The 72,089-nt window shown below is 41.0% G+C and overlaps 1 long non-coding RNA gene across 1 annotated transcript; it reads right to left on the bottom strand.

The window, feature by feature from the left end:
* Positions 33,823-44,954, bottom strand: LOC110394719. The gene is made up of 3 exons (XR_002435829.1): positions 44,928-44,954; positions 34,531-35,007; positions 33,823-34,352 (listed from the first exon to the last, which is right to left on the bottom strand). It is a non-coding gene; the product is annotated as an uncharacterized LOC110394719 (long non-coding RNA).

The following is a 72,089-nucleotide window of genomic DNA, read 5'->3' as shown; positions in this document are numbered from 1 at the left end:
AGCTCAGTCCTGAACAGGAGAAGGTAATGCATGAAGTGCCTGAACTGTGGAGAGAGCAAGATTTAAGAAATACGTCTGTCTGCTCTATCTCCTCTGCTGTTTCAGGCACTTTTCTACTCCAGTTGTGAAATCCCTTCTAAGGCATTTGTTTCCCCCAGGCATTTCATGGGATAACAAGTTGACGGCAGGCCAATTAGAAGTCCAAGAGCCAAATGTTCAAACCCTCCATGGGCCTAGTGTGTGCAAGGATGCTACAAGGCTGTTCCCATGTCCCAGGACATCCTTGGCAAAACTAGAAATTGGACCTGGCTCAGCACTGTCCACCACAAGACTCTGTCAGAAGAAATTTGCTCTGGCAGAAGGAATTAGTGTCAGAGGTAATAGGCTCTGTCCCAAGACAGGGATTTTTGTGAAAAATATATCAATATAGGACCACATTTGTTTGACTCAATGTCAATTAGTGCCAATATAAAGAACCCTACTAATACAGAGATGATTCCATTAATACATAGTCTTAATCCTTCCCTAGGATTCACACAAACGTGCATGCTGACTGCTATCACTATTCTTTGTTATGAAAGCTAACATCGCAGCTTTTTTGCCTTCTTCCTGTCACAGTGTAGCTCTGCTTGGTTTAAGTGGCATTCATGCCCATAACATACAAGGATGACAATTACATGTTACGGGTTATTAGTGTCTATGCTAAAAATAACAACAGAGAAAGCAGGAAGTGTGTTACGCTGCGAATCTCTTTCCTGCTCCACATGTTATGAGTTGGCACATAATGTACTTTAATCCTAATTAGAACATTGCAGGTTTTTTTTTTTTTTTTTTTGCAGTGCTTCATTATGCATTCTCAAAGAGGCACAGCCCCATCAGCCTTGCGATGAGATGCCACTAAATAAATTATGGCAAAAAGCAATCTAGGGAGAAGCTATTACCTGGTTTTCTACAAAAATAGTTTCTAGGCTTATTAGCTTGAATTACATAGTAGGAATTGAACTTTGGAAGGTTCACGCTACCCATTTCACAGCCTAACTGAAGGGTGTTAAACCTCCTTTAGAGAGATCAGAGCTAGTAGTCCAAGATCTTGAGGTGCACAGTCAGTTTCTCAGCTGACTACTGTGCAAGGAGTCATGCAGTTATAATAAAAAGGGTTATGCAAAAGCCTTGCTGAAGTTTATTTTTCACCAAATTTGGTAGAAAAAAAGCCCAGAAAGGAGGCCTGCATATAATTGCAAGTGCCTTTACAAGCTGCTTATTTACAGGAACAACAGTAGCCCTTGCATGTGTAAATCATATCATATACAAATTGTAGTTTACACTATTTAGCTGCACAGCAGTAAGCCTCCATGTTCATAAATATGCATTAGGGCCAGACTTCAGATTAGAGAAATCTAATCCTGAAAGGTCTTACCGAGCTCTGCAAAATCGTAAACTTTTGTTACCCAGACATTGCTTTGAAGTATTTTGACTGAGTATTTGCTGGGGGATTTGCAGGGGAATAAAACAAGAGGAAAATTTGTCCTGCTGGAATTATCCTACTGGGGGCATTGCTGCTATTGCAGTCATATGAGAAAGAACTGCTTTGACAATTTACTCTGAGGATTTATGAAGTGCAGTAGAATTCTGATGTCATGACCACCCAACATTAGCAGGTATTCAGATTTGAAGGGAGTTTGGAAAGTAATGCATCGATTCATTCAAGTTAGAACAGAAAAAGATTTGATCACAGGTGCTTAGACATGAATATTCACTTTCAAGTTATTCAGACAGCAATTAAAAAAAGAGAAGGAAAGGGAACGCAGATGGAGAAGGTGATTGGAGGGGAAAAGAATATTGAGTCATTTTGCCAGTTTGAGATTGATGTGATAGCAAAATAAACCAATCTACATTCCAAATGATTTAGCACACTGAGCAATCTTGAGGAAAAAAAAAAAAGATAAAGTTACTCCTTTGTCCTTCATGGGATTCTGCTCGTTTATCTCACTATTTGTTTTACCTTGGGTATTTTGCTCAGTCTCCTGTTTTAATCTGTGATTCCAAACTCTGCATTCCATGCATTCTATCAGTGTCTTGGATTATTTGTGATTACAGCCACTCTTAGCCTGCAATCAACAGAGAGCCTTAATGCTCTGATAAATGAAAGGACAGTGACTGTAACATCTCTGTATGTTGAAATTCTTGCCTTCACCAGAATGATATTTAGAAAAGTGTAGCTTCAGGCTCTCAAGAAAGGCAGTGAGAATGCTGGACAAACATCTCTGACTTCTTTTAGAGCAGTTTTTCCAATGCAATTTATGGCAAATAATCATGTAGCAAGTAACAGTGAGATATATTTGGGTTTAACAAGTGTTTACATCTCTTTTTGTCTCTCACCATTAAGCTTATGCTCAAGTTTTTTGATAGAGCAAAAACAGCTTGGTCTTTTTCTGGTGCTATCATGAGTCCATCCTAGATACTGCCCAAGGAGGACTCAGCTCCAGGCATCTGTCATCGGCTGACCATGCTAGGAGGCAGGAGAGAGCATAGAGAAGGGACACAGGAGGGTTGCTGAAAGTTTTCTAGAATATAAAAGATGGAACCCCATAGGATCATGAGACATATGCTTAGGCTCTGCAATCACATAACTCAGGATGGCCATAATGCTGAAGAGAGCTGTGAGCAAATGTGAGGACATACAGAATTTAATCTGATACCTTTAAGGTATCTGTGATTGCTGTGTCTTTATTTTGAGCTGTAGGCAAAACCCATAGCCTGCCAGCATGAGTTGATAATATCATAGAATTATAGAGTTTTTTGAGTTGCAAGGGATCTTTAAATGTCATTTAGTCCAAATTCCAGGTGCTCAGAGCCCCATCCAGCCTGACTTTGAATGTCTCCAAAGATGGGGTATCCACCACCTCTCTGAAGGTGAATCTTTGCCAGTGTCTCACAACTCTTAGAATAATAAAGCTTCTTCCTTATATCCAGTCAAAATCTCCTCTCCTTTAGTTTGCAACAATTTCCCCTTGTCCTATCACAACAGATCCTGCTAAAGAGTCAGTTTTCTTCTTTCCTACAGTCTTCTTTTAGATACTGAAAGGCCACTATCAGGTCTTCCCACAGCCTTCTCTTCGCCAGGCTGAACAGCTCCATTTCTCACAACCTGCTGGTTGCTGCTGGTTAAATCTCATCCTGGGCATGTGTGAAAAAAAGGCTCGTTGCCTGTGCAGAAAGGCCCTCCACACTGAATATGCAGGAGAGTGGAAGGTGATATTGCAAGGGAAGAAGGGTCCAGGACTGAAATTCATCCCAAAATTGCTGTTTCACAAGACCCACCCTCTTCTTTGGACTTGGGATTTTGATGGGCAGAGAGCACTGCAGTTTAACACTTCAGCCCTCATTACTACATTTCAACTGCACCTCCATCTTTGAGCAAGTTTTCAGAACACATGCCCTAATCCTCAAAATCACCTTCATAAGGGGACACAGACAGGGAATGGCCTCCAAAGTAACTGCTCGTGTAGTGACAGTACTATATAATCAAGAGTACCACAACAGCAGTAAGTCAAAATACTTCATCCTAGGAAGTGCTTTGGGAGATACTAACCTTGAGCTTGACATTAGATTTACAGTTCAATTCCCTTGGGTAATGATGCTGATTACATCCATACTAAAAAAGTAAAGTGAGTTCTCCTCCCTCCCCTCTGTAGTAAGACCTCACTCACGGCTGTCACAGCGAAAGCCTGTGACAGGTCCCTGAATTACTTTAGACATTCAGTAGCTAAAGGATAGAAATCTCTTCACTGCTCCAGAGCAGCTGACAGCTGAAGAAAGATGGTCAACTGAATTCTTTCTCGTAGCAACACCATACTCCAGGATAAGTAGAGTGATTAAGCTGATTTATAGAGTTGAGATACCCAACAGCTATTATCTCTAGAAGATCTGCACAGCAGATACTCAACTCCATAATGAAATGAAACAGCCATTCTTTTATAGGCAGTGTTACTACAGACATGTAGAGAGAGGGATCCTAAATTCTCAATTTAAGTTACATTCACCTTTCACATGTGACTTGAGTTAAAAATCTGAGGCTCAGAATGAATGAGTTTGCTAGACAGTCAATATGGGAGCCAGCTGGATAGCAGTAGGTAGCTCCAGTGGAACTGTATACCTCTGAGGTAGACAAAGCTGTTGGAATGGATCCATAGGAAGGCCACAAAGGTGATTGGAGGGCTGGAGCACCTCTTCTATAAATGAAAGGTTTAGGGAGTTGGGATTGTTTAGTTTGAAGGAGAGAAGGCTTCCGGGAGACATCACTGCAATCTCCCAGTATTTGAAAGGAGCTTACAAGCAGGAATGGGACCAACCTCTTATACAGGTAGATAATGATAGGACAAGGGAGAATGGATTTAAACTGGAAGAGAGGAGGCTTAGGTTAAATGTTAGGAAGAAATTCTTCACTCAGTTGCTGATGAGGCACTGGCACAGGCAGCCCAGAGAAGCTGTGGATGCCTCATCCCTGAGGTGTTCAAGACCAAGTTGAATGGGTTCCTGGGCAGCCTGATTTAGTGGTTGGCAACCCTACCCACAGCAGGGAGTTGGAACTAGATAACCTTTGAGGTCCTGTACAACCCAAGCCATTCTCTGATTCTATGGACTATTTGTCAGTATCTATGGAACCTGAGATGCCATTATTATAATTTAGTTTCAGCACACTGATATAAACTCAATCTGGGAGGTTACTGGATTGACTGATTTTAATGATTCTCTCCAGAATACTCTTACGTATGTGTTTAAGTATCTTGTCCTATTGGGTCTTAATAACTTTTTCTGAGAAAAATGAAAACACGGTGGTGTCTGAAATAACACAGCATATCAATGCAAACTCACAGTACTTCTCCTCATATGCTTTGGCTGTCTGTATCTTAGGAGAGCCAGACAGCTTTCCCTGGGAACAGCCAACTATCACCATATGCTGTGTGGGTTCCCTGTTTCCGCTCCTCAAAGGATCTGACAGCTTGGCCTGGCCAGAAAAACAAAACAGTGTACTTTACACACACAAAAAGAGGTTTTGAATGTTTTGTTCAGGATAGGAATAAAGAAATAGGTCTTACAAAGGAAAATTCAACAGATGAACCTTAGAATAACTCAAGACCTAGGACACTGATGAATCCATTTTCCCACTTAATTAGAGGACTTTCTCCCTTGGTTTCTCCCCTGGCTGCAAAGGAAATTTGGCCACTGAGATATTGGCTTTTACAAACAAAGAAATATGCTTAATCCCTTTTGTTTAAGAGTCAACCTTCCTGGACTGGAAATCTGCTTTTGACTAGCCATTTTCTAATGAAAAATATTTTTTCCTGGTATTCTGTAATGCAGAACACATTAAATTACAGTAGGTTTTTTATGCACTACTCTCCTTCCTTTAAAAAAAAAAAAAAAGAAAAGCTGTTATCTCCCACCTTCTGATTCTCATATCACCACAGGCATGATCCCACAACCATTGTGCAAGCATCCTCTCAGTGACATCAGTGGAAGCTGTACATGTGGAGAGCCAAAAAGCTGTACTTGTTAAATATCTGTACTACTAATATGAGGATTAGTGCTCTGGGTTTCATACGACGTCTTCATTCCTTTTAACTGCATCATCTGCTCTCCCAGAGGATATCATTTGGTTAGCTACTTGGCTGACATCAAAGCTGTTCCAAAAGTAGGGAGTTTTTAAGTACTGAAGTCTACAATGCCAACACTTAACTGAATTCCTGCTCTTCTGAAAAATGCATGCACTCTGAGCACTGAGTGCAGTTGTTTCAGAACTGGATCAGCTCAGACTGTGCTGCTTGAGGAAGCACACGGAGATGTGGCTGCATTATTTCTAGGGCCAGAAATAAGCCCATTCTCTGGGGCTGCATCAACTTGAAATAAAAATCTGGTGGGAATAAAAGTGGTTCTACCTAGAGTCACCACAAGTACCTCTCCACTGTATTTCTTGGACCAAGATCCAGACTCCTACCCTGTGGTCATTCTATGTTTAATCAGCTCAGTTTATGCTGAGATCCTAGTTACTACAAAGCAGCCTACTCAAGCTTGGGGTCAGAAGGGAGATAAATAAGCCTGAATGTTTTTGTTACTCCATCCACCCCACCAGAATGGTGCTACCAAGGTTTTGCTGCTTTTTGGAGTATTTCAACCCACCAAGACTCCAGAGGATGGAGAGGTAACTACGGAGCCATAGTCACACACCAGTTAATGAGTAGTAACAGTTATAACCACGCACATTTCCACCATTAATGACAAGTATGGGCAGAGTAATACATGAACGCTTCTGCAACCACACATTCAGTAATTAATGTATTAGATACTAATATAGCAGGTTACATGCAATCTGATAAAGGATTAGAAATTTGATTTCTCCAATAGGTATACCACTCATGGTATTCTCTTCACCTTCTAGATTAAGATATTTAGGAAAATGAGTTCATTAAAATTCTCTTAGTTTGTAATGTACTTTTTCCTTGCATTTTTCTACGTACTCTAAGGTACATCAAGACTCCTGCACATACAATGTGCTAATGAATTTTCCATTAATAATGTCTGCAGTAACAGACCTTTGTCCACACATCAGCAGCACTGAAGTAAATTGGCCTTGTTCAGTCTATGTAAAAATGTACGTATCCACTTTACGTATTCAAGACATGTTGAAGGGAATAATTAAAGTAGAGTGACTTTTGTTTTAGAGAACAGGCGAGGTCTAGGGAAAACAGACATCTAATTTTCTTATGAAGTTACAGCTGAGCTGCCTGAGGTTTCTCATGCAATTTTGCTATCATGAAGTTGCATTAGAATTTGTTTTTCCAGGCAGTTTCCCTACAGCTCCAGTGAAGCTGATTTATGACCAATCAACTTCTACATGTTACAGCAAAAATATGAGCTAAGCTTCTTCAGTACGTATCCACTCTCAGGCTTTCTGGCTTAGAACAAATTGATTTACTCTATACTCTTAGTTGGAGCAGGATCTCTGTATGCACTTTGCTCCCCTTATCATACATAGGCTAAAGGAAGAAGTTAATGGAATATTTCCTAGGCAGTTTCCCTCATCTAGGGACCATACAAACTTGAAGTTATAGTGCTCACTTTCTTTAAAAAAAAAAAAAAAAAAATCTTTCTCTTCAGAAATGAGGGCCGGAGTCCTCTCTTTTCCTTCTCCCCAGATTACAGGCACTTACCTGGAGCACCCTGAGCTATAGAACTACTAAGCCAATGATTCTGCTGTGCTTAGTAGAGCAGTAAGATCAAACAACTCCTGCACTGAAACAGTTCATCTCCCAACACATCTGAACAGCCGAATTAGATGAGATCAATTCAGACCACAAAAGCAAAACGCTTATGATCTAAAACCAAGCAGAAAAGAGCTGTGCAGAAGTTCTTAGCACAAGATATTTTGTCTAAAGCTGAAGAAAAGGGTTCATTGGTTTCACAGTGTGAGTTAAGTTTGCAACCAAAGGAGTCATGCTTTGATACTTTCTCCAGAAATCTGCATTTGCTTCCCTCTGTTTTCAGATTTCTTTGTGTGGTAGCTGAAGCATTCTGTGCAGCTTTCAGATGAGATAGTTGTAAGGCTGGTGAAAGAAATCAGACCATGACAGGAAAGAGCTGCAAAAAATATTTGCCAGTGTTTGGCACAGAGAATGAGGAGAACAAGCAGCACAAAGAAAGATGCAGGTAGACATACCTTGAGGACTTCTGTCTGCTTCAGTTCATGCCTGATAACTGACAAAACCCCACTCCCAAGAGCAAGCAGGGGAAAGAGGAGAGCAAATGAGATAAAACCAGGTGGAGATGGCTCAGCTGCTATTCATTTCAATAATTCTTGTCTACCAGCGTGAAGCTTTTCTCTCTGTTGTTCTAGTAGCAACTGATGAAGATGTAAGAACACTGAAATCTAAACTTTATCATCGCACGTCTCCCTAACAATACGCAGCTACTCCCTTTGTAAGGCAGAATGATAATGGATAAAGCTGGGATAAGTGGTTTCCTAGGACACTAGGCAGGTTTTGCACTGCTGTCTTGGCAAAGACAGTGCTAGGAAGAGCGCCAGCTCTCCAATCTTTCCTCTGGGTCCAATGGCACTATGTGGATTTGCTGGTCTTTTTGGACAAGGGCCCAAGGACAAACAAATGGAAAACCCATAATTTCCTTTGGGATTTTTTTTCACAACAGTTATACAGCCACACTAATATAAAACACAATCATTTTTAAATTCTGTGGGTTTTTTTGTTTTGTTTGTTGCACATTGGCATTTCCACAACCACCATCTGAGCTGATACTTATCTCTTCCATGAGCTGGATGAGTGAATCTAAAAGTCAACCGTACTGCACCTCCAGCACATAGATTCTGATGTCTGTTGAGCATTTTGGATCTATTGCTTAGTGTAAAAGCCGTACATTTGTTCAGCAAGGTCTGAAAGGACCTTCGACTGTGTGGCAATTCATCTTCTGTGATATGATGCAGCTGCAGCTGATGTGCCTCCTTCTCCATTTACATCCGCACCATCTCAGCTCACTGCAGTTCAGCAAGTATGTATGTGTCTGCACTCTGTACATTCATGCTATGGTAGCTCATAACTCAATATACATAGGTCACTCCAAATTTAATGTCTCCTCTTTATTTCCATGGAAACTATGATAGATACAAAGTTCACAATAACACTATTTGATGGTGCAAGTTCTCAGTTACAAAATACTATTCTTCAACATAGTCATCACCATTAGCCAATCAACATGGATGGACTGATTGAGACGCTCTTCATTTAGTGCACGGCCATCTGGAAGGTGGCTTATCCTTCTCCTCGCTGTCACCACTGCTGAAACTCACCACCCACCACCTCACTGTGCTCACAACCACTGTTTGGTCTCCATAAACATTTAGCAAGCATCAACGGTTGCAATTTTTCCCCCATGGAGGAATTCAGTTCCACACCTCTGATTCATAGACGCTTCCATGTCAGATGCCATTGTGTCCGGCTGCCCCTCTGCTGCCATCTGTCACATGGCAATGAAATGTAATGGAATATTGGCAGGCAGGTTCAGCCTTTACTGCCATACCATCAGCATCTACCTCTGACATTGTGGGTCAACATAATAAAATCGGAGGCGTTGCTTTTAGAGCAGCCCTCATAGCTCATTCCTTTGCAATTTAGATGCATAAAGTAATTCTTGCTAGTGCTACTGCAAATAAATTAAACCTACTGTCTTCAATCCTAGCTTTCTGGAAAATGTATAGCCACAAAATCATCATCTTCACAACAGAAAGAGTAAAGATTAAAAGAGGGAGGCTGAAACTTGATGCTGTCAGTTAATGGCCTACAAATGTTTTATTCAGAAGACTTTCAGCAGCAGTACTGGAAGAGAAGCACCTGTGCTCCTGAACAGGTGTTTAAAGCTTATTCAACATTTGGGTTCTCTGTGTGGACTCCACGTGAATAGCTCATTGAAAGTGTTTTGTCTTTGATATGTCAGAAATAAAACTACCCGATCCAATGGTCTATAGCAACTTAAGGAAGTGAGCAGTAAGCCCAGAAAGAAGCAAATTCCAACTCAAGGGATCACTGCATTAACAATCCTTCTTACTTCAAAGAAGCTTTAAGATAAGTACCACATAAGTGATTTTATAATACTTACTAATTCCTGATGTTCTATTATTACACCATTTGTATATTCAGAGTCCTCAGCACAGTGTGTCCCTGCACCTGTGGAGACCTTTAGATGTAGCTTTAGCCCACGTACATACAATGAGATTATACACTAAAGTTTTCCTGTCATTTGTTAGTTATCTGAGCTATTACCTACAGAGCCCCCTCTTCTTCTAAAGATTTGCTAAGCAGAGTGTATACTTTCCAGATGATAATTTACTTGTGGTGAAGCACTTAACTGTCTTATCTTAGTGGAGCATAGCTATTTTAGGACAGAGTTAGTTATTTTGTGGTTCAGCACTGTTGAGCTGTACACGCCCTTCATCTTTAATACATGGATTTTGCAGTGCAAAGTGGAATTACTAAATGGGCCAGAGAGCAGGTGAATGTTCTGAGATCACAGAATAATACTGCTTGCCTATTTCTTCCATAAAAGTCACCTCTGGAGATCTCAAGCTTAGACATTTTCTGTAGAAAATTAAAAAAAAAAAAAAGAATAAATGAATCAATTTTTTAAATGCTGTTGAGGCAGCTGGCATTCATTTTCTAGAAAAAGGACTCTGTTAAATCATGTAACATGTTCTGTTATTTTTTAAAAACAAGAAAAAATTTACAGGGTTAGAGTTCAGATCTGAAACAAGATTTGGAGACAAGGAAAGTTACAGACGTAAACCAAGCATTATTGTTTTGTACATGCCTTTCTCCCCTTGGTTCCCTATTGAAATTAAGAAGTCCAAGATCACTACACCTTTCTAATCAGTACGGTTTAGTTAATTGACTGAGTGGCACAATCTGGAATCATGCTACTTTAGAATATGGATCCTGAGAATCTATCACAGCATTGGTCAAGTCCTGAAAACAGTGTCCACTTCACAGAGGCAGGCAGACCATCAGCTTCTTCACATCTATTCATATAAGTTTAAAACTTTCCTGGCATTCAAACCACAGCAATTTCTTGGAGGTGTTTCAGAAGATCCAGACAGAACAATCTGAAGGACAAATTTCAAGCCATCCAAACCATCATGTGTTTATACTTGTTCATCTGTTACCTTATTGATCTTCCTAATCAAGTCACAGACCCACCATATGTGTGTATTTTTCCATCAGTTTTACTTTTCATAGAGTAATGTCTGTTTTTCAGTGCATTTGTCCATGTGCAGTGACTCATGAGAAGGAAAGGGGACCTTCTTGTCATTTCATGAATGCAGAACCTCCACACAATGCAGTGGACCACCTCCCATCAAGGAGGGCTTAGGTGGAACAGAGACTTGAGCGCAGGCTACGCTGTCAGAGGGGGGAACCACTCAAGAACTTCATATCAATTAACAGCTGCACAATTCCTCTCAGAGATCTTTGAATGCAGTTGAAAGGCTTTTTACTAAACCACATACACAACTTATTTATACAGTCCTCGTAAATTCACTCTGCTTAGAGAATTAGTTAATTAATTTTCTATCTCAGTGACTGAGCACCTGATTCCTAACCTGCCTACAGCATTTTGCCCTTTGAGCTCTTCATTTCTTCTGAAAGGGTAAAATGCTGGCACTTTTAGCTTAGAAATTGGTTAAATTGGTTAAATGTATTGCACTCAAATGCAGATAAAATGTATATGTATGCATGTGTGTATGCATTTACTTTTAAAATGGAAGAAATGCCAGCATAGTTAAAGGACGAGGTAAAGGAAGCTATTAGGGAAACAAAAAACAAACAAACAGAAACAAAACAGTTTTTAGGTAGCTGAGTTTGTTCTAAGACAGAAAAAAAAATTAAAAACTCATATGTTCTATCAGAATAAATGCAAAAGCATAATGCATATCATTTGTAAGAATCTTGGCATGTCATAAGATCACCAAGGCATAGCAAGAACTCTATGAAAAAAATAAGGCCAAATAAGACCATGGACTTAGAAAACTATAACAAAAGACAGAGACTGGATGATACTCATCGAAAACTGAATGTGCTGAAGTGTAAAATGTTTGAGCTACTAAGTAATCCCTAGTCTTTTTTAAAAACTGTCTTAATACTAGAATAATAGACAAACAATTTAAAAGATGGTGGCGGAAGAATCGGGAAATTATAGTTCAGGGGAAGGATGGCTCATACTAGGCAAATTGGTAGGAGCTGTAGTATGGAACAGAATGAGCCAGCACATGGATGAAAACAGACATATATCAGGAAAAGTCAAAGCTTTTCTAGAAAAAGGGACACACTTCAGAGGTCTGTTAAGATACTTTAAGGAATCTGCAGACAAAGTACATTTTTATCTATGTCTTGGAGATTAAAAAAGACCTTGTCTGCATGACAGTTTATTCTTCATACCACTTGAAATGAGGGAAGGTTGTGCAGATATTGTCTAGCTCAGAGAAACAGTTTTACCAAGAAAGTTCTGTAGAAAAGAGATCAGCACTGTGCCACCCATGGGGACCCCAAGCCCCTCTAAAGTATTGTGCTTCCAGGAGCTTTCAACCTCCCCTTCCATCTGCAACACCACAGAAGCTTGGCATCTGATCTGACATTGCCCTGTGGTGATGTCATCGAATAATAGAATCATGAAGGTTGGAAAGACCACTAAGATCATCTAGTCCAACCACCAACCCATGCCTGTGACTGCTTTAGACCATGTCCCTTAACGCCACATCTCCACATTTCTTGAACACCTCTAGGGACGGTGACTCCACCACCTCCCTGGGCAGCTGATTCCAATACTTACCACTCTTTCTGAGAAGAAATTTTTCCTAATATCCGATCTGAACTTCCACTGGTACAACAAGGCCATTACCTCTTGTCCTGTCACTGTTACCAGGGAGAAGAGACCAACTCTCACCCCTCCACAACCTCCTTTAAGGGAGATGCAGAGAGGAATAATGTCTCCCCTGAGCCTCCTCCAGAAGGGAAGTCCAGTCACAGGAGCCGTCCCTTCTTCTCCAGCTACATGAAAACTGGCAAGTACGAGCCCTGGCAGCTTTAAGAGTTGAAAGCTGTTACGGTTAGACTCCTCTGCTCTGGCAGGAAAGTGCCTTTAACAAAAATGGAAATCATGCCCTTTCTATTCAATATGAGTATGAAATTGCTGCATGATTAAAGTAACCTTCTGGCATGAAGTCCAGAGGGAATTTGCAGCTTCCTCCATAGTTGATTTTCAAATACAAACACTTTAAAAAGCAGTAATGTAGCTGTGTAACGCACAGATGATTTACAGTCTGAGTGACAAATATCTTGGGATTTAAAAAATAATCTCTTCCCTTTCAGTTTTCTCCACATCCCTTAGAAACTTCATGCACCACATCATGAGAGGTGGTACTAGCACCTCTGAAGGATATTCTTATGAAACAGCCAATGCAAACAAGTGTATTAACACAGCAGGTAAAAGAGAGTGAACATAGCAAGATGTAAAACGACCCACTCAGCATTACCATATATATTTACCCAGTCTAGAGCAATGCGTAAATAATATATAAGGAATGACTCTTTATAGTATCCTAGGGGAGGAACAGTGGTTACAACAGATCATCTTAATAGGACATAATGTCTAGCAGGTTCTGGAAAATTACTGCTGTAAAACTGTCATACTCTGAAGATGTGCTTGCCTATGACCTAACTTTTACAACTGTTTGGGTCACCCATAATATGCCTTTTGTGCAGTATTTATCTACAACACTCTCGTCTGAATTTTCATAGAAGTGTCAAATGCACAGAAACGTGTTCAACACCAGGAAAAGGTTTTTCACCAGGGGGTGCTGGACACTGGAACAGGCTCCCTGGGCAGTGGTCACGGCACTGAGCTTGCCGCAGTTCAAAGAGCATTTGGACAGTGCTCTCAGACACATGGTCTGATTTTTGGGTGGTGCTGTGTGGAGCCAGGAGTTGTACTCAGTGACCCTTATGGGTCTCTTCCAACTCAGGATAGTCTGTGATTCTCTGATTCTGTGATGTGACTGGGATGCTGAGGAGAATGGTGGACGACACAGAGGACACATGAATGATTACCAGGACCATAAAGGGAGAACTGAGGTTGCTATCACTTACGTAAGTGACCACAAAAAAAAAGCAGAAAAATAAAAAAACAGGGAGACAAAGACAGTTAGAAGAGAACTGCTACTGTAGGAGACAGCAGCCCATAAAGTGTTGAAAAAGACTGAGAAATAGTATCAGAAGCAGCCTAAGTGTTAAGGAGGACAGGGAGGGAACAGAAACCTAATGACCTGGCAAAAAAAAAAAGTTGTCAGAGAGTGCTCAGAGAGCCCATAAAATTGGGTGAAGAGCCAGACAGAAAAATGGCTGGAGGAATATAAACTTGGGATTCGTTGTTGTTATCAGCATTTTTAGACACTTGAAAGAAGAAGGAAACCGGGGCTATCATAAGGTTATTAGGGAAGCATGAGGTGTTGTCCTGGGTGTGATGCATAATGGCTTGTACCATTTGCTTAGGAAAAGCTCATTGTCTTTAGTAAAGTGATACAGATACTGCTCTTTTTTTTTTTTTTTTTTTTTTTTTTCCCACCTCAGATGTATTTGGATATTGAAGGAGTGGATCACGTTTTGAAAAGAGAGCTATGACAGAAGGTGAAAGAAGGAGAGGCAGCGAACAGCTACGAATGCAGAATTTATCAGTGGAGAAAAGAAGTGGGAATAAAGAGCAAGCAAGATACCTGAAAGTCAGAGTGAGAAAAACAAGGGAGAGTGAAGAGACAAAGACAAGAAGATCTTGAAGAGGGAAAGATGGAGGAGTCTGGAGTTAGCCAATTTGCCCCAATTTGCCAGCGCAGGTTTCAGTCCAGGAGCTGAAATCAGACCTGAAAGAGCACAGGGCAAATGTTTGCAGGAAATTCCTCCAAAGAATCTCCTCACAGTGAGAACATGAAATGATGTTTTGACAGGAGTCAAATGGAAGAGACAAGAGAACAAAGCACCAAGGACAGCGAGCAGATGAGAGAGGAGAAGATATGGTCATTGAGCCAAAACTTTGTCCTCCGCAGAAGAAAAGTGCATGAAGCCACTCGTTAGTAATGCAGAGTATATAGTATGGAAAGTAACTGAGAGGGAGTTATAATCACCATAGAATCATAAATGATGAAACACATTCCTCCCGTGATCACATTAACAGCTGAATCACTCAGCTTCTTCATTAGTCCATGCTGGAAGAAAAAGAAAAAAACAATGGAAAAATAAAAGGTTTTTTTTTAAGAAGAAGCCTATTTTTCCAAACAAGTAAGAAAATCACAAACAAGCATCCCAGAAGAGAGTTCCTGCACAGAACTCAATGCAGGTTAGTTGTACATCATTTTAGATTAAGTATTGGACCTATTGTTGAGGGACCAACTTGTTGCCATTTTACATTTCCCAGTGGAATGATGTTTCTACGCTGATTCCTTTCTCTTGACAGCTCCAGTAATACTCTGGATGTGATGGGTAATGGCTTGTAAATTCTACTCTGAAAAAAAACCAAAAAACTTGCCTTTAGTTTAATGTTGTGGAAAATATATTTTACTTCCATACAGATGTGTCTTTGCAGATGGATGCCAGAACTCATGTGTCTCTGCATGGCATGGGCAATTGCAGAGGAAGGGGACGTGAGAGCTCTCTTTCCTTCCCACAAGCAACAGAAAGCATTTTGAGATCAATCTCTGGGGATTGAGGCAAGAGGTTTCCTGCAACAGTTTCCTGCTCCAGATCCTCTTGCAGCTGTGCAGCTGAAGTCATGGCTCCTCTTTTTGCTGTCATTGGCAAGCTAAGGTTCCTGAGAACAGTAATACGTCTTTGTTCTTGTACAAGGCAGAGACAGTGGCATTTTCTTTTCCATGGCTGGCCCATGAAAACCTTATCAGTTTTAAGCCCTTTAGGACAGTATTTTCAATTGCACATGCCCAACAGCTTTGATGGAGAAAGGTTCTTTCTACTTCTCCAGCACCTCCACCTGCAGGGAGATGAAGGCAAACATTTGGCATGAACATTTGGCATTCCTATGACAATCCACAAATTTTACCAAGATTGAAAAGATGGAGGGAATCAAGCCTGGAGCTAAAGCTAAAGCAAGATCCTTGTCTTGTCCTCTGCTTCAGTCTTGGCCCAGGAAGAAGAGGTGCACTAGAGAAAGACGTGCCTCTCCACTCAGTGGTTAGAGCCAACCTGTAACATGACTTAGATTGCCTAACAACATTTTCCAGCTTTTCTTCTATGCATCGATCCTCCATCACTGAAGGATGAAGTTGTTGTCCAGCATCTCTGTGTTTTCCCTGGACTATCATTTAGTTGGCATTGAGGTATCAATAGCCTGTATACACACATTAAAAGGGGGAGCACCAAGGTGATACTGGAGGGTGCTGCGCTGTTTGGGCTCCAAGTTCTGGTTGCAGCAGCCCTCTGCAAACAGTAAAGCACTATTCTTGTATCTCCAGTTTACGACCAAACAGGTAGGTGTAGCACCAAGTAATACCACCAGTTTTACAAGAACAAAGAATTTTAAACAATTGAAAACTAGTAAAAATATATATATTTTACGTGGGATAAAATAATTGGGACTAATTCGGCTTTTACAGCAGCCTAAACAAGTAACTGCACAGGAGAGGAGTTAGAATGAAAAAAACTGGAATGGGCTGCCCAGGGAGGTGGTTGAGTCACCGTTCCTTGGAGGTTTTCAAGAAACGTTTAGATGTTGTGTTGAGTGACATGGTTTAGTGGGGTTATTGGTAGTAGGTGGATGGTTTGACTTGATGATCTTGTAGGTCTTTTCCAACCTAGCTAATTCTATGATTCTATGAAGTGTCAGGGTTTAAATTCCATAAATTCTCCTCCTGTCTGAACTACTCCTATGAGCCTCTTTCTCCATGCTCCCAGGCCTCGTCAGGCTCCAGGTTTTCACAGCCACCTGTTTTATGCTATTAAATTAAATGCTAATTTCCCTGAGGTCAACAGTGACTTCCCCTCTGTATTTACAGCTCCCAGCATAATGGGACGCAGGCCTGAATAAAGCTTTAAAGACACACAATATAATGCAAAGTGCATATCAGTAGCAGCAATATCATATTCTCAGTCTCCCTCTTGAGTAATTATTCAGTAAGGAAAAAGACAGGAAGAGTGATTTCAAAGCCAGAAGGGATTCCGTGTGAACAACTTGTTAGATGTCTGTATAATGTAAGTCCAGGGGATGGCTTTGTATTAATTTGTTTCAGGTTCAACAGCTATTTTTAGGGAGTATTTTCTTTTGATCAAAGGTTGCCTCTGTGCCTTTTACATCTACCATACGTATTAGCAAGAACAAGTATAATCAAAGCCCTTTTGCTATCCAGAGGTACAGCAATTCTAAATCAACCAGTTGCCAAAGAGCACTTTTGCAAGGACAAGGTTAGGTGAGTATGAGTGCAAACTACAGCAGTGAATGAAAAAGAAGTCAGCGAAAAATTCTAGTATCAGTTTTCAGTGCATACCAGTGGGTCTGAATTTGTTCAAGAAGCATCACAAATGCAAAATCAGACACATGGACTTCCTTGGGCTGTATAACAATTACTCATGTGTTTCTCCAGACTTCTGCTGCCCCTGTGTGACATGGGGGTATCACACACGCAGAGCATGGGGCTGAGGTTGCAGCAGCATACAGGCCTGCAGATGTGTGCACAAACCCTTCTGCTGTATGTTGTGCAGCTTTCAGGTAAAAATGCATACTGGCAATTTTTTTGAACAAATAATCATCAAGTAGTGAATGGACACACACACACACAACCTGCAAAACAGAATGAGATTTTAGAAGAAAATCTGGGTGATCCACAGGTCATGTAACCAGTAGGATAAATAACAGATGGGCAAAGATAATCTTGGATTGGAGGATGAACAATGAAAATACAATGGAGTTACTTAAAATGAACTTGCAATCTGAAACAGCCCTCTCCAGAGCAATATAGCCCCCTGTACTCTAACAGGGATTTAAGTCAGAAGCCATAAGAACCAATTCTTCCTGAATTGTTGCAGGGAGTAAAGGAAAGCGACAAGAAATAGATCTTATTAATCCAGAGAAAACACCTGGGTCTTCCTTTTAGAGTAATACAGTGTAGAATGAAACTCCACTATTAAATCTGCTACAAACAGGACTAGAAGTACTTCAGGGTTACTTGAGTCAGCAGTGGTCTAAATAGGTGTGAAATGAGGATCTGGGATATTCACATCACTGACATGGGAAGCAACTACACTTTCTAGGATCAAACCACATTATCCAGCACAGGGAACGTCCCAGGAAAGAGGCTCTTTGCACAGGCAAGGAGAAAAAGAAGTGAGGGGCCATGGGCAGCATGAGTACCTGTTTCTTGGCTTTGTCGGAAGCTGTGTGTTTGCTTTGCTGCTTTTTTATCTTGCACTGCATAAACTGCGCTCCCTGGAGAAAGCAGGATTTACCCAGCGAGCCGAAGGCGCTCGGCTATTCAAGCTGCCTAATTACAAACTACGTCACACCGACTCATCTCAGCCCCCGCGCGCAGGGATTATGCACCATGAGACCGCTAAGTCTCGATTCACTTTGAACATTTCACAGATAGCTACTAATCACAGGCGCTCTGTTCTGAGAGAGATAGGAAGCAGGGTCACATATAATCTGGGAAATCAGTGCATCCTGCACAGCACAGTCCTCTCTGGGTAAACACAGGACGTGTGGGTGAAGGCAGGTAACCTGCGCTTCCCACTCTTGCCGCTGGCAGGTTTGTTTAAATCAGAGAGTGCATTGTACACAGAAACTGCGATAACCTGAGAGTGAAGGACAGGAGTGATAGGCCATTGATAGGATGGCACTGTAAGTTGGAGGTTTTGAATTTCATTCATTTAAATTCCAAGCATGAGGAATGAGGCTTGCTGCCTGGAATTTTACCGCTGAAAGCAATCGTTCAGTGTCGATCTTATTCATTTGCTGAAAATATGAATCTGCTGGCTTCTGAGGGTTTGATGCCAAAGAACAGCAGCAACTGATGCTGTGGAAGTTTCCCAGAAGGCACAAATTCTCTTTTTGATTACATTGGTGCAGTACCTCCCGACTGAAAGCACAAAACACCTTTCCTGGAATGTTAGTTACAGGATTTTAGGCTATCTGTAGCCTCTCCGGATTATACTTTGCTACCTCCCCATCTCTCCCAGGAAACAAGTAATGAGAACAGCTGAAAAAAAAAACAAATTTCTGACGCAAGAAGCACTCTCAGATTTGAAATTTAATTTGGAACCATGTAGAAAACATAAACTCTGTGGTTTGTTTGCTCGTTTGGCTTGGTTTAGTTTTGTACGCTTTGTTTTGTTTTCCCCTTAACACAGAATAGTTTCAAATAACGTGCTAGTCCTTAATGAAATATTTTTTTCTTGAAAAGGTCAAGTCATTTTGATTAATCAACAATTACTTGTTTTCATTTTGTTACTTTCAATTGTATGCTATATTACACAATGTTGTTTAAAAGCCAAGGCATCAACAAAGGAAAATATTTGAACATGTAGGCAAAATTCTTCTATGTGCATAATGAAAGTTGTGACTGAAAACAAGTTAAGATAATAGATCCTGAATAGATCCAGGATGGGGTGCCCCATCCCTGGAGGTGCTCAAGGGCAGGGTGGATGGGACCCTGGGCAGCCTGAGCTGGTGCCTGATGTAGTGGTTGGCAGCCCTGTCCGTGTCAGGGGGTTGCAGCTAGATGATCTTCGATGTCCCTTCCAACCCAAGCCATTCTGTGATTCTATGATATGATTCTATGATATAGTAAAAGAATCACAAATTCTTCTGCGGATTTCCAAAGGCAACATCCCTCTTCATGAGCTGGGAACAGGCACAAAGAGCAAGAGCCTGCTCCAGCACTCAAAATACTCAGGGCACAGGAGAAAAGGTTCAATTTGTGCTCAACTAAGCTAGTTTATAAAGCATTTAACAAATCTCTTAGGGACTCAGTTTCAAAAGAAATTAAGCATTTCTTCCTTTCCATGACATCCATGCATATCAGGTGCCTAAAATACTTTGAAGATTCAGGCTGCAGCCTCTCTGTGCCTTATTCCCTGTTCCATGTGACACATCTCTCCCCACAGACGGGTAAGAGGACAACTGAGCTAACACCACTGATGCCTGGGTGTTACAGTGGTGTGATCTGTGCATACTTCAGATTCAGCCTTACTCAAAGTGTGAGCAATGTCTGGGTTAGAAACTTGATTTGCTCAGAATCTCAGAAGAAATATATATTTTCTGTATGCTTGTATTTCTCATTGACAGAACAATCCTGACAATGTTAAATATGCTGGACGCTGGACAGCCACCTTGCTGCAGTAGCAAGTAGCAGGTAGCTGATGCATCCATTGGTTTGCATTCACGATTTCCTCTCCTGCAGAAGCCCACCTAGCAGCGCTCCATGACCATCTCATTTAATGATTAGCAAGCAGCAATACAAAATCTCCATCCTTGAAGATACTTGAAACGCAGTAATGCACAGACCCAAGCAAGCAGATACAGAGGTCCCTTCTGGGATAAATTATTCTATGATTCTGTTTGCATTTTGCAGGTTTCTTGCTCGCCTCCTCACCTCTTGCTTTGACATTTCTTAAAAGAAGAGACCTTCACTCAAAGTCAGGTTTGATTTAATATAATTTGACTGCTTTTATTAAACATTCAAACGTTAAGAAGACTCCTCACACGAGCATTTTGTTTTGGATCAAGTACAAGATTTTATTTAATGTGACATGAATTATTTGTTACTTTCCCATTCACAAAGGCTTTGGCTTTCAACGGAGTGAAATCTTCTCCTCTTTCCCACTGCTCCCTGTCCCATTTTTCATTTTGGCTAGTGAACTGAAAAAACAGATATTTTGCACAGATATTTCAGTGAGTAATGTGCATTAAGGAGAGATGCCAAAAAGAGACTAAATTCTGCAAGTTCACATGGTTCTTTCTCTCAGGAAGCAGACTTGATTAACCTGATACCTCAATACATCTAACCCTGGCATCTTCTGAGGACCTGAGGCATTTCCTGTACATCTTGGGGACTCAGTGGTGGATTTGTGATAGATCAGAGACCTCTTTGTTTGCAGTAGTATTTCAGTGATGAGCAAGACCATTTGTGACTCAGTGCAATTTCCTTAGGCATTTCTTAGGCCACCTGAGACAATGTCCACCCTGCAGACAGAGGTCAGACTCCCCTTGACTTTAACAGTGCGGTTTCACAGCCATAAACTGGTTGGAGAAAGGACCATAACAACAGCATTTTTGCAGCCAGCCCAGGGATTCCCAAAGCTGTCACAAACTGAGAGGAAAGCCTGGCAGGTTTCAAACAAGCATTTACCAGCTCTGTCACTTTTATCTCATTGTGAAATGGGGGAGAAAGCTAGTGAGGTATGGAGCTCAGTAGATGTAGGTCTTCCCTGCTCTAATAGATGTTCTCAATTTTCTGAAATAAATAAATGCAAAATAGCGATGTAATTTACATCTCCAGTGATAAAATAGAAGACACCCTGCAAGTGTGAGCATGCTTGGGTATATGGATAAGAAGTCTTAGCTGATACGATATACAAGCTTGTCTGGGTATATTTAGATCTTGAGGCCCTCATTCAGCAAAGCAGTTAATAAGATGCCTTAACATTATGCTCCTGAGTACTTCTTCCAAATTTCATCAGGAGCTGTCTCCTGGAGCTTGCTGAACACATAGCTTGCATGATCGATGGTTGGACTAGATTATCTCAAAGGTCTTTTCTAACCGGAATGATTCTATGATTCTGTGATCATTAGGTTGATCTGTGTAAAGGATCTTAATTAGAAAAGCACTTTATTAAAGAGGTTCATAGCTGAGCTGAGTGTGTGGTGGAAATCAGCCTCTGAAACCACATCACATCTGTGTGACAGACTTCAGGTTTAGATGTCCAGATTTAGGTGTCTTGGCTAGAAGGGTGACACTTTCTGTCTACCAGCCCTGGGATTCCATTAGCGTCTTCCTGGATGCTCAGTTTTTCTCAGGGTGCTTTGAGGGTTTCACAAGCTCTGCTCTGAAACTAATGCCACCTATTTTATGATGTTAGCCAAAGGTGTCAGTGGTGAGTGTTTGTGGTATGGCAGTAGAGATTGAATCTTCCCACCGATATTCCATTACGTTTTATTGCCATGTGACAGATGGCAGCTGAGGAGCAGTCTGACAAAATGGCATCTGACACGGAAGTGCCTCTGAAGCAAAGATGTTGAGTTGAATTCTTCCAACCGGGAAAAATTGCAACCATTGATGCTTGCTGAATGTTTATGGAGACCGAACAGTGGGAGTCAGCACAGTGAGGTGGTGGGTGGTGCATTTCAGGAGTGGTGACAGCGATGTGAAGGATAAGCCTCATTCCAGACGGCCTTGCAGATTTTTACTGGTGTGGTATGCAGGCTCGTGTTCATCACTAGTGAAAATGCATAGCTGATGATGATGACTATGTTGAAAAATAGTTTTTCTAGTGAGAATATTAAAATTACCATATCTGTAAATATTGAGGGTGAAAATCAGATGCCAAGGGGCCAAGATAAAGAATGAAATGGCTCCTAGGATTGAAATGTTTGACTGCTTTCAGAAGACAACAGATACAGTTCTCCTGGGGCAGCTTTTACCTGATAGCAGATGAGAGGCAGGAAAACTCCAGTGTCAAACATCAGGATGTAAATGGACTGAGATTTATCAGTTACAACAGCACCTAGGTAGTAGCTTGGATTTCCATAAAATGGGCCCAGAGGAACTGCAAAATCACACTGCAAAGTGAACACTGACATTAGATAATAAAACAAGTTTTCTGTACCAAGCTGTGATAAAATAATTTTACATTTATCATCCCACTTAATTGTAATGAGTCTAAAACTAATGAGCCTTACCTCTAAACTCCATTTAAGACAATAGTTAATTGCCTCATTTTAATAAATGTTGGCAGAATGGTGAGTATAACAATGACTGAATGCTCAATTACTACCTAGGCTAGAAAATGAAGATACAGAGTATTAATGATAGAAGCAATCTGCAAAGCAATTACAATCCTGAAGGTAGAATAGGCAACTCTTAAAAACAGGGTAATAAATGAACTTTCTGATCAAACATAAACTAAAAAGAGCTTTCAGAAGCAAGAAAGCTCACTGCCTGGGATTTTAGTTTGATTCATTTCTTCTTCCCCTCCTCTCTATCTGTGACGTGTTCAAAACCTGAGGAGAAATAGCGTCGGGGAACACAAGATCAACGAGCAAAGTGCTGTAAAGAAAGGATGTATTAAATGTGTTAGAGAGCTTAGCACTACTGCAGCACCAATAAAGGAAAAGGATACACAGCAGACCTGGAAATTGAGGGTCAGAAATGAAGAGAGCTGCAGTTGCTGAAAAAGCCCATGGGAAAGCAATGAACAAAATAAAACTTTGCTATACAAATGCTTTATACCTCAGAAACAGTTGTGTGTTCCTAACCCTACAAAACTGTGGTGTGTGGAGATCCTGGTTCGACTACTACACTTCTAAATCACCACACTGCAAATGTCTTGCTGTCCTCAGTTGTTTTTGTCTACCTGCATTGCAAGCCGTCTAGAATAGAGCACACCTCTTTGTAAATGAGGTGTAATAACAGCTGTTGGTTCTTCAGGACATTTCTGTCATGGGTGTGACTGCACCACGGACCCAGCATGTGCCTCCTCAGTATTTCATCACTACCTACCCCTGTGGTCAATGCTGTCCTCACATGGCAGGGTGAGGCCTTTTTCATCAGGCACTGAGGAACAAGTCTCATTTTTATACAATTTCTCCTTCATTCAAATCTTTGAGATGTGTAATATTAGGATTCATCTCTATTTTGCCCTATTAAGAGAAATTAGTTTCTTTCAAAATCATAATGATGGTTACTGTAGAAGGCCTTTAATGAATGTGTTGTACAGAAACACTGTTCTACCTCTCCTTTTGATTTACAAATGATTTTATTCCCCAGCAGTGAAGACAATGACCTGTTTGCATTCATTAGTGAAGCTGCTGGCTGAAGTCAGGACAACTTCTGATCTATTTCCTCTTTCTTTGACAAATCTCTTTTCTTGGCAGTTTGGAGCAGCAAATTTCCATTTTTTGCATTTGCTTTTTTTTGTTTTCTTGTTCCATGACTGATTGTTCTCTGTTTATCTATATTTAATCACATTCACTATTTGATATTGCTTCAGAGTCCAATTTCAAAGTCCATTATCATTTGTTGCTCTTTAGAGTAATTTACAAACCAGAAAACCTTGATTTCTCTGCTATTATACTCATTGTTAATATAAACAATAACAAAGCTCACATCCCGCAGCTGATTTCTGCAGAGTCTCTCACAGTCATTAATTTTTTTTTAAGAGATGGCTTCTAGAATTAGCTTAATTTTAAGCACTGCACTAATATCTCATGGCTCTATAACTCTGCCTTTTAGATGTTATTTTAATCGGAAACCAAGGAATTGGGTTAAAAGCTTTATGAATATCCTACCCAGTGTAGTGCTCGGCTTCATTGCAGAAGCCTTTATACTGACAGTAAAACTCACCATGTTCTAACAAGCCAGTGAAGCATAACTCTTTTATGAATTCACATGGGTTTTCCTAAGCATAGCTGCATCATGTGCTTTGTGTCCTTCAGAAACTGATCCATCCTTTAAGCCACTTCCATTCAGAGCAGACAGGGCATCATTTTCAGGTGGCACAGAGCTTTGGGGATTTCATGTAAGATCAAAGGTGCAGCCTAAACAGAGCGTGAAAGTCCTGGCAATGGCTGTGATTGCCTTCTCTTTTTATTTTTTATTTTTTTTTATTAGCATGGCTGCTCACTGGAACTGCTTTTCTGAACAAACATTTTCAAGATGACACTTTTCCCATTGCTTTTCCTTTCTCTGTTTTCTGAATCAGTGAGGGCACACATATCCAGAGTAGAGCAGGGTGCTGTCCTGAACTGATCCTTGAAGCAATTCCAGGTGACTTTGAGACCTGTTGAGCAAGGTGAGTGCGTGCTTTGACCCTCCTGTGATCTTCTGATTTGAGGACTCTGTCAAGGTATTACAACTCCTTGCTTGGAAAACAACCTTTTTTTCTGAGTAATGGCCTAAAACTTGCACAAAGGAAGTTCTGTACTAACGTGTGGAAGCAATTCTTTACTGTAAGGGTGATGGAGCGCTGGAACAGGACAAAAGTCCATTTCTGTCTTTTATGCTCCTCCCATGGCTTCTCTTCTTTGCTCCCAACACACAGGCAGTTTGAATGTGGGGAGGGTAATTTCTGGGCTAGATAAAGAGTCTGGTGAAAAAAGGTAATTAAACTAGGCAAAGATTAAGGGAAGAAAGATAGAAAAAAATGCCTGGACAAAGAGCTTAGCACTAGGATATAGAAGAGGAGCCAAGGGAAGTGACTAAAACTGGAACCAAGCAGAAGGGAAGGGCAGGGGGAGAAATTTAGAGCACTAATAATACAAGGTGTGCAGAAAAAGATTTGACTGCCATGGATGGAAAGGAAGTTCAGACCTTCATCAAACTCTTGCCACCAATGAAAGATCACAAACTCCTCTAAATAGCTACGTATCTTGTCTTATTTTGGTGTCAGACTGCACCAGGAACAGTGACATACCATTGCTCTCCTTCATCAGTCCAAGTGACCAGGCCCATGGACCATGCTATTACTCTGCTGGTTACTCTGCTCTGACTTATCTATACAATGCTGTAAGTTGGAATTTCTCCTGCGTAGCAGGGAGATTCTCTTTAGCCTTTTAAAATATGGAGAAGCCTTCATTCTAAACAAAACTTTCATTAGAAGTTCATAACAGAGACTGCAAAATCTGTCAGTCAAATTAAGAGGTATAGATTGACAGAAAGAATCTCTCATTGCTTTAAACACTTATTGTAACTGAAAGACACAAGAAGAAGCCTTAAATCCCTAAATAATTACTTCTGATGCTTTTTTCTTAAAAATCCAAAAAAAATGTTTTAAAGCCCTGCTCTGTCACCTGTTATATCCCACAATAGTTTGTGCCTGCAAATGTTTATAGGATATCAGTCAAGAACGAATTTCAGCCTTTATTTTTCTTTTTCTAAAGGAGGGGTAGAAATTTTTGATATACAGAGCAGTGAGCAAAAGTTGGGCAGCAGTATCTGGAGGTGAAGGTAGCCCTATCAATCTTATTTGCTGCTGTAACATCTCTGAAGATGAGAACTGATTCTTCAGCCCCTTGAGCTCATCTGTGTGGAGGGGAAGGTGAAATCAGAGTGGGAATGGGCAACTTGGAAAAACCTTGCAGTTTACAACTCCAGAAAGTCTGTTGTATAAAATGGTTTACTTACTTAACAGAAGGGTGTAAAATCTTGAAAAGGGAAAGTAAATGTCTCGTGTTTGAGACACATTCTGCCTCTCCTGATCCCTACCAGCTCATACTGCAGAATTCAGTATTATGCAGTCTATGTTATAGATAGAAATGCCTAGACAGCTTCCCCATGTTCCTATCAGGTCACCAGCCAGAATCTTACATTTGTGCCCAGAAGAAAGGGATGATGTAAGGTGAGATATGGGAGTAACTCAAACCCGAGGATAGCGAAGAGACAGATACCACTTTAACCACTCTAAGCAGCTTAGTTAGTCTGGCTGTAAGCTGTGTCTTCTCTGAGTTTGATTCCCAGAAATTATTCTATTTCAGTGGTTTCAACAACTTCCCAAGTTGAGCTGCTATAGTCAGCACTTGGTCTTAAAAAGTTAAACTGAAATTTGAATGGCTTGAGAATTAATAGGAATCAACTTCTCAAACACTCATGGTATTTTGTACTTCTGACAAAAGAACTGAGAATGCCGAATACATTAGTTAAGCCAGGCTAATGTTGCTCATAAATACTAGCAGTTCTAAGGAAATAATCATAATCATGTCTCTGGCCACACATCTCTTGAACTTTGCTTCAACCACAGTAGAACACAAGATCATGGATGCCTCTAAGGACAAAAAAAAAAAAAAACAGGAAAAAAGAAAGAAAAAAAATATATTTCCACATAAATAGACTTTTCTTATTTCCAGAACAAAAATTTCAAAAAAGAAGGAGGCAATTTTCTTTCCAAAGGACATGGCTAAAAAGCATAGTCACAGGGCTGTCAGTTCTTCACCTTTTGCTGTGAAAGGTGATTTATCATGCAAGCAGCCTGAAATATATTCCTGGAGGCTATGTACTGCCACTTATTTTGGATAGTAGAAAGAATGATGTCATGAGCAGCCATGAGAAAGAATGAAAGAATGAGAGCAACTACATTTTATTTCCCAAACTACTGCAATGTTTCCCAGTGGTACTGGTAAGTGAGATGGCTGTCAGCTTCTGCCTCAACATCTTCAGGAGATTACCTTTCATTAGTGCTTGTAGAGCAGTTCAGAGGCTGACAGCAGAACTGTAGATTGAAGTGTTTGGGGTGTTTGGGTGTTGCTGGGCATTTATCCTAATTGTATGGTTATCTTCCCCAAACTACATGACTTGACAAGATCATGAAAATGGGAAGAATCATGCAGAATGTCATCCTCATACCTCCACTCGATCCAGTGAAACACTTCCAAAATGGGTGGGAAATCAGAGGCCCTGCTCTCAGAGTCCCTTCTTGGCAGATCCAGCTCCCAGGTTTGCTCTTAGAAACAAAGACTCATTTCCTCAACAAGGCTGAAAGCAATAAGGACTGAATAAATCTCCAGATCAGCTGTGTTAATCCCATTATAAAATTAAACTAATTATCTTCAAAAGCGACGAGATGTTCTGCCACCATGGATGTCACTGCTTTTTTAGATATATTTCAGAAGGGAAGGTTTTGGCCTTTGCCCTGCTTTAACTCTTTCCCATGCATTCCAGTCATCTACATTTATTTATTTACCACTACACGGGGCAGAGTCAAGATCTAACAAACATGTTTCCTCTGCAGAGAGAAAGGCAATAGCTGCCTACTGTGTGGATGCTCAAAAAGCTGACCAAAATATTTTACAATGGCCAGAAGTTGGAAATACTAAATTACTGATTTTTAGTAAGTTACAGCTCCTCTAACTTCCACTAGTGTTTAAAATGCTCAGATCTTCTTGAACTAGGGCAAGTAACATTCAGTACCTTCTATCACTGTAATGAAAATATCCCCAATGTTTACATTTGGGGGAAATGTTTTCTATTTCTCATCATTTATATTGATTTTCACATTCGCAAAGAAGTGAGTGTTCGAGATTACACGCAGCACAGGCCATACATTTCTCTAGCTTTCCTTGAGTGTTTTGTAACCATTTTTAGAGAAAAGTGTTACTATACTCATCCTCTCTCACCTTTGTTACTGCATTGCTTCAGGGCCTCTTGCTCTCACTGCAGACTTTGCTGTGTACTTCAGCCCTCCAGATACAAATTTTGCTCCCATTTTCCTAGTTTCTTTCTTGCTTGATCTGTGGTTCATTTCCTAAGATCTAAGTTAATTAGTCTTTGATCTTCTCCTCTTCCCACACAAACCATCTTTCTCTGATATAAAAAACTGGTTTTGCTTCCAGAGCTGATCATAGGGGGCTGCACAGAATGTGCAAACATCCCCATGGGAAATGGGGAGAGCAAAGGGACCCTTAAGCCTGCAGCTCCGGGCTGAGCTATAATGCTGCCCATATCTCAAGTGGCACCTACCTGATCAGTAGAAATTCTGCTGTACTCCTACGTGCACTCTGTGCTGGTTGTGCTAGACATTGTGAGTTTCTGAATACCCACAAAAGCTTCACTAAACTCTAGCCAACCTTTGCAGGTTCTGCTCCAGTCTATACTGAACTGACTTCAATATCTTTCTGACTGATGTTCACAGCCAGGCCAGCTAAGGGAAGAGTGGTTTCCTTCAACTTTGATCTGGAATAATGCCTAAATCTCCCCACTCCATGTTTCAGTAAGTGCCTAAATACCTCTGTGCATCTGGAGTCCTGTCCAAATGTGGAGAATGTGGGGAGCAAAGCACGTTCTTCAGTTTTGTGGAACACTTTTGGCAACCAGAAATAGTTGCAAACTATTTCCAGGCTTGGTGTGAGGCCACAGGCAAAGCAGACCAGGTTGGATGCACCCCCAGATCAGCTCCTACTGGAGAACTGTCTGTGGAGGGGACCCTGGTCAGCCTCTAACATTGCTGGATATTGAGAAATACCATCTCCCCATTGGAGTGTACAGTGTTCTTGATCACTGAAAGCCATAAGAGTTTCTTCGACACAAAATTGAGTATGTGTGAGGAGAGATGTGTGTAAGCTTTGAATTTATTGTCTGTACTATTTCATGCTTGTTTGGCGTCAGTGTCAGTCTTAATACTTTTCTTAGAAAGATTCAGAAGTAGGAGTGGAGCAACAGAGATGAGATATGACATGACAAAGCAGGATTCAGACAGTTGCCCAAGACAGGGGAGCAATATTAGATAGATGCTTCCACGCTCATTCCTGATTCATTTGGATGAGATTCTTGCCCAAAGAAGGGGTGTTACCATAAAGACTAACGGAGTTAGTGCCTGACCTTGAAACTTGCTTCTCATAGCAACTGGGAGAGGAATATGAGAATTTGGGAGAGGAAAAAACTGCTAACAGGATCTTCAGGGGAAAAACCCACAAGCTCAGGACAGAAGAGTTGCATTCAATCAACACAGCCAGAGAGCCAAATTACGGCGCTAGTTTCAATGAGCTTATACTCAAGAGAGAGGAAAAGTATAGAGGCTCGAGTGTATGACAGTTTGCAGGAGTTCACTGTATGATACAGATAATTACAATTGCCCTATGCACAGCCACTTAACTGTAATTAATTCATAAAATAATTATCACAGTGCTGCTCTCGTCAGATTTCACATTGAACTTCAATAGACAGGTCTCTGCTGCTGAATACTAAGAGCTAAAAATAATCAATATGAAATAACAGCTGCCATAAATACTGGATGGGCCCGATTCACCTTACATAAGGGAAAGACTGCTAACAAAGGATTGCTTCAGCACTGAGGAAATATTGATTGAACACGGGGTGGTGAAGGGCTGTACTGAAGATGTCTCCTCCCTCCTTCTTTGGATGAAAGTTCTCTTTGGGCTTTACATGTTTTGTGCTGTCAAGTGGTCCACTGTTCAGCTCGTAATCTGAACACTGGCTGTTCACAGCATGGGGAGACACTTGTCTTTTGTGGCTGCTTTAGAGTATGTGGACAGATCTCTGCTGAGCCCAATTACTTTCCAGGTGTGCAGACTGCAACACTCTGCAAAGAGGAGGGTGCTCGCACCTCCTCATGCCCACTGCCACTGGCTCTGGCACATGGCATGTACGGAAACCACAGTGTACCATGTGCAAACCCATCATGTTCTGGCCAGACGTTTTGCACTGAAGGATGAGATTTTCCACAGAAATATCTTTTATGGCTTCACAAAGCGTTCACATGCCACGCAGCCCCTCTTCATTAAAGACAGCCCTCAGACAGCCAGACTTGTGTTTCCACATAACATATTTATCTGCTGGTGAGAGCTGGGTGGGGATCCAAAATGAATGGAGTGTGCCTTTTTGTCTCAAAGCTGCAGAAGATCACCAGACTCTTTATCAACTGGTAAATCAGGTGCAGATTTAGTTAAGTATCTTCCCTTCCCCCAGAGCCTTTTGTGAACAGACAGCACAGAAGCTAATGGAGAACCTTAATGCAGAAACCCACCTCTTGCTCTCCACTGCGAAAACATATTGTTTATTTCTACACTCTTGATTCATTAATCAAGCAATTGCTAGTTTAATTGCTTTCAGTAATTAATCTGAAGTAGAACTTTCCCTTAAAACTTAGTTTCATTACGAGTCTTTGGTGAGACATTTAAGGTATTTGAAACTCCAGGTCTTCTGCAGCAAAAACCCTGATTTACCTTCAAGCTCACGGGCTCTTTTCGAATAATCCTGAAAGAGATATGTGTATCACCATTCTTTTTTATACAAAAATGCCATGAATTCTAAACAATATATCAGTTTTTCATACCAGTGTTTTATAATTCTTTTTTTATAGCTTACATATTTTGTTTAGTGCAAAAGAGAGGATAACTGGTCTCAGAATCCTTATACTACTCATAAAGAACTTTTAAGGAGTAGTATTGTATTTGCCACTGAGATTGTATTTATTGCCCTGTGTTTCTCAGATAGCAAGACTCAGTTAAATAATACTTAATGTTTCCTCAATTTCATATTTGAGTACTATTTGAACACTTGGATTAATATCGTCTAGCTCTAGAAATCTGGGGTTCTTTATTAATTTAGTCCTAAATCTCCTCGGTAGTCACTTCATTTTGAGATGTTTTTTTTCCAGTTTTGCAGCTGTAAAGACTGATTTTGGTGTAGAAATCTTCCAAAGCTGTGGTGAAATGTGAAGCAAGAATTTCATTTCACTGTTCTGTAAAATGGGTACTACTTTACTGTCCAGCCAGGGGTAGTTTATGAGCATAATAAGATAGAACAATTTTTCAAAGTATTTTCTCAGCTTTTGTTACCTGTAATAAAAAGTGAAAATAGAATGAATAAAATATTGCAGCAAGCCTTTGTAAATAAGTCCTTCAAAAAACCATTAGAAGGCATTATTGAAAGAACAGAACTGCACGCTAATTTTTGAATTATACATATGTGGCAAATCATAGCAAATTGACCATCTACTATAGTGAATATTGACTTAATTCCCCGTGGGTTTGGACCTGCTGCCTTTAATCCCCTGGAGATATCTTCTCCCTTCAAATAACCCTATTGCTTTAATCATTCCTAAGCATAAAAGTCTGGAGCTCATTATCTCTGTCCAGGTATATTTTAGACCTGTTGCTTTCTGCCAGACTGTACACAAACAGAAGGCTCAGAGGGATGTTCTTTGGCAATTGCTGTTGGAGGGAGGACAGGAGTGGGGAACATCTGCTTTCCGTGAGCTGTACCCTTGAGTACTGCACTTGTGTTATTAATGCTCTGGTATCCAGACCTCAAAATGACACCCACTCGGCTGTGCAAAATGTAAATCCAGCTTTACAGGATGGGTGCCCTGGGGCTGTGCTCCCACAGGCAGCTGTAACTGGGTGAAGCCAGAGGGAAATGGAGGCTCTACCTACCTGGCCCCAGTAGATGTCTGCAGGTGGGATGTCTAACAGGAACCAGATCTCCCCAGCTCTCATGGGAGCTGAATGTATTCAGCTGGAGATAGCCTGAAGTGAGTCAGATGGTTGATAACTCAGAGCTCTGCAGATCCTCAAGGGAGCTTAGGGTAAACTGCTTTAAAGGGGGTCACCTGCCTTGGGTCCCCTCTGCCTGCAAGTCATCTGGGAGCAGCATGAGCAGGTGGAGACCCTAAGGACATCAGACTCACTCTCTGTATTTTTTCTTTCCATTCCTTGCCAGAGCAGAGGGAAACACAGAGGAGAATTCCCCTGAATTTCCCAGCTCCCTGCCCCTGCTGCCTCTTGCCCTGCAGCGAAGGCTGCCCTTTGCTCAGTGCTGCAACCATATGTCCAAGGGCAAGGGTAGGAGCAGGCTGTCCCTGGGCAGCTGGCCAGGTGACCAGATGGCTGTATGAAGGCACTAAAGACTCTGAATCAACCATGGATTCAGAGGGCACAAGTCAAACAAGAACATTTATTGGTCTGCTCAGCCTAAACTCAGCCATCTGTGTTAACGGAGGAGTGTCTCTGTATGATCCTCATCTAAGGGGCTTCTCCTTCTCTCTGAAAACAGAAATGTGTCCCATCCTGCGCTGTTCAGAACTAAGAGGTTTTCCTGTTTCTGAAATAGTAGTCCCTAAGGGAAACATCTTTTATTTCAGCATAGTTATTTGTTTGTTTCCTTTTAAAAGCAATCAAATCAAACCAGAGCACTACCTTGAGGGAGGTGTTCAAGAAATGCATTATGTGGTACTTAGGGACAGGGGTTAGAGGTCGTGGTGGTGGTAGGTGGATGGCTGGACAAGATGATTTTAGAGGTCTCTTCCAACCTTAATGATTCTATGAAACCACACTGAAGAACCCTGGATGCATCAAAGTGCTGTGCTGTTCTTGACACTGCTCTGGACAAAGAGCAGCAATTCCCTCCTTTGAAGGAATGGTTTGAAGGAGGGAAATACCCGCTGATGTAAAAGAATCTGTGCAATGAGGCCAGCACTGACTCTCCTTAATATAGCCGATGACTCACTTCTTATTTAAAAGCAGCGAGTGTTTGGGAAGTGATCAGCAAGATTTTGCCTGCTCGACCGTGCTTTTTGGCCACTGGGTCATAAAGGTGCTAAAATCTGCTGCAGAGGATATTTACTTCACAGGATAATTCACTGATCAGTCATATGAGAAATTAGTTCTTTTTGCTTAACAGGTCTTGCACACATTCTCCTTCCAGTTTTGGCTGAATTTTCTTCTAAATTTGTTGTTTAAATTGGGGAAGTTTCATTAAGTTCCTTTGAGTAAAGAAAGCTATTTTCCATGTAATAGTGTTTTACTATTATCCTAATTCTGGTTCTGTGTTAGTCATACCCTGATTGCTTTGAGGAAAAATGGTGTTTTGCTGGTATTTTACTACCTCCTTTTTCTGTTGTTTTCTCAGACTCATTTTTGGAGCCGATATTTGAGAATTTACAAGAGGTAAATTAATATATTTTAAGATGCATACTCAAAAGCAACACTCGCTGTAATTAAATTTTCAGAAGAGCTTCTATAATAAAGCCACCTAATTCCCAAGTATAAAGGAGGCCACAAAAATGATCCCAGGGATTGAACACCTCTTCTACAAGGACTGAGAGAGCTGGGGCTGCGCAGCCTGGAGAAGAGAAGGCTCCGGGGAGACGTGAGAATGGCATTTCAGTACCTAAAGGGGGGCTGTAAGAAAGAAGGGGACAGACTCTTTAGCAGAGTCTGTTGTGGTAGGACAAGGGGAAATGGTGTCAAACTAGAGAGGGGAGATTTAGATTGAATATAAGGAAAAAGTTTTTTGTGGTAAGGGTAGGGAGATACTGGCACAGGTTGCCCAGAGAGGCGGTGGGTGCCCCATCCCTGGAGACGCTCAAGGTCAGGCTGGACGGGGCTCTGAGCACCTGATGGAGCTGTAGGTGTCCCTCTTCATTGCAGGAGACTTGGACTAAATGCCCTTTAAGGGTCCCTTCCAACTCAAATAGTTCTGTAAGTCTATGATTCTATGACTGTTTTCTGATAAATAGTATCAATTTATAATTGTTATGGGAACAGCGGTCTAATATGGCCGAAGGAAAATGCTTAGAGGGATGATAAGAAACATCTACAGTGTTAGAAAGTCTGGTACTTAGACACACCATTAACTGTCTGTAGACAATTATTACAGTTTTGCTGCCAGACAGGTGACACAGAAGAGTGACAAAGGTCCGGGTCAAGCTCCTGCTGTGACAAAGCTTCCATGTGTCCTTGTCACCATCACTCAGAAATGAGCTGAATAGTTGGTGTTCATACAGCACTGTAGACGTACTTAATCCCTCAGGGACACATTCCCATGGCCCACAGTTGCTGCTCCAGACAAGGTCCCTTTGCTGGTTAGATAGTTGGTGGGCAGTTTGCCAGCTGCAAAGCAGGTCATCCCTGGGGTTAAACCACTGGAAGTGCCAACACTATGGAAGTAAGGCATTTCACAGGTGGGATCTCTTTTCCTTTGGAGCTGGGGAAGAGACTTAGCCCTGGGTTAGACAGAATTGGCAGCTGCTCAACTGTGGGTTGCACAAAAAAATTCCCACTTAAGTGGGGACCTACAATAGCCAAAAATACGGGACACCATGGTTAATGCTGAAGGAGGGGAACTGTCAAAATAATCTCATTTAGAAACACAAGGTGCCAAATCATTTGCCATCTTGTTCCTTCATTTACAGTTTATAAAGAAAAACAAATGACTCCATCAGGGCCTGTGCATAAGCACTGCCAACTCACTTGCTGTGTGGGCTTGGAGGAATCTCTCATCTTCCATAGACACTGATGTTTGTGCCCTGGGGAGCAAGGACAAAAGCACAAATGGATCAGCAGTTCAAAATCAGGTGCCTTTGATTTACAGAGAAGCTGGAGTGGAGCATGCAGCCCTGGGGGTTGCCCCAAGTCATAGAGGAGGCAATGACTAAGACTCAACAACACTGAGGACTTCTGGTCAGCCTGTGCCAAGTTTTCTTCCTCATTTTGGCTCTCCAAGCAGCACCAGGTGGCTTGGCTGCTCAGGCTTGGCCTTGGACACAGGAAAGGAGCAGTGATGGCTTTGGGCCTTGGCTGGAAACGGGGAGCAACTTATGCAGGATGCTGGCTCTTGTAAGCTCCTCCACACTTCAGCCTTCCAAAGACAGCCAGCCTGTGGCTGTCAGACCTTTAACAATCATCATACAGCAAGCGTAGACCTAAATCCTGCAGTATATTTGTATTCTGGGGGGAGAAAATACAGAATGAATACCAGTATATTTTTTCTACTGGCACTCTTTTCTTGCCAATTTATAGAAACACTATAGGAACAAGGGGTATGGGGCTAATGAATTTCGACCTGTTTAGTCAAAGATTTATACCTGTGTCTCAGCTAATATTGACCAAATGGCTCCCCAAATCCTTCCCATTTTATAAAATTTAATCATACCCTGATGGCAGCTCAGGTATGAAGTAAATTCTGATTTACTACTGTACTAAGGAGATCAGTATTTTATGCCGATTGTTAACCATATTTCACACTGGAGTGTTGTTATATCAGAAAGCAGTAAAATGGTGTGTATCACACAATGATATTATACTTAGAATATATATATACACACAGAATACCAAGGGCTTATTGAATTTGTGTCTGAAGAGGACATTTGTTAAATGTACGACCACTGTAAGTGGGAAAAATGTGTACTATTTTCAGAAGTTTATTGCGCTAACATGCAGTTGGTGTTATTGTAACCTTTTTGACTTTCATGCTACAAGTGATGTTGACCCATGTATTACACTGCAGTGACCATGTGGAGGGCTGAATATTGAGATCTGATTCCACTTTTGGCTGTGGATATTACTGGAAGTTGCAGAGGATGTTGGTGTGGGTAGGCTTTCGTGTAATTTTATCCTTGCAGCGGTGCTAAGGTTGTAAAAATACATATTTAATAGGTGCTTTTATATATAAATTCACCTTGTTTCAAAAATTGTTTCCTGTGCTAGGATTTAAAAACTGATGAGCGCAGCACTGGGAATTTCTCTGGAAATATCTCTAGATATGGCCTCAGGCTTAACAAGCAAGCCACAAGCACACAGTATAGTTGTCCTGGAGAATAAACATGATACTCATAGTCCCACCATCTGAGAGTTCAAAGAAATCCTTTTCTAAAATACACGTGTGCATGTTTGTGTGTTATATGATGCGTATGCCCTGGGGAGTTCTAATGAACATATTCAGAGAAGAAAGCTGATGGCGTATAGTTCAGCAATAACGTAACCACACCACTACAGCTCCAGAATCCTAATTACCTTTTCATTACAGTTCACTTAAAAGAACTATTAAAAAGTTCAGAAGGGAACTTTTAAATATATTTTTAATATATTTTGCTTGTGGGGAGCAACCTGTGGTAGAGCAGGAGGTCTAGGGGATCTGCTGCCCATGGAGCAGTTCCTGAAGGATGGGCCCTGTGGTACAGAGCCACATTGGAGTAATGCTTGAAGAACTGCAGCCTGTGGGAAGCTCACAAAGGATCAGTTTGGGATGGACAGCACCTCATGGGACACCACTTGGAAATACCATATAGGGTGTGTCCTTTTTGTGCTGTTGGTTTAGGTGTCTGAAATTTCATCTGTGATGGTACCTTCTGTGAGGCTCACCTCAAAAATGGGAGGTATAATCAAAGAGTTGCATTTCACACCGATGTTTATTCTACGTTGCTAGATACAAGATAGTTGCTGTCAAAAGACAAGTCTTACGCAGACAGTCCTCAGTAATGTTTATCTTAGGAATTGCAATAACTACTCAAAGCATAGGCAGATACAGAAATTTTCAATGCAGCAGGTCGCAGATAAAGTTCATTTCAATTTTATGTGAGTTTCTGGGAAACAGAAATGGATCAAGACCTCTCCTCCCAGCTCATTCCTGCTGCATATGCAAATGTATAAGCACTAAAAAGGAAGATAATTTCCATCTGCAGAATCAAATCACTTTAAGCCCAGAGCCACTGCAGTAAGTAAGCTCATGGCAAGTCACATTATCCAGACTTAGGAAAAGAAAGGCCAAATAATGCAGAAAACCCTAGACAATGTGAACATTCAAATATCTGTTCAGAGTGGCAATTCTGCTCATGGATGAACCAAGGTTAAACTTCTCAGGCTATCAAACATCTATTTTTAACCTATTTACTTGAACATCACTGCTGTGTTTCAGGATTTACTTTACTGCATTGCTTAAGCTTTGTTTTTCCAGTCATGTGTTCAGGGTTTAAGTAATGTATTTTTACATCTTGTTTTCAACAGCTATTCTGGAGGAAATGGAAGTACAAAAAAAAAAAAAAAAAGGGAAAATCTACCTTTTTTGGCTGATCACTTCCAGAGCTGGCATGAAGAAATTAGATGGGCATCTGAATACATTATTTGTCTTTTTATGGTCATAGTTGTTACTGGGTCTGAATTCCTTGGATGGAAAAGAAATGAAAGGATTCTTGAATTATCAGGGAAAAGCTTGGAAACAGGGAGAGCTGACAATGGATTTCAATAGCCTGCTACTCTCTGAATGGCTGCTGATAATGAGCTCACAAACTTGTGGCTTGCGGGAGCTCATCCATGAAGGGGAAATTTAAGAATTGCCTTTATGAGTTTTAAAACACTCATAACTTTATTAAGCTCCCCCTTTCACTAGTAAAAGAAGTTTAATTGCCCTTCAAGGATGAGGAATTATGTTTATTCTGAAGTGATTCATTTTTGTCTCCTGTTGAACAGATACTTCTCTTTTGTCTTTTCTTGAGTCTCTATGAGCTGTTAGCCTTCTTCCTTCTTTTCTATGCCATGCTATCACCAAAGCCCTAGCAAATCACTATTTTTAAAATTCTCATTCCACAGCACATGTTTATAGTATACCAATTTTCCCAGTGGTATGAAGGGAGGAAGCTCTCCAGCTCCCTTTGATAGCAAAAGCTAGGAACATCATAAACATTTCACCATGACAAGCTCTATTATTAAAACTAATTATAGCAAAAGTAGAGCATCAAGCAGCAATCAGCCTTCAAACTATTTGTGAATATTCGATTTTTAGAAATACTATCTTATGGCAATCACAATTCTTGTTATGCTAGTAGGATGCTCAGAAGATTAGGTTTGGCCAACATGTAGTCATTCTGGAAGGTTTTGTATCTTGATTACATACATGCACATTGTGTAATAAAAGGTTTCCTAGAAGTCATGTTGATTTGATAGATTACTGCACCATTCTGCTTTGGAAGAGTTTTTCACATCTCAGAATTTACCTGTTAATTTTAAGCAATGGTTTATGAAATGAAACTTGAAGGGTTTCCTTCCTCTTGCTGAAGGTGATCTTCAAGGAGGGACAGTAGAGATTGGACCAACAACTCTAAATGAATAGTTTGTGTTTAAAATGTCTTTCCTTATGAATAATAGTTTGTTTCTGCATTTTTAAAATAAACTTCCAAATGTTAGTGGCTATCTCTCTGTTACAGTCAAGATCTTATGACTTACATAAGCAGTGAGAAGAGACAGAACCTGTCTACAGGAAGACCTAGGAGCTCTATGATGGACCAAAACATCTTGGTCCTGAGGAGGTTGAGAAAAAACCCAGAAGTTACCTCCATTCCTAAATTTTTTTTTATCATTTTCTAGAAGACTTTGGGCTACAGACAGCACAGCCCAAAGCCAAATACCTCTGAGAAAGCTGGAGTTCAGAACTGATAAGCATGTATCATAGAATCACAGCATTGTAGGTGTTGGAAGGGAGCTGTGGAGATCACCCAGTCCAACCCTCTGCTAAAGCAGTTCCCTATGGCAGGACATGCAGGAAAGCATCCAGGCAGGTCTCAAGTACCTCCAGAGAAGGAGATTCCACAGCCTCTCTGGGCAGCCTGTGCCAGTGCTCTATCACCCTCTGAGTAAAGGAGTTTTTCCTCATGGAAACTTCCTGTGTTCCAGTTTGTGTCCATTGCTACTTGTCCTGTTGCTAAAATAGTAAGGAAATTAATGAACAGCAGGTGGAGAACAAAACACTGAAGCAAATACTGAATTTATTAAGAATCTTGTAGCCAAAGATGGAGATGTTTTATAATCAGTTTCCTGGTTGCTTGGCTCCCTTTCTAGCTAACTAGCTTGTTTTGTCCCAGAGATTTAATTTCCCGTACACACAGTTCATCTTATTGCATTCACTTTCTTATTACTGGTGATAGAAGCCCAGCTCTTTTCTTTCTGCATTTTGGCAGAAATAATCTCTTCAACAAATTAATAGGCTGGGCTTTGGCTGAGCCATCATTTTTTAAGTGATCCTAAGTCAGAGATTTAGCATTTAATTCAAAATACCCTTGTCTTGACAGCAGAAGCAATTGTGCAGAGTCAGGGAAGTTTTGATTCACTGGTTGTAAGGACCATATGTAGCTATCAAATTGTAATCTCATTACTTACTCTAGCAGCAGTTACAACTGAGCAAAACAGACTTGCTGGCCAAAACCTGTCTTAGAGTTGGGTACAGCTCATCAGTTCTTGCAAGCATTCTTTTCTGGGTCAGGCTGGTCCCTTGCTCTCATCAGTTAACATGGATTCAGAGGTCTTCAAAGTTCTCCTGTAATTCCTACAGCTGTGTTATTTCTAGCATCCTGAAAATAAGCATGACAGTTCCTGTCACCACAGTCCTACTCTATGGAGCAAGAACAGAATTTTATAAGATGTGCCTGAGAAAAGAATTTGTCCGTGATTTCAGTCCCAGCAGTTTCTTCGGGATTTTTGGGGACTTGTGGTGGTGCCTCCTCTATCTTCAGAGCTGGCCAATACAAAAAGCAGCCAGCTACATACATGCTCTCCTATTCAGCCAAGATGTTCAAGTGCCTCTAATGGCTTCTTTGCTATAGAATGTAGGGTAAGCTCCACCTAAGCCAACGTTACACCTTTGCAATCTACAAATGAGTGAACCTGCCAAAGTGTTTTCTTAAGTTTGTTGAAAGAGACAAACATTTTAAAGCCATACTTGTAGATGCATTTATGATGAGATTAAGGGCATCTTAAGTTTACTAAAAATTCCCTAAGTTCCCAACGACTGCACAGGGAGCCAATTCCTTCTCAGAAGTCTGTATTTTATATATCTGGATTCTGTTAGATTAATTCCACCATAACGATGACAGCGAGCAAGGAGCCCTTAAATCTTTTGATTGCCCTTTTTCCCTTCATAGTAATAATACATGGTGAAAATATTTCCTTTTTGAAAAGATTTCATGATTTTAGTCTGGAAATTCAGATGTGTCCTGACCTATTAATACCACTGTAACCTTGCCAATAGAATGCTTCTTGCATGATTAATCAAGAAAATGGGATTTTGCTTTAAGTTATATTTATGTGATGTTTCTTTATAGTGTTTACTCTGCACTGTAAGGTGAAATGTGTTAAGTTAACTGCATTAAGAAAAGAAAATGGAGGTTGTGTTTGCAGGATCTATCTAAACACCATCTCACCCTTGATGTTGCAGTCTAATGGGATTTGAATAATATACTGGTATCTAACCTCTGTAAACAGATTGAATCTAAATTACTTGCACAAAAGATTCAAGGACATCACTTCTGTCCTTGCTGCTATTCCCTCTTGCACAGCTGGTGTACAGCAGGTTAAAAAAACATTCCTACTTTTGAGACCGATGCAGAAAGTGTTTCCTGGAGGACAACACAATATTATAAGCAGAACTCTGAGATGATAGAGAAGAATGTGAAATAGCAAAGAACTACAACTTGCAAACTCATGATGATCTTTCAAAAGCACTGTATAACATAACTGGCTCCTCAATTAGACAATTTGCTGTAGTATAAATTGGTTTTATGGGTTCAGATATGCATTAATCTCACTTTTCACATCTTTCTTTTCACAGAAACTTGTAAGAGAGTTTGATAGCAAACAATTAATTGGAATCATACCCAAAGGTAACACTTGTATGGGAATCAAATCTTTTGAACAGTGCCTGGATGGTGATGGGAGTCCGGGTTACAAGCACTCTGGCAAGTACATCTCTGTCTGGGTCATGTGAGAATCTCCAAAGAGCAGCTCTTACATCCACTTATTCTCTGGTAGTACATGAACACTACAGCAAGTGAATGGCATGTAGCTATTAGCTTTCTTAAACTGCAAACAAACATCTCCTATTTTAGTAGAAAAATACAACATTACAGAAGAACAAAAACCCATCCTTTATGATGCTCTCTGCACCTGCAACTTGTGTTTCTACTGTCTATTTACGAGTATTTATCTATGTACAATTTTATCAGTTTTTCAGTGGGAACTGTCTCATGGAGTCTGCGTTCTCCACCTAGAGTATTACTCAACATGTCAAAATGTAAAAATTGTTCTGAGACATAAAATTTGGCTAAGGAACAGCAGGAACTGATGGGGTCCAAAACTACCAGCTGGTGGGCTCCTACACTCAGTGGTGAAAAGCACTGTGTGAAAGGTGGTGGCAAGGACGTCAGTCAGTCCCCTTGTCTCAAGCTAGTCCATTACTTGAACTTTGACCACTGAGTCGTCATTGCAGCCGGGGATACAAATGCACAGGGTGTTCACACAGCTGCAGCCCTGATTTCCCATTGCACTGCCACTACTGCTGCAGGGCAAACATAAGCGTCTGCCCAGGCTTTCTGTCTAGTAAACAAGCCAATATAGTCCAGCTTCAGTGCAAACCAGTATTTGGTAGAGCTCTCTCTTTCCAATGACAAGGTAGCAAGCTTTATCCCGCCTCAGGTGCTCTGCATGGATACTAAAGATATGTTGTGTAAACTCAAGTTTCAGTTCTCTCATTATCTGTGAATGGCCAGTGCACACTTTTAACACAGCAGCTCCTGCAGAAGCCGATGCACAATTCTGTCTGCCATCCCCATGCTGTAACACTGCCTGCCCAACAAACATTAAATAGTTACGCAGAAAATCCTTCTACACCCCTGGACATTTCCAAATGAGTCAAACAGATTGCCAGGGCTGGATTCCGGCTGTACGCTGGCAAATGCAAGAGCAAGTAGTTCATGCAGAGATTGTATGGATCTTTACACAGCTGACAAGATAGCAAGAAGTGCTGTCTTGCTATGGTTGTGCCAATCCTGCAAATTCATGGATGTAATGCACTCATGTAACTGCTCTAGATGGAGTAAACCTCAGTATCTCTATCAATGATAGATGATCATCTATTCACGATTCTTGCACTGAGCAGCCCAAGGCTCTACAAAGCCCCTCTACATAAACCTGAGCTAATGACTTGTTCCTGTATTGCTGCTTTCAGTGGACTCCAGGGACAGTGCTACCCATTTCAAAGCATGGAGTTTGGGTTTACCCATTGGGATTGGGTAGATGTCACAAATTTCACAAAGCCAGTCTCAAAAAGAAAAAAATCATTGTGATATTCCAGATCGAGTACTTCTCTTCACCTGATGTGTTCACAACACTTCACAGACCAAGGAGAAAATTTCAGATAGGGATATAACCTGAAAACTCTAATCAGGAAGTAACACAGTAGGGATAAGTTTACCACTTATTTAATCTTTCTTTGTTTTCGTTTAGCTGTTCCTCTTCCTTATTTCATTGCACATTTGAAGTTCCTGCACATCTTTCCTAGACTGGGCTGTTTGTACTAACAGTTCATTGGCAGTATTGGTTCATAGTATTAAAAGCTCCCATAGATCATGAAATTTTAATAAAGTGAAATATATTAATTCTAGTGAAAAAGCACATGTAGGGAAAATGAATTGATCAGGACTGGCTGATAACTAATTTCCTCTGGTAAGCATACAAAATAATAATTCATCCAGATTGTTGTTTAATTTGCCTGCTCTGCTCACACGTTTTATAGACAATTCATCAGCATTTCCAAGCTTCCACCAGAAATAAAATGATATCTTAACAACACTGCTTTCATATAAGGTTTGTTTGATTGTTATGTCGAAAATATATATCAAAGCACACTCTTTCTGAGAAATGTTGTTCAAAATCTTTAACCAAGTCCACAAAATAAAGATTTCTCAGGCTGAGAGCATTCATTCCTAACAGAGATTTAAAAATAACAGCATCATTCAAACTAAGTAGTGGCTGTTTGAAACAGTGTCATGGTTTCTCTTGTAATGGGTGTTTAAGATTTAGTGGTGGCACCAGCAGGTTGACTATGTCTGTGATCTGACCCCTGGTCAGTGTGCTACTGCACTGGGAATCCCTTCTGAGAAAATAAACTAAAAACAAATCGATACCAATGGCATGTTAATTATTGAACACAGGTTGATAAAGCAGCATGTTAACTACTGAACCTTCAGAAAAGGCTTGTGTCAGATCTGGTGGTCTTGGTAAGGAATATGGTTCCTTCAGGCATTATGTGATATATAGAAATGGCAACAGAGGTTTCAAACTAAAAGAGGGGAGATTTAGATAGGATATAAGGAAGCTTTCTACAATAAGGGTGGTGAGACACTGGAACAGGTTGCCCAGAGATGTGGTAGATGCACCCACCATCCTTGGAGACATTCAGGTCAAGCTGGACAGGGCTCTGGGCAACCTGATCGAACTGCAGATGTTCACTGCAGGGGAGCTGGACTCTACGGTCCTCAAGGATCCCTTCCAGCTCAAACAGTTCTATGATTCTATGGTCATCCTTGCCCCAGAGACCTTGCACATGTGGCAGAAGATCAGAAATGAAGCTAGTTCTAGCCAAATGCAGATGTCTAAAGTGGAAACATGGGGTGCAACATCCATTACAATCATCAGCTAAACAAGTGCAAGTTTTAGAGTATGAACTATCCAGAAGGTCTAAGATTATGCGAGTAACATCCTAACAGTCTATATCCATTCCCATTAACTGTAAGAGTGACTGGCTCAGATGGAAGCTTCTACCTTGCTGACACCCCAAACTAAGCAAGATGATCCTGAGGCAGATACCAGCCCAATGGAGTCACTGAGAGGGCTGCAAGTCTTATCAGCCATTATCCCAGCACATCACAGACAGAGGCCATCAGTTCCCTTGTTCATCACTGCAGCAGTTTGAAAAGAAAGCAATTATTTTTAACTGTAAACGCTGCTATCTCTGCTGTGCTGTCCAGGAAGATTAAGACACTTTCTGAATGGCCCATGATAAATGCCCAGGGGGATGGGATAGAATCAGTCTCAAAAATCTACACTCATCCAGCAACACTGGTTCCAGCTCTTCACAGCTGGAAATGAAAAGCTCCCTGCCACACTCAACCACATCGCTGGGGCAAAGTCCTGCAGGGGGTACCAGCCAGAGTGACACCCCAACAAAGTACCTGGCCTGATACGTTCCTCTGTAATGTAAAATATGTGAATGACCCTGTACATCAGCCACCCTGACTGGAGAAAAGGATGTGTGTGGCTGCCCGCTTTCTTAAGAAGCTACACAACAATTACTCAAATAACGCTTTCAGAGTGCCTGGCCCCCAAGGAGCACTTCTGTACTATGAAAATAGAGTACATAGCGAAAGCTGTGGAAAGTGACTCAAGCTAATAAATTCCTGATGGGGGGAAGGAATAGGACGTTTGGCTCTGGGCATGCTGGGCTCCGTATTCAGGATTGATTGCTCCACTGAGCCTCGTACCAAGGAGCTTTCTTATTTCCCTTCTGGCAAACGTTAACTTCCTCTGCTTTCCTGTTACATTTGCTAATCCCAGAGGGAAATATTTTGCTGACTACAACTGTATTTTGTGTGCTAAATTATTCTACTTGTATGCAGATCTGGCCTCTCTGCTTTCTCCAAAAACAAGTTGGGATGCAGAGAAGCTGACGGCTTACAAAAGAATCCTAAGATCTTCCAGGCTCATGCTCATTGCAAATGAAACAAGGAAAATGAGGCAGCCAGTTGGTGAACCTGCTAAGCAAATATCAATGCTCATGAGAAGAGCAGAGCAGGACAAACTAGTGGCTCTTTTCATCTGAGAGAACAATTACAAGGACACTCTGCTCTTCAGTCAGCACTGCTAACTCTCATAGTGTATTTACTTAGAGGTATTTTCTAGCAGATTCTTTCATAGCTGTAATGCCATAATACAATGGAAAGTAGAGTAATAATAGCAGAGTAGCACAATCCTAGGCTACAGCAAATGAGAACAAACCCCAGTGCAACAACTATGGACACAAAAACAAAGGAAGAAAAACTGCTTACCTTTAGAAGGCCTCCAGAAGACACATATCTCTAGCAAGATACCCTTGCCCCCACTGCCAACCCTTAAATGAGGTCTGGGCAGGGGTGGATCCTGGCTCCACCCCTTCTGATCACTCAGGTGCATTGCATGCAGCTGAGCTCCCTTGGGTTGGCCCTGCCTTCCCACCAGGTGCTCAATCACTGGTTCAAGACGTGACTTAGCATTTCTGCTACAATAGCCCAGAACTGGTGAGCAAACCATTGCATTTCTTGTTGTGTAACATTTCTCTGTCTGCTCTCCAACTGAGTATGGTCAAGTCTGCAGACCAGTGAAGTCAAGTTAAATGTGTATTAAGGGGCTGCTAGAACTGAGAGTAAAGCAAAGTAGCATTCCTCTGATCAGATTTAAATCCTATTGGCACTTCATTGCATAAGGAAGCATTATTAGGTCATTAGAGTGAGGACCTGGCCTGAGCTTTCTGCTTTATTAGTTACTTTCTGAATGGGAAAATCAATAAGAAAAGATATTTATAACACAATCGTAAACTTGAAATTACAAACAAGTCTTTGAATGTGATTTTTAGATATCTTTATGCACCCTAAAATAGCCAAAGAAAACAGTAGGAGGAAGTCATTGACTTGTTTGCGTCCAGACAGCTTCAAAAAAATGTTGTGCATCAGTAGTAAAAATTATTTGATATTCGATATTATTTGATATTTCTCTAAATATTTTATTTAAAAATGAAGAATTTATGGGTGAAGAAAGAAAGAGAGGAGAGAAAAGAAAGAGAGAAAAAGAATGAAAGAAAAATCAGCCAGTACGAGCACGGTAAAATAAATGCTGTGTTGATAAACTATCAGGACAATTATTGGTCTGTAACTTTGTTGTAAGAGGATTTTTTATTATTATTTATTACTAATTTTTTTTTTTAAGTCTGACCCATGGTTTAACACAAAAATAATTTTGGCAAGACAATATTTGAGGCAAAGCAGCTGGTCTAGCTTCTCAAAATGTGCCCATTGCCTTTCAGTTTACCAATGAACACATGGGGTTCACCAAGAATAAATGAACAGAGGACTCTGATGTTCAGATAGATAAAAAATGATCTCCCTGCACATACACCCATGGGTGCCACTGAGAAAGACAACAAAACGCTGCCAAGGACTTATGAACATTGCCGGTTTTGGAAGCATACAGGCAGCAGCTGCGAGCTTCCTAAATTATGTATGAGCAGTGCAAGAACTTTCCCATTTGTAGCAGATGGAACCTTTAAAGGTCAGCTCTGCTCTGAATCATCATTGCTGAAACGTGTCTGCATGACTTGTTCATGATGACCTGCAAGGTGGAGATGGTAGGCCCTTGTAGTGCTTTTAAGTGACCCAACAAGTTTTCTCTTAATGCCTAACAAGAGTTTCTTGTTACAATCTAATGTTGTTTCTCTTTTCTTCCCACCTGCAAGGAACAGGGTGAGCAGTTTAGTCCCTTGCTGCTTAATATAAGTTTTTTGCACCTCTGAAGGCTGTTAGTGTTCCTCTTCTTTGACCAACAACTCCAGTTGACTCCTCAAAACTTCTGGAGGTGGTTCACATCATTGTTTGAGTTCCCTGGACAGAATGCAGTGGTAGAGCTGAATCTGTACTATTCAGTACAGTGTATGCAGTGTATGGAAAATTACTCGTGACACCATTCTTAGTCATCCTAACATGATGACTATTTCCACAACCACATTGATGCATTTGTTGTGGGGCCGGCTCCTATCTCCAAAATATTTTCTACAGCACCAATGCCCACCCCCAGTACTCCCTAAGCAGTGATTTTGTGCTGCTGATTGCCTCCACTCAAGTGGAGCCAGTCTTTACTGAGCTACTGCAGCAGATGTATTTTATGAGTAAATAATCTCCAGTAGCATCCCTTTGTACATCATACAGCCACAAGTCCTTAGCACAAACTCTTGAAAAAGACACATTTGGGACTTTTAGGATTTTTTTTTCCTTAGTACTATAACATGCTAAAATGACATTAGAAATTCACCAAAGTTAAAACACCATCAATATTTGGGCGCTGACATTTCCTCCAGACCATTTTTGCCATTTCAGAGCATGCAGGTGACTTTGACTCTGCGGCAGGGTCACACATATGAAATCCGTGGTGGATTACCTTAGTATTGAGGAAGGGAGGACTGAATGCGTTATCCATCAGGCCTGCAATACAGGTAGCTTGCACCTAACCCACAGAGATACCTGGGTGCATATTATCCTGAACTAAAACATCACTCATGTTACATGTTACAGTAAAAGCTGCCACCCCACCTGCTTCACTTCACCTGGAGGTACATTGTTCTGACATGCCTCCTGAGAGCCTCCTGGTTGCATTCACTTACACAGAAATTAGGAGATAACGTGTCGTTATTAACAACACAAGGAGTAAAGAAGCAATCTATAGTCTGATGGACTTTTACTCACTGAAAGAAAGCAAGTTTTTTTTAAAAGAAGATAAAATGTAATCCTTGTGGAATGATCACAGTAATTCAGAACTCACTTAGCCCTCTTAAATTTCAGTAGTAGCGCAGATGAGGTTCCTGCATTCAGGTGCTCATGCCTGTTGGCTGCTTTCCTATCAAACCATTTCAATCTCCCGAACAGCAGCAGGCATGTTCCTGCACTCACATCACGCACCAGGCTCTATGGGAGAAAGGGCAACACCTTCCCCATTTCAAAGCTGCTCTTCACCATGATGTATCAGACTGTGTAAACCACTGGGGGGCTTTCCATCTATGATCAGTTGCTATTAGGAACCCAGCGCTCCTCTGATTCATGTACTCACACTTCAGAAAGGTCTTTTGCCCAGCCCTGCCTGCAATCCTCATGCCAGTGGATGGCAGGATTAGGCTCCGCTTAGTAATACTTTCTTTTGTAGTAATACCTAGGAGATCTTGTCATGAATCAGCCCTACAAATACATATCTTGTAGCTTAACACAGACTTTAAAAAACTGATATTTCAGGTGTACATGCTAAGTCAGTTGTACATGACCTCTAATGCATTATCGAAGGAACAGCAATGAAGCATCATCGTGTCGCTATAGCAAACCAACGAGGCCAGCGCAGAGGTGATTTATTCACACAGATCTGCACATACTTTTCAAAAATTGAGTAATTCAGTTCATATAATTCCTAACACGACAGATAATATTATCGCACTAGGGATCGCTCCCAGTTAAAAAAAAAAAAAAAGAAAAAGAAAAAAATTATAAAATTAAAAATGGAGCTCTGAAAATCAAATCTGAATAATAAGTACACAATAAGGTAGATTTGGGATGTATTCAAAGTCTGTAGGGAGAAAGTAGGCAACATCAACTGATTTACTTTGCAAGAACAGGCAGGTTTTAGACTCAAAAGCTCTTTACTGGGTCAGAAATAAGTACACCAAACTTCAAAGGTGAGTATGAGCTGAGAACAAAGGCATGGCTTTAACTAGATTCTCTTAATCACTTAAAAAAATAGTAATGTTTGGTACCTTTGGGGTAGAGGAAAGGATATTACAAAGCAAAAGGTGACATGGCAATATCTTCTCCTGGAAAGAGACAGAGTTACAGAACAGAGGGGGAGAATTTATAGTTTATGAAACATGGGTGGTTTAGCAGAGAAGTGAGTTGTTGCGTGGTGATGAAAAGGAAGAATTATAACATGCCATAAATGCTTGTCTCTGCTGATACTGTGATTTTTTCTTACCATGAGCAATATCTTTTGATTGTCATCTTTGGAAAGTGTTTTGTAGCTTTCTCTTGAGGATCAAGACTAAGAGAGTGGAAATGGAATGGCTGTGTTATAAAAATTTTTCTTCTACTAATAATTGAGTAGTTTTGCTCTTTTGCTTTGCCTGTTCAAGTCCTTTCTGATTCAAGGGGAGCTCTTTAGTTTCATCCATAAAATCTCTATGAGGGCATTGTGAAGTGGGCAAAGTAAATTACATACTGGGAAGAGCTGATACAGAATTCAGGGATGTTAAAGTGCTGTTATATGGGATATTGTCAAGATTGGGAACATGCTGACAACTTTCATACATGTTATTCAGGCATATTATGATTCCACCTTGTACACGTTGTGTGGCATTTTGCTTTCACTGATTAGTGACCTGGGGTGCAGCTGAAGGTTTGTGAAGCAAGTTTCTCAGAAAATTTCAAAGCTGCCTCATATTTTACTGACTTTTTTGAATGTTTTTACTGGGAAAGCAGCTTCTTTAGACTGTTCAGATTCTCATTATCACAGACATGGCAGTGTTGAAAACCAAACAGCCCACTGTAGTGTCTTTGATACGTATTGAAAGACTGCCGGATTTGTACAGGTAGCCGTGCTGACTTGCACATTTTTATATAGTGTGGGCTTTTGGTTTCCATCTTTATGCTGACATGGTTTCTTGGACTTTGGTACTGCTAGAGCAGAGCTCAGAAGATAGTTTCATGGAGGACTGGAGTGTAGAGAATGTATTGTAGGGACCAATGAGAGAATCCAAGTTGTCAGTTCAGCCAATTAAAGATGCCATCTGTGTTTTCTCAGGTAAAATGCTGACTATAGTTGGCTTCAAACTCTCTTAAGTGTTGAATGATGAAGTTGTTACAGAGTGGAGTCACTTCAGGGCCTATATCTGTTCACATGGTCTGAAGGCATTTTGTTGACAGTGACTGTGAAAAAGATTGTCTTGGCAATATATTTGGGCCAACCCAAAGCTTGGTCTTATTCTGACAGGTCCTCAGTGAATTCAGTAGGCATGCAGGACAGGCTGGTCTTGGTGCACGTCTTTCAGGACAAGGATGGTAGTAATGAGGTGATTTCAGCAGTATCATCAACTTAATTTAGCTCTGAGGATGAGTGCATTTATTTTTGGCTGCAAGAAGGGCTTATTTACCTAAAATCTCTGCTAGTTTGGCTAGTGACAACAATCAACCCAAAAAATGATTTTACCTCTCTCCACAAACCCTCCTTCCTCTAGTCAAGATCCTAAGATTGTTCAATATTTCTACAACATTGCAAAGGAGCGCCTTTCCCATATGCTGTAGCTGCTGTCTGCTGTGATCACAGCCTGGACCGAGGTTCCTGAGCCCTTCCTGGCCACACAAGGCAGGAGACATCTGGGAGGTGGTGTCCTCCACTCACCAGCACTGGTTCAGCCACTGCTGGTACTACATCTCCAGTCATGCTCAGGAGCAGTTTCTTCTCCTGTTGCTCACTCTGTTTCTGTTTCTCCATCCAGCTCCCCCAAGTTCCTGCAATGACTGCATTTGAAGATGTACAAGCTGTTAAGAAAACAAAAACAGATTAATCTAAAGCCCAGTACAAATCACTGCACAGAAGCCAATGGCACTGATTAAATATATCAAGAGGAGTGAGGGCTTGGATTTTTGACAGCCATGTAATGAATTGCGATTAACTGTGCAGTCACCACTCACAGAAGAATTATAGACTGGGGAAGGAAAAGAAAATGGAACATTTAATATCAAAGTAATTATTTAGATTCCACCATTTAGAGTGCTTAGGCAGACATAAAGGGGAAGCAGAGAAAAAAAGGCGGAAAACCATGCTGTTGGGGGTGAATAACAAGGAGGGTGAGAGGCACGTCCACCAACAGTCAGTGGCAACTACCTGTGCAAAATCAGTCCATCAGGACAAAGAGAGAAGATGAGCTTTAGAAATGGTGTGAGCCCTGAGTTGTAGCAGTATTACAGAGAAGCACAGGAATTGTTTTAGGGAGTGAGTGAAATACACATAAATCAAGAAACTGGTGCTGGGAAGAGGACAAAAACTTGAAAGTAGAGAAACATTACACAGCATCAAAAGGCACAGGCAGAAAACAAACAAAGTAAAACTGGGGAAGACTGCATTGTAGTACAGAAAGGTAATACAGATCTGGTATTATAATAGCTGGAGCATTAGCAAAAAGAAAGATAGCTGAATCCGGAATACAAGAGCATTTATGAAAACTGAGAATCTGATTAACAGAGTGTTGCAACTTTTCTTTGAAATGGGAGGGAAACACTGAATATTGCAAGAAGTACAGTTATAGACAGGTAAAAGGAAACACGGATATGGAGGCTTAATCACAGTCAAGGGCAAAGCAGGGCTAGGAAGGGAAAAAGGCAAAAATTATATGCATTTTGTGCTAAGTACTAAGCAGGAAATTACAGACAAAAATGCAACTCTAGGAAAAACAGCAGCTGTACAACACAATATGGTGATGAAACAATGCTTGTAATAATAAAAAGTCACTCATGAGGAGAAATGGTATCCACAAAAACAAAGATGACAATAAAGGGATTAACAAAGTGAGAAAAACCGAAGATGAAAATATTTGGGTTAGAGAAAGGGTAACAATGGCACAGAACTCAGTGACAAATCACAAGAATAGCTTTCACAGTATTTCCCTGCAGAGTGTATAAAAGAATTGCTTACAGCAGACGTCCTTCCCTGCACCTCTGTGAAGGCATGGATTTCTTTTAAGCCTGTTATTATTATTATTGCTGGCATTATAGGAGGCTTAATGTCCTCAGCCATAGGTCGTGTCTCCATCTGTGCTACACACCGTACAAACAATCAGGGCAACTTGAAATTTATGGCCTGGCATAAGGAACAAAAGCTGATCAGAAGGTGAGGCAATGTATTCTGATAAATTCACAGTTCATTCAACAGTGTGTTTCTTAGAAGTAGAATCATAGAATCGTTAAGGTTGTAAAAGACCAGTAGGATCATCTAGTCCAACCATCAGCCCATCACAACCATGCCTGCTAAACCACATCCTCAGCACCACATCTTCATGTTTCTTGGGAACCTCCAGATAAAAGTCTATGGTCTAGACACCACAGTAGTTAGGTCTACACTTGGTACAACTACTGGACTGTTGGGTAAGGTATTTATTCAGTGTTTTCTTACACAGACTGACAGTTGCTGATGAGCAGAGATCCCATGCAACCTATGTTTTCAAAGGGCTATAGATTGCTACTGAAATGAAGGACCTCATACCAACTGTTTTTTTTTTTTTTTAACTTAATGTTCACTGTGATATCTAAAGAGCAAAACTAGCATGAACCCAGGAAAAATACTGTGCATCGAAATTTTTTCTAAGTGTAGCATTTATGATCTTATCAAAATATTTTCAAAAGATCATATCCAACTTGTAAACAAGAAGCTAAATGACCTGAGAGTAAAACAGAGTTCATAACAGAAACATTAATTAAAGAGTCTGGGCAAGGATGGAGAAGGAATGTGAACAAGACAGTGGGCTGTACTCACAAAATTCTGCAGCATTCAATAGGGCAGCAACATCAGAAACAAGGCAGCAACTTTCTTCAGCAGAGAGTAAAGAAAGTAATGTAGATGACGGGGTTGGGAGAAAACCTTAACACTGTATTAGTACTCCTTTGGGCAACATGGGAAAACCACAGAAGCAAAAACAGCCCTTTTAGTCAAGGAGAGCAACTAGATAACCCATGAAGGAGAGAGGCGAGATGAGGAAGTAGACAAGAGATATTATTGATGTATTTTATGGTTCAATCTTTCTTAACTTGGTTCCAAAACTTTTAAGCGTGCATATTTTAAGTAAAGAGGACTTTTCTTACACCTTGAACAGATCTACTAGTGTATTAACACTTAATATAACTCACAAGAAGCCTTTAATTTCCTAAAAAACAGTAAAACTTTACGTTGGGATGCCACCTTATCAAATACACCTTGTTGATAACATATAAAGTGCTCAGGCCCCCAACTAGAAGGCAGGTCCCCATCTCCCCCAGAAGACATGGAGCATGTCTCTGAGGAGCAGCACCAATCCCCAAAGTGAACAGAATTGAGGGCGATACTTCACTCCTTACACACTTAGTTCCAGACTACAGACAATTGGCCCTGCCACTGGTGTAATTCATCTGGCCTCTCAAGTTGTTCCTGGCTTCAGGAAATTGCAGCATTTTGACAAAAAACGAAATACAAAAGTTATGTCACATTGTACCAGGTCTGGGAGAGCCTGAAATTACAGTCTTATCATTGAGTTTCATGGTATTAAGAATTTTTCCTGACAGCTTTCATGCTGAAGGCTCTTGAGCTTATCATAAATGACTGGAAAAGGTTAAAATTGCATTGCCGAAGTCTTCACTGACAGAATTGCAGTAGTCTGTTATTAGTGCCAGGAAAAACACTCACTGCACTTAAAGCTTAAGACTTCAGCATCTTCTTTCTAACACCCCACCCCTGCAGTGAGGCATTCAGATAAATCATTGCCATAGAGTTCCAGACAGTGCTCAGTACCCAACACGTAGTCAAAGAAGAGAAAGCCGTCAATGTGCTGCACTTTGGTCACGTTATCAGTTAGGAGGCAGCTGTGACCACTGAGCACATTTAATTCTCCTCTGCAGGTTGCTCATTCTTCAGAACCTCACAGCTATTGCTGGACACAGAGGTGACTGGGACTCCAGAAGACCATCAGTTTCCACGCAAAAAGCACAGAGTATATTTTCAAGTAGGAAAACTCACAGTCCTTTGGATTTACTTAGTTAGGTTTGCAACATCATTTAAACACCACGACTCCCTGCCCCACAACTACAAGCCAAATTAGTGTTTTGACCTAATTTTGATTAATAAACAGCTTTATTTGCACAAGAGCAGTAGTAGTAAAAATATTTTTTTTATTATTAATAATTTCTTTATTATTTTTGCACTTGTCATCTCTGACCTAGATTCTCTGTATCAGCCTGTGGTTTCAGCTGACTAAGAGGAGGTATCCGTAGCTAAGCTAGTTACTGCAGGTTTCCTTTAGACTCGTTGGCTCTCTAGTCAATGGGGACAGAGGTGGGAGAAAAGAATTGTTCCAAAATAGGTAGCTACAATAGATCAAATGACCTCCACTCTTACAATAACCTCCACTCTTCAATAAGGTTTTCTTTCCCTTGACAACAAAGCATTCCATAGATGAAGATCTTCTTGAAAACTCTGAATAGGGAAAACTATTTCAATTCCTCTGTGATAATACTTGGGTGTTACAAAGTCATTTTTACTCATGCACCCTTCTTGTCTGGAGCCACCTCAAGTCAATAACTAAGAAAAAAAACAAAGGAGATGCGAGACAGCAGTCCCCAACACAGACTTACATAGGAAAACCATCTCCCTGAGGCATATCAGCATAGCCCAAGAGTAGTCTGTTTTCTTTAAAAGCAGAGGCTTGAAGCTACAGGAGCTATAGGTCAAAATTTCACTTTCAGGTCAGACATTCTTTCCTGCATTTGTGGACTCCAAAAGACATGTCCTTGTGGCTGAGGAAAGAAACCTGTACACAACAAGCCTCAGCATTGAGTCTCTCTTTATAAGAGCACCAAACATCCATACATAGTAGACACCAATTCCACAAAATTTTACATAATTCATGATTTCTACCCTCTATACCACTTTGTACATTCATTTTACACTTGTGGAATGCTAAACTGAGCTTTTTTTTTTTTTTTTTAATGCCCATTTAGCACTCCAGGTTCTGCAGGACAGATGTCCCACAAGATGAGAGCAGAGATATAGCCATGCCTGGCTTGATCGGGACTCAGGATGGAAGAAGAAAATCAATCCAGCTGTGTACTTTGGGGCGTGCTGGGGTTAAGCACATATATATTCACATAATCTGCACAAATGCTGCTACATTCAAAAGCTTAACATTTAACTCCTCCTCCTTGTTATTGTAGAAGACTTATTCTGTTTCCAGCTGTGTCTCCCCTCAGAGGTTTCTCTGCAGGTGTCTCATAACTTGAGAACATATGACTTTTTAATTTGAGTCAAGTTAGGGGAGGCCAGAGCAACTGTGTCTTTCAATATTACTGCTGCACTGAGGAGGTGTGCTTTCTAGCTGTGTGCTGGATGAAGACAGAAGTTGTACAGGTCCTGGCAGACTGTCTTGGCCACCACATCACACATAGCTCTTCTATATAACAAAGAAAATACTCAACTCCTCAATCAAAACCATGAGAGGAGCAGCATGTACAGCACCTGTGCTGTCCAACATGGGCTGTGGGAGAACATAAGCACGCAGCTGTATCGTAGTCACTGCCACTACCATAAAGCAGTCCAGTTTTTCCTCTTTTTTGGTTCATTTTGTACTTCAGTGCACATTTTTTGTTTTGCTTCCAGATTGTGCAGAGCCAACACTGTTTTTGCAGAGATTTGTGCACCTTTCCCATTTAGCCAGCTTTATGCTTCCAGATGCCCATGTCCTGCCTACGTACAAGGCAGGCAGGCCACTTCAAAATCAACAATGGCAGCTTAAGAATAATTGCATATTTCTAAGAGATGTACACAGGGTTGATCACAGGCTGACATTCCCCAGTGGACATGACTCCAGAGGCTGTTTGGACTTTACATCTAAGGCTCTTGCTTGCAGAAGGTCACCAGAGTCTGGACACAAAGCTAGAGCAGATGTTCCCAGTGCAAGCACTGTTTTTGACCCAGTGGTCCTTGTGCTGAACCAAGAGCTAGGTCCACCAGACCTATTCAGCAGATGCTGTGTCTTTTGGAGGTATCCTCCAAAGTAATCTCTTGTCTTCCACTTCAAGAACTGTAAGACTCACAGGTGATGCAGGATTCTCCAAGCTGGCATGCGGCATTTTTCACTCCATACTGAAAGTACAACCCCAGAAGGCTCTTCCTCCAAAAGGCCTTCTCAGCCTCACTTTCAAATTTTGTCATTTATATATCCAAAAAAGTGCAAGAGTCCCAAAAGTAAATTTATTAGTGTTACCAAATGTGGATGTTAGCAATTTTCTCATGAGGCTTTGAAGATTATTTGACACAGTCCCAATTAGCAAGTGCTGACACATAATTAGAGTAAAAAAACAATTAAATGAAAACTCAGCTGCTTTACATAAACTGATTTCCCAGTTTTACAACAGTAGTACATTAGGGCCATAGTGTCCCACATGAGAGCGAAAGGATAAACAGCAATAGGAATCACAAGATGAAAGACAACATCTACATCTAAGATGATGAAGTAAACCACAGTACTAAGAAACTGTAATAGCACTATTTCTAAAATATTCTCCATCTGCTAGGTGCGTTTGTGCTTACAGTGTGCCAAGCAGAGCATGGCAACTGGTTAACAAGGGAATCAGAGCTGGAACTCAAGCCCTGGGGAAGTTTCTATTTTTTAGTGTTTGTAGCCTAAAATCTGTTTATCTGAACATCTGCTTCATTAAGAGATATTGTGATGCCTTTCACAGCAGCAACAAAGAGCTTCAGAAGGCATTTTGCTATCTTTTTTTCCTACCCATTTTCCAAACCCCATTCAGAATTTCTCCACTACAAATCTATGTTTCAATACTTGCTGTTGGCTTTCATTGTGCTACCCAATGAACAATGGCAATATTGTGCTCCAAGGAAGCATTGTGGAAAGCAGACCAATGATTTCTGACTGTTTATAAAGTAACAAGCAATTTTATTGTTGTTTCTGTTGTTGTGAGAGACCTTAAACTGGGAAGATCTGCAAATAATCTGCAATTAACTAGATATTGTCAGTGGCCTGCTCAGAATCAAGTTGAAAAAGACTGAATTACAGACATAGTTATTGAGTCCTGTGCTCCACTGAAGAGCATCTTTGCAAGGGAGGCAGAATTTCAAGCCATCCCTCAATCAGGATCGGAAACTCTGCTTTTTCAATATTTCCTCCTTCCTCAGCTTCTTTGCTGTTTCATAGGGAGCAATGAAAATTTCTAGAAAAACTTGTATTGCACATCCTCTTTTAACAGGCAGGCCTGCTAGCTTTATGCTCCTTACTTGTTATTCTAATCATTCTTCTTATTAATCTTGATTATTGCTTAATTTGCCTTTGCTTTTCTACTTGATGACCTCCTGCTCTGTCTTCACTTAGTGAAGCCTGGCCGATGATTGCAGTATTTTGAGGACAATACCACGGATGCTCAGTCTTTACACTGCTAGATTATTCAGTAATATTTTAATATAATATCTGAAACAGTCAAAGAGTATTGCAGCCAAGGCTGCCCTCCCAAGAAAAAACAGCAATTTCTTAGGAAAGTGCTAGGATTATCCAACAGAAGAGTGAACCAGGCTCTGCAAACGCAAGCACACAGGTTGGCAACACCCCAGATTTCATTTCCCTGTCATTATACAGCACCTGACATACTGGGAGCCTGGATTTATGGCTGCAGTTTCCAAGTGGTACAGAAGTGCAAACATTCATCTAGACAAATGTAGATTTCAATGGAATTATTCACATACTCTTGCTTATCTTTCAGCAGACATGACTTGCGGGAGTAAGATGAGTGAGTGTTGCACTTTGCACACTGTTCATAAAAGTAAAGCAAGACATATCTTTAGCCAGCATTTACCGGCAACTTTTCCTTTAATAACATTTGGCAGAAACTCAGTCAGCCTCTCCATACTTTGATGCAGCTCCTGGCCAAAAATAAAGTGATGTGGATACAGCCCCAAAAATTTTCAAAACAGTGAGCACCAAGGGCAGTGAAGAGCCATTAATAAAAAATTAATAGTTAATAAGCAATGAGAAACTGTGTCGCTACACAGTCATGGAGAAATGCTTGTGGCAGGGTTCAGTGATGCACTGATGGAGAACAGACGTGAAGGAGTATCAGGTACTCCCTCGTGCGTACCTATCTCCCTTTGCTTTTTGGCAGAATCCTGCAACTAGCTAGAAGACAAAAATCAGGCAGCTGAACTTAATAACAAGTCATCTAACTGTGAAAGCCAGATATTCAACTTGTTTATGCTCAAAAACTCTTCTGACAGTGATGATGTGAGACAGATTGCTACAAATGAAAACACAGACTGAAAGAAGATCAAGTCCCCACAGATCTATAAGAATATATTGAAAGTATTTTCTTAGGGTCTTTGGGACCTAAAACTCCGTCAGTGCAATTTTTTTTTCCAACTTTTTCTTTAATAACAATAGAATTTTAAATAATAGTTCTACTAGTTTTTGCCTGAATCTGTTCTTTTCAATATCAACTTTCCATACTTTGTGTATTTAGCAAATTGTAAAAAATGTTTTCAGTGATACATTGGTCTGCAGAAAAAGTCTCTCCAACTGTGAACCAGTCTCACCAGTTCTTCTATCAACTGACATCCTAAAGAACAAAATCCCCAATGCTTAAAGCTGCTTATCAGAGAGCAAAGCTTTTTCTTATTTTAAATCAGATTTTTTTAATGATTGTATTTGCTCTCTTTTCTACTGCTGCTTTTCATGTAACACAAATGAAACTATCCAAGCACTCTGTCCTTCCATCACCCCCTGCAAATACATGAGCAGGAGGGTCAATTGCAGAGCTTTGGATTTTTCTATTGGCTTCACAAAATCTCACAAATGCTTCACTAGCTTGTCTATCCCACTGAGATGTTCTGCTCTAGTGCCCATTCCTACATCAGAGCCAAACGCAGCAGAAGGCAAAGTAGAGAGTAGAAAATAAGCAGAAGAGAGGATAGCATGAATATCAGTAAAATCTTCCAAGCAGGAAATACTCCTAATACATGGGATACTTTACAAAGACTGGTAGAATTTAAATGTGGGTAGCATGTGAATGTAGATAGGAAAGATGTATCTGCAGGGGTTATATAGTCTGCTTTCTGAAAGGTCCTTTTTCCAGAGCCACGCAGGAGTAACTCCTACAAGTAACAATCTTAGAATTATAGAATCATTTGAGTTGGAAGGGACCCTTAAAGACCATCTAGTCCAACTGATCAGCAATGAACAGGGACACCTACAGCTCTATCAGGCTCTCAGAGCCTTGTCCAGACTGACCTTGAATGTCTCCAGAGATGGGGCATCCACTGCCTCTCTGAGCAACCTGTTCCAGTTCCTCACCACCCTTTTTCCTCATGTCCAGTAGAAATTCCCCTCATCCTATCACACAGACCCTGCTTTCTTACAGCCCCCCTTTAGATACAGAAAGGCCACTCTCAGGTCTCCCTGAAGTTGTCTCTCCTCCATTCTGAACAGCCCCAGCTCCCTCAGCTTGTCAAGACCCCTTGTCTGATGCAGCTGATACATGAGGTACCAGTGAGAAAAAAAGCCATGTTGCTGTGTAACAGCCAAGGACATCAAGGTTTTGCCCTTAAACAAACTCTCACTAGCTAGAAATTTTCATGCATATCTTCACATGTTGTTCCCCAACAATATCATTTGTTCTCACATACATTTGTTCTCTCTTCCATGGCATGGTCTGGCAAACAAGAAAAGTGTCTTTTAATGTGTCTTGAGAGTGACCAGACAGCTGCACAGTCAGCTGCAGTAGCCAGTGGTCTGGAGGGATTGCCAGGAGCCCCCTGGTGACACACCTGAGTCACCTCACAGCAGCCACTGCTAAGGCAGGAAAGTGCTCAGCTGGGCGATTCTGGGGCTGATGCACGGAGCTGACAGGCAAAGCCAGCCTGTGGAGGGACTGCAGCTGGAGCAGCACTAGAGGGAAAGGAAGACATGAGGTCCATGCTGGCAGCAGAATGCAGTAGGCAGGACTCCAACTGGCCATTTGCAGTGCAAGGCTTCCTGAGCAAGAAAAGCAGCTTTTGTATTTGCATGGGCATCTGCCCTCGATGTCTAAGGCCATGGGCATTTAAAGAGCAGTCTTCCTGAGTGGATGAAGATAAGCGTTGATGGTATCACTAGGCTACAATTTTTCCAAAATGAACTCTACAAAATTAAACCCATTCATGAAGTCCTTATGTTTTGTTTTCCATTTGTCCATACTTTGTATCAACATAGCATTGCTGCACGGAAGTCCAGCAATTATTTTTGTTCCTAGTTATGAATTTAGGGTTTAAGTAGAAAAAAATTAGTCTCCTAAACCAATTATGGTGTCATGGTTTTGTGATTTTCGGTTATTGGTATTCCACATCATAACATCATGTAGTGGACATACCTAGTTCTCAGAAGAGAAGGACTACTACAGTCCCCACGGTACTTTGCTCCTTTGTTACCATTTTCCAGCCGGAGGGAAAAGATAGAAGCTCGCAGTATAAAAACTTGCAGATCACGAGATCTCGTCCCTTTTTCCGCCGTCTCTCGTCTTGGCAGCACCTCGCTCTCCAGCCGCCTTATCGTCGGTAGTAGAGTAAGGCCTACCTTGATTTTGGGACGTTCTCTCTCTCTGTATTGAATTTATCAGCTTAAATTGTAATTATATTGTATTATAGTGTGTTGTTTTGCATTCCGATATTTTATTTAGTAAATTAGTTTGTCTCTCCTCAGATTGTTGCCGCTGTTCTTTGCTCTCAGGGCCATCTCCCTACCCTTTTCCCCTTTCCCCTTTTCCCGGGACGTGGGCCCTTGGGTCCCCCGTCCCCTTTGTCACGGAATCGGGCCTAACGCCCGTAAATCATTGACATATGGAAAGAATTACTAGCAGATATGATGAAAAGGAGCTGAAAAAAAAAAAAGTGAAACGAGCATTTATTGATCCACAGCACCCCCTGGAAGTTCTTGAGACATATGGGAGCTGCTCTTTTGTTTCATACAGACAAGCAAACAAAACTAAACAGTGAAGCAGGAAAATCTGGGCATTCCATTCATTACCTTCAAAAAAAAAATGTGTGTTGCCTGAAGGGACACTTATCAGGAAGACTGTTTCTCCTGCTTTTTTCCTCTGCCCTCATTCTTAGATAATCCAGATGTCAAAAATTAGTTGGTATTTGCACAAGTGGTTGTAGGCTCAATGTAATCACTGTGCTATGACATGTCACACACAGTAGCATAAAAGCCCTCTTCTCAGCTCCAACACAATGGTGAGAATGAATAATGGAAAAGCGTTCCATGGTGGATTTTAATCAAATAATGATTACTAACTTTGGAAAAGACCACTAAGATCCTCTAGTCCAACTATCAGCCCATCCTCACCATGCCCATTTAAACATGTCCCTCAGTGCCATATCTACCCTCTTCATGAACACCTCCAAGGACAGTGACTCCACCACCTCGCTGGGCAGCCTGTTCCAATGCACTGCCACTCTTTATGAGTGGAAGTTTTTCCTAATATCCAATCTGAACATCCCCTGAAACAACTTGAAACCATTACCTCTTGTCTTATCAAATGGATCTGACTCTAGTCCCTTTAAGAAAGCAGGACATGTCAATGTTTACCTTTGAGATTTGTGTTATTGGAAAAGTAGAATAACACTAGAAACCTCAAAATAAATTATTTTTGAGAAGATACTGACTTTAGCTAGCAATCATTTTTCTAAGACAGCACAATGTATCCTATTCAGAAATAAAACACTTTATCTAGGACCAAATCCAAATTGCTTACCTGGCTCTTGAAAGATGCTTTAATCATTTCTGATTAAAAAAATATATTAGAATATGCCAAAGGCACTCAGAGATAATAGAGGAATTATGTGCTTCAACTCATCTGTCCTCAAAACCCCAAAGACCATGGGAAGGAAGATGCCAATATCCAATTGCAATAAGGACACAGACAGAAAGTAACAATTTTAATCTAGGAAATTCTGAGCAAAAACAAGAAACTAAGGGAAACTCCCTGGTATACAGAGAGCACTTTGTGGGCATCTTTTATCTTTTAACAGCCAATTACTACTGTACTCTGCTCCATGGGATGTAAAGGTGCAACCTCCAGGAACAAAACTAGGGGTTGGGCAGAACAAAGAACCATATATACTCTAGATGACAGTCGCATAATAGTAAGGGAATGAATTAAATGGCCCAGTAAGTCTACTCTGTCTCTAATCTCTGTGACTATGAGATATGACAGAAGGTTTTTAGTCTATGAATATTATTGGCTCTAAGTATCTTTCATCAGAATAGAAAGACAAAAAAAGAAAGGTGTGCTAAAAAAACCAATAGCTGTGTTCATAAATCAATTTGTTCAGAATATTTTTTTTCTCCTTTTCCCAGGCATTTGGGTAAAAGTAACTCATGAGAAAAGGCTTTAAGAAATGTCTTAGGCAATGGAGAAATACAAAAAGCACTTTGCTGCTTCACTGAAACGCTTAACATAAAAGAAATTCAAACGTGATCATTTTTCAGCTGAGCAGTTTTTGATTCTGTAATGAATAAAAATTTGGGTAAAGAAGAAGAAAGAATCACTATATAGGAAAATATTCCAGTCAGAAACCTTGAATTCTGATTAGTAGCCAAGGGCATTGGAAAGGTATATTTTTTGCAGCCTATGGCTAGATTTCCCATTAATGTTAAAGTTTTCATTGCAAAATTATGATGGTTCTCAAACAAAAAAAGATGAGAACAAGTTACATCATAAACTATTCCCCCCCCGCTGGTAATGCTTGCTGGTTTAGACACCCAGCTACATTTGCTTACAAAAACTACATCCGTTCGCTGCTGCAAACTGAATGCTGACCTGAATGCATAGGAAGAACTGGGTATTGTATTTTTCAATAATAAGCAAATAAATAAGGATTTGATCAGTTTAAATCTCCCAGAGCTATTTCATAGAATCATAGAATATCCCAAGTTGGAAGGGACCCATAAGGATCCTCAAGTCCAATTCCTATTTGTTTCTTGGTGACATCACACAAGGTCTAGATTTGGAGAGGATAGTTCCCCCAGTCTCAACAGCAACAGTGGTGAGGACAAACTGGTGCTCTAAGACTCTACCCCCCTCTTCTTCCTACATCTCCCTTTGTTCTTGCAGTGCCATTCTGGTGTCAGTCTAGCCCAACTCCATGCCCAGCATGAAGAATGGCAAAGAAGTCTTTGCTTTGAGCCTGACTACCATCGCTCTGAAGATAAGACATGAGTAACTACTTCCTCCTTAGAGACTCACGTTATCACTGAACAGCTCAGAAAAGTCAGAAACTAGGCACTGTAACAAATGCCAGCTTAGTCATGTTTCATTTCTTCCATTAACAGGCCTGAGCATTATTTTTCTTACAGTGAGGTAATTAAGAACATCTGTCATGTTTTTGACTTTTAAGGTTACAGTCATTTGGTGAAACATTCAGTGAAAACTGCAGTGATTCAGTGTTGCTGAATAGTGAATATAATATTAATCCTCACTCAGCCTTCAATGAAAACATGCACACACACACTCACATGTACACTTGCTCCTCCGCTTGATTTTTCAGTCTTTTCCTTATGCTGGTCATTATTTTAATACAGCAACAGCAGAATGATTCTGTCTCTTCACAGTACATTTGCACAATCATTCCTTATCGCTAGCTTGCAATGAATTTCTCAGTAAAACAGTGTACTTTTCAATCAAGACAGCCTTTTGTTAGACTGTAGGTACAACACGTAAGGAAAGGACTCATGAAAAGAATCTGTGAGGTCTGTTTTCCACCATTAGAGGTTGTACCTGGAAATGAAATAGATCCCATATATCAGGTCAGGCTGGGTCTGTGGGAAGCAATATTATTCAAGTGAACTGGGACCCTCGTGATGCTTCTGGTGCTAAAGACAAACACCAGAGAGAAGTACCAGGTCAGCAGCAATTTATTTGATGAAATCTATCAAAAGGATTGTCAGAAAGCCATTTTCCCCACAATCTGTCCATTAAGGAGAGTTGCATTTTCTTCTTACTTCTCTGTCCCTCGTAATTTGTTATTACCTTCTCTGGAAGTTCCTCACTGGCTCATAAACTACAAATCACTAACACTGTCACAGAACAGCATAGGACCAGACCTTTAAAATCATCAAGCTTCAGCTCCCCTGCCATGGGCAAGATTGCCTCCTGCCAGTCCAGGCTGCCCAGGGCTCCATCTAGCCTGGCCGTGAACACCTCCAGGCATGGAATATCCACAGCTTCTCTGGGCAACCTGATGTCACCAAGATTGTTTTCATAGCTTCAGTAACAATGCACCTTCTAGAACTCAGTGGTTTATACCCTGTTGCCCGTAGACCCTGGCAAGTCAGAAGGTTGTTTCTCTAGAATCAGAGAAAGGTAAATAAGAAGTCTATTTTTTCAAGTAGACATAAATATGTACACATAACTCCTCACCCTCCAGGGAATGGTTCTAGATTAAAAAGTTGAAATACATGCATTAACAGCTAAAAAGATTTTCCAGTAAATAAAAATCTCCCATCCACCAAAGATGGATTCAGTTGGTTAAATGTAGTGATCTGTTTGCACTTCAATGTCTTGAGCCACTCTAGCACATCAAAGGCAGCCTCTGGAGAGCCTCCTTCAAAGTCAGGCACCTACTTACTACCAGTAGTAGCACCTGTATGTAGGTGGCCCATTTACCTCACTGATTTAAAGGAAGCCCAGGATGATACTATAGGTGTCTAAAGTGATGTGAGATTAGATCTACTCAAAGTGACAGGATACAACAGGGATCAAAAAGCAGCTCCTTGTCCCAGTCAAAGCAGCATGCCATCCCTGTGTCCCACATGGAATTGAAAGCAGCCAAGGGAGTGTTGCTGCATATTCCTCACCTGTCCAGTACATTCATGATTCATTCTTAGCTTAGTTATCTGCACAATACAATCTGGCCCCAGGCATAAACAAACAGACTTGTCTCATTGGAAAACAATGGGAACGACGAATACATACAAAGCCAAACCATCATTCTGTCAGCAGCCCTTCTGTTACAGTGTCAGTGTTTTAAGCATCCACTTTGGCTTCATTACAGAACATGTGCCTTTTTCTTTGTTTTCCTCAAACAAAAGAAAATAACAACTTTTTTCTTTTTAATTTTCCAAAAATATCCTGCAGATTCGGGTAAGTTTACTGCTTGTGTACTGACGGAAGAATTTGATATCCACAGAAATTGTTCTGCACAGCTCCAGAGACCACTGACAGGCTGTGCTCAAAAGATGTCTGGATTAAAAAGAAAACCAAGCAGGAACATTTCCAAAGTGTGGAACTGCTGCTGAAGTTATTCTCAAACCCACAAGGCAGCTGAGATAGTCAGGCTATCAGGGATTACCCAGAGCTGTTCTTCTCTCAGTTGCATATCACAGCCAAATCTGTGCTTTTGGGTAGATGTTAGCTACTAATTGTTACTAATAATGAGGAGCGCAGCTGCAGGACTAAGCAGATCATGCAAAGTGAGGGTATCCTGAAGCCCTGTTGTCCAGCTGACATGCAGAGGGCAAGAACAGCTGAGTTAATGCACTGAGGGGTGGGTTGTGCCAACTGCTCATTTTTCAGCTCTTTCTTCCCATTCAAGCAAAAGATCTCAAATGCAGCATAACTGACAAGCTGCCTATTTGCTAGTGACGTGCCATAAGAGCTTCTCAGGCTCTTAGATTAGTTCCGGAGGAATAAGAGACCTCTGAAAGGCCGCAGTGTCCTTCCTTCTTCTGGGCAATCTTCTGTGTCCTCTGGGTTCTGATCCAGACCAGCTGGAGATCAGCATACAACTGTTCAACCAATGACTTCCTCTGTTTGTACGGGGTCCAGGCTAAGAACAGGAATCAGCTTCTGCAGAAGGATCTAACAGCCAGGAAGGGAAGACCACCCCCATGCCCATTACAGCCACCAAGTGGCCAGTGTTGATATGTTACGGTAAACAAATGCTGGGTGCTTGCAAAGAGAAGTACATGGGAACGATTGCAATCTCCATCTAAGCAACTCACAGTCTATTCTTTATCTTACTTAAAGTAGAAGTTAAGCATCTTCCTTCAGGGATTTTAAATAGTGGAGAGCATTTGTTAGCTAAGGCATCGTCCTGGAGGTGTTCAGGAAATCAGTAGACAGGGCACTGCAGGACATGATTTAGTGGCCATGGGGGGTGGGGGGGAATGGGTTGGCAGTTGAACTTGATGATCGTAGAATCATAGAATGGCCTAGGTTGAAAAGGACCTCAAAAATCATCAGGTTTCAACCCCCCTGCTGAGTGCAGGGTTACCAACCACTAGACCAGGCTGCCCAGAGCCACATCCAGTCTGGCCTTGAATGCCTCCAGGGACAGGGCATCCACAACCTCCTTGGGCAACCTGTTCCAGTGCATCACCACCCCCCTACGTGAAAAAATTCCTAATACCTAACCTAAATCTCCCCTGCCTTAGTTTAAAAACATTCCCCCTTGTCCTATCACTGTCCACCCATGTAAAGAGTCATACTTTCTCCTGTTTATATGCTCCCTTCAAGTATTGGAAGGCCACAATGAGATCTCCCCAGAGCCTTCTCCTCCCCAGGCTAAACAAGCCCAGTTCCCTCAACCTTTCTTGATAGGAGAGGTGCTCCAGCCCTCTGATCATCTTGGTGGCCCTCCTCTGGACTCATTCCAAGAGCTCTGCATCTTTCCTGTGCTGGGGGCTCTACAATCTTAGTGGTCTTTTCCAATCGTAATGATTCTGTGATCCTACTGCAGGCATTCCTAGTAGCCTTGGTCCTCACTGTAATCTTGCACATACTTTGGAATAATTCGTGCCCATCCTTTCCTGGTGTTCCCTTCCTGAGCCATGTAGGTCCAATGCTCTCTTGTCTTCCAGTAGATTACTAGAAAAAGAATGAACTATTGCCAGTAGGAGCAAAAAGGTGACCAGATCAGAGCCACTACTGTAAAGGAGGGGCTGTGCTAAGAGAAGTCACTGCTGCCCTAGGACAGGTGGATAAATTCACCTTCTACTCACAACAGATGTGAGCACTCTTCCTATGATGACTGCTGTGGTACAGAAGCAGAATTTGGACAGAGTAAGCAACAGAGAGGGGTTGTGCACAGTGCTTAGCAGGCAAGTGCAGCCAGGAAAGTTACACACAGCAGGTAGCAGATGGTGGATGCTACAGGACCAACCCTTCTCTGTGCAAAGAGGAAGGCAGGCTTGGGTGAGCTGCCATTATGGAACCTGGGCAATTGCTGAGGCTGGCAAACGAGATACAGCCTGTCTCTTTCCATCGATGTGCAGCTTATACAGCCTATCCTCTACTTGTTTTATGCCTGTAATAATAATAATGCAGCTTGTAAGAAAAATGAAGTCTGCGGTACATTTTGTGTGTTAGAAGAATTAACAGTTATGAGTCAGAGCAAAGTGTGGGCCAGGTAGATCTGATAGAAGATCAAAGTATGAGATGACTTTTTAGGAGCAGACAAGTATGTATCTGACCCACATAGACAGAAAAGACATAAACAGTACTGCAGAGATTTGTGGGAAGTATCAACCAAATGGAAAAATTTCCACCTCTGCTGCTCTTATTTATGATTCATAAATAAGCCTTCAGGGCTTTGCTTATGTGGCTGTATAAGCAGTAATGGGTCCAGAACTTCTACCAAGGGTCAGATTATCCAGCTTTCCTTCCCTTGGCCTCCCCTCCCATCCCTAAAATCACAGCATCAGGACCTCATCAGAGGTAAATGCTGATTGCCTCAGGCATTTGAGAACCTATCCCAACAAATCTCCTGTCACTGATCAGAGGGATCCTGCAGTGCATCGTGGTGATGCAAAAATCCACAAGAATCTGTCCAGTCATGAGACGGGGAGACAAAAGGCTATTGCATGGCTTTAGCTGTGATTCTTCAACAACATACGTATAATAACAACAAAGGTTACTGTAATGCTGTAACACAATAGAAAGGACAGCAACGATAGCAAAGACCTAGGCTACAGCAAGTAAGGATGAGCCCAAATGCAGCAGCTGTAGACAAAGAAAGAAAGGAGAAGGGGAGAGGGAGGGAAGGAAACTGCTTACCTACAGAAGGCCTCAGGTTGGTAAGGATCTCAAACAAGACACCCCCACCTCCACTGCCAACCCTTAAACGAGGTCTGGGAAGGGGTGGATCCTGGCTCCACCCCTTCCAGTCACTCAGGAGCCTAGCATGCACCTGAGCTCCGCTGGGTTGGCTCTGCCTTCCCAGCAGGTGCTCAATCACTGGTTCAAGCCATGACTTAGCATTTCCACTACAGTCTCTTTTAGCTATATCCAAATATTTTTGTGATTAAACTGTATAACAGGAGTACTAGAGGTTGCAGTCATTATATGCTTTTCAGGTACAAATCTACTTCTCTATCTCTTTTTATAGCTCCTTGCACAGCACACATGCATCCCTGTTTTCCTGGCGTGAGCACGGCTTTTATAAAATGGAACAAGAGCCAACTGGGAACAAAAGGGCAGAATGCCTTAATTTGCATTATTCAGTTGGTCAGTGATGTAACCAGAGCTACTGGATGGGTTTGCTGAGCATTGCTTGGCTCTTGGCTGCATCCCCGGCTTGATTTTGTGTGAGGAGGAGAGTATGTAACAGAACTACCAGCACCAAAGTTGACTTATTCGTATAGAAACTTTTTAGTGAAATTCAGAAAATGTGTCATGTTTGCAGCAGGAAAATACATCAGTATAAGTCAGATTGTGTTTGAAATGGGCCATATAGTGTATAAACTATACAGTGCAACTATAAATTTCAAGTGTATACCTATGAGTGATTTTGAAAAAGTCGTAGATCACTGTGGAAGAACTAGCTGTTGCAAAGTGATCATTCTAACTTAAATAACTTGGGGTCACTTCTTGACAATGTCATTAGTGCTCTTTCCTTGCTTTTCAATGTAAAAAGACAGTTCTGCCTTCTATAGTCAATGAAGGTAGTGCTCAAAGTGTGATGGATGAGAATTAACTATCTGATTGCACTTGGATAACTCAATACTTATTGATTTGACCTAAAAATAAAGACGAAGTATAATAAACTTCAAAGTAATGCTAAACAAGGATGGGCTTTACCAAATTAAATAATAGAAAACACGTCCCAGTAGCACTCTTGTGGTAGAATAGTTAAAAGACATCGGCTTCTGGAAATCATGAACTCTGGATAGTGATATTCCTTTGGCTAGTTTGATCTCAAGCCAAAATGGCTAGCTCACTGGTGTAGAAGACATCACAGTCATACAATTTCTGCCCAGTTCAGAGAACTCACTTCCATCTGTACACAACTTCAGTCTTGTTGTGTGCCTCTCACTGCAGTATATTAGGGCTAACAATGCATTAGATGCCTGGCACATCTAGACCAATGTTTCAGCTGTACTGTCCCACCAGGACAAGTGAATGGGACCTTGTGTCCCTAAGTGAGTGGGGACTGCCCCTTTCAACGGCAGCCTGAAATTTCCTTTGCCTAAGACAACTGAGAAATCACATTATATGTTTGCCATCCACGTTTATCCATGATTCCATTAGGCAGCACCTTGTTCCACATACTGGCTTCCCTCACTCAACCATGCAGTTATTCTTAGATTATAACATTCACTTTTTTTTTTCTTCTAGCCAGAATATAACTGAAATCTTCATGGCCAGTGCTCCTGCTACAAGTTATTTTTGCAGGTGACATTGTGCTATTTCACATCTTTACTTTTGCTGCACTTCAGTTATAAATTATATACTTTGATGTCACCCATTTAGGTGAACAATTCTAACGAATAATGCATTAAAAAATGATTTTGACTTCAGTAAAAATAGATGTGATATTAGACATTAGTCTTTACTGACAGGGTGTAACTGTACTACTCTATCTGGTAAAGAGCCTTATCTTTTGAAGTCAGATATATGGGGAGTTTCTGATGGAATCAGAGCTCTGATAATTACATAAGAGATTGTTTTCAAATGTTTTATTACGTTACTAATGTAAGAACCACAACAGCATTGTCAAGGTCCACAAACAACCTCAACTCTAGCAAAGACTGGAAGAGTTCCTTGGGTCTCGGCTAACCTGCTTCTGGCTATATATTGTCCACACGTCAGTGTCTTTCTGTCCCATGCTTCTTCCCACATCTTGTTCTTGTGCCAGACAGCATTTGTCTTATTCAACTGGGTAGCTTTGATCCAGTTCTGGGAAAAGGACTGTCCTCAAATCTGAAGTAGACAGGAGCTAGTCATCCCTTATGCTTTGGAGGTCTTCGTTCTAGCTGGAGACTTCATGGCAGTCTCCTGCCAGAAATGCATGGCCAGTTTCCAGGACTTAACAACTTGAGTTTTGTCTATGGTGCCCTTTTTCACTAAGCAACCTAATATTCTAACGATTTTGCGTCATTGTTCCCGCACAGGTGCTATACAAGCCACAGTTAGTACCCATAACTTTTTTCTTCAGTAATTAGAATGTCCATGGGCAGAAAGTTAAGAGATTTCTGAAAGATTTGCCTGGAGTTAGGAACAATCATTTGTGGTGGGGCTTTTTTGTGACTTTTTAAATTTTGCAGGTGAATGTTGCTCTGTTTTGTTTTCAAAACAGCTAAAAGGATAGGAACAACCTTATGGTGATGTGCAGTGTTTGGGGCATGTTCAGCAAAAATGTAGTGGCATTCTTCGACAAGTTTTAACCACAAGTAATGAGGATCTGTGAAAAGTCAAGATGAAGGGCACAGCCATCAAACACCAACTCATTAACTGGAAGTGCAGAAGACTAAAAAGATCTTAGAAGCACTTTTGTACTGTGGCATTTAGGTTACTACATTATGTCTTCTGACAACAGGAAATGACAGGAATGTAAAAGAAAGTGAAGCATTTACTCTCTTCCAGTCTATTCTCACCAGTTTTACAAACCAAATCATCAAACAGAAATATATATATATATATCAAGGAAACACTCCTTGCCACCACGTTCAAGGACATGTAAATGTTAATAGCTCCTGGCGCCAGTTTCCTGACACACCAGTTGGCAATTGTTGCTGCATGCTACAGTTTCATAAAAATAGAAAAGGAGAAAAAGTTTGAGAAAGAGAAATTAAGATGAAAATAGAAGGTGGAATGAAAAAGGACATCTTTGCTGCTGATGCACCCCTCTTGGAAAAAATTTCTAAATGGAACTTTCTTTTCAGTTCTCCACATCCTGTCTTGTGATGGGTATTTCCTACCCCTGTTCCCAAAGCACCTACTGACAAAGGAAAGAATTTTCCAGTGTAAAAGAATTCAAGGATAATTTTTTTAATCCATGCTCCCTACTTCCCCAATCTCCAAAATTTCAAGTAGCCCCAGACTTCTTTCTTCTTCTAAGAAAGTCTCAAAAAGTAGATTTTTTTTGTACAGTAGGATGTAAGAACATCATGGTGAGAGCCTCTAGAGCATCAGAACGCCTTCAAATGTCAGAAACCCCTTGACATCCTAGCAAACCCATACATGATGCAAATAAATACATAGACTACATTTTCAAGGTGTGTCTGAGGTAAGAAAAGAGCAGACTGGGGAACATAGTTACCACCCATGGTGTTTTACTTTCAGCAAAACTCAGTTGGCCCTCCTTCATTCCAGTCCTAGTTAAATGACTGAGAAAATGTCAGCATCTGTCTCCTGCACGAACATTTCCCAGATTACCACTATATAAGGAGGCTCTTCCCAGCTGTCAGACAAGGTCATCCTCCCTCTTCAAGCAGTTCCACTTCTTTACCCATGCATATAACATCGATTGACTCCAGAAAGTTCTCTCCTTCTTGGGGTGACCATGCAATAGGAGCCAGATAATCAGCCTGGATCATTTACCATCTGCAGAGCATCTGAGTTGCAACTGTGTTGTCTGCCTTTATAGGATCATGTAGGTCAGATATTTTAAGATATTTTTAGAGAGGTAAGAGAAGTACTTATCAGCATTTTCCAAATCACTTAGTACATTTTGAAATGAAAGAAAATTAGTCATCAAGGTGCTTTGCACACTCCATTCAATGCCATCATGTAAAAATGCTTTTCAATAGCCGATCTGCATTTTGTCTTAGACAAAATATATATATAATTTTTTTCTATATGAGAAAAGCATAGCTAAGTGGAAAATGATATACCCTCTATTTGAAAGAAACAAGGCATCTTGTTTCTGAACAGCTCTGTATGTCAGGAGGAGGCAAATGGAGGCAAGCTCTTCATACATTTCCCTTCGAAAAAAGAGCTAAACCTTTCATAGAATCATAGAATCATAGAATGGCCTGGGTTGAAAAGGACCTCAAAGATCATCAAGTTTCAACCCCCCTGCTAAGTGCAGGGTCACCAACCACTAGAGCCCAGAGCCACCTCCAGCCTGGCCTTGAATCCCTCCAAGGACAGGGCATCCACAACCTCCTTGGGCAACCTGTTCCAGTGCATCACCACCCCCTACTTGAAAAAATTCCTCCTAATACCTAACCTAAATCTCCCCTGCCTTAGTTTAAAAACATTCCCCCTTGTCCTATCGCTGTCCACCCTTGTAAACAATCATTTCCCCTCCTGTTTATACGCTCCCTTCAAGTATTGGAAGGCCACAATGAGGTCTCCCTGGAGCCTTCTCTTCTCCAAACTAAACAAGCCCAGTTCCCTCAACCTTTCTTGATAGGAGAGGTGCTC

The sequence above is a fragment of the Numida meleagris genome, chromosome 2, assembly GCF_002078875.1.
Source record: "Numida meleagris isolate 19003 breed g44 Domestic line chromosome 2, NumMel1.0, whole genome shotgun sequence".
In the NCBI taxonomy this organism is placed as follows: Eukaryota; Metazoa; Chordata; class Aves; order Galliformes; family Numididae; genus Numida; species Numida meleagris.
Note: the sequence above shows the minus strand (reverse complement) of the source record. Positions and strands in the feature narration are given on the sequence as shown.